A 72,089-nucleotide genomic window follows, 5' to 3' on the forward strand; every position below is an offset into this window, starting at 1 on the left:
AATCCATGTTTTTGTATGAACCCTCCTATTTTTGAAATATTGGCAACTATCTTTTTAAATGTGAACACATGTTAGCTTAATACAGCACATCTATGGGTCAAAGGTGTCCCATATGCCACCACTTCGTGACCTCAGAATAGTAAATAATTTAACTATAATGCAAATCAGAATGAAAACAGTGATATTATGGGAGTAAAAGCAGCATGTCATAGGAACACCATGACGTGGAACGACCACAAAATGGACATTGTCATATTAATGGATCCAGTTTTTAAAAAATAGGCCAGGTGACCCATTTGTGTGAGAGCATAGCCAAGGCAGGGTTTCTGTACTCCAACCTTTGTTTGGAGTCACACAGCTTGTCCTATGATCCATGACATGCTCTCTTGCCTATCTTTGCCTCCTGGATCTTGGCAATGACGGCAGGAAGTAAGGGAGGAACGATGATCAAAACAAAGAAAAAATAAGCTTAGAAAAGAGCATGGTGTTCTTTCAGAAAAGCACTACAGGAAATAAGTTCAAGAAAAACGATTCTTAGGCATTTGTATTCATTAATAGTTCATTCCTAGGTACACCTGTTCAGTTTAGCCATTTTGGTTGTAATTTCCAATACTGCACTTTAAGATCCTCACTTTAGTCCCTTGCCTCATCTCTTCAGTCTCCTAATTAACCAGAACATTCAACCATGTGTTTGCCACTTAATATTACCTAACCTCAATATTCTAATTTTCCTTTAGTAAGAGTACTCCTAAATGTTACTTAAATCTAACCACTTCCTCAAAGCTTATCTGGACTATTCTCACTAACTCAACTTATTTCTCCAGCCATCCTTCTTCCTTTTCATTTCCTTAATCTGTGATGCTTTGCGAATACCTTTGTGTAGCTCCATAATTCATGGACTCTTTTATGATTTACCTTAGGTAATTAGTTTCCTGGAATATAGCCATAGTCCACAAAACTAATGTTCATAGCTCTCTTGGGACTACCTGAAATCCTAGATGAGCATTTCTGAAGACAAGTTACATAAAGAGGTTTGAGAATATGTGGGACATATAGAGTCAAACGCAAGAATGTTCAGTGAAGAATTGTTTGTAATAGAAAAAGACTAGATAAATCTATCACTTGGAAAATGGTTAAATGTATCAGGGCACAACCCTCCTGTGGATTACTATGAATCTTTCCTGTATGAATGGACACAGTTTGTCTTAAGTTGGGTTTGCTAGAAGCAGGGCCTGAGACAAGGATTCTTGTGCACGTGATTCATTGGAGAGGTGCTCTCAGAAGGGAGTAAGGCAGTCAAGAGAGAACCAGGGGGGAAAGCTAGGCAAGAATTTGGTCTTAGCTGGAGACTAGCTTCAACATGACAGAGATCCTCTGGAGTATACATTGCACTACAGAGCACCCCTCCCCTAACTCGAGGAAAGGGCCTTTTGTACCCCCATGCCCATCAGTCCAACAGTTCTCAAAATGTTTGAGTTCCCTTTTTCCAGTGTACCAAATAAATGGCCATGGGTCCCTTTGGGAAAGGACGGAAGGAATCATTACTACATATACTTGCAGTTTATGTATACCTTGCACTGGTATTGCAGGGTCCTTTCTACCTGGAAACTTGGACCCCCATTTAGTACATGGGTTCCAGGTCTGAAAACTGTCTCATATCCAGAAACTCAGCACGAGGGCATGACTTTGTATTGGAGCAACTGCTCTCAGCATCCTGATTATTCAAGCTTGATTGCTTTTGATTTTGCAGATTGAGCAGTGTCCTTGTTGCCTGCCCATCTATTTTGCCCCTAGGGATATCATATGATATGCACCACCTCCTCAACTCCCACTGGGTCAGGCCCCCTTGGCTGCCACTCTGACCTAGTTCCTTATTATGATTGTTGCATCCACCTAGCTTCTGGCAGTTGAGCATAACCACCTGGCCTCTATTACTTCAGTTTCCCCACCACCCCCTTTGCTAGTTATGAGCCTAACTCTGTGATTGCCTCTCCTGCTATCCACCCTGGCCTGCATGTGGCCTGCACATGAACTTCTTAGTGATGTTGGTGCCCTCTCACCAGCACATTCCTCATGGCCTTGGTGAACAGTGTGTTTGTTCCCTGAGCCCTCATGTGCAACATAATCCTCCAGTGGATCTTCTGGCCTCACATAACATATCCACTCCCAGGGTCCACTGAGCCTTCTAAGCCACTGTCTGTCATGGCAGTTCAGGCATTTCTACCCAAAGTTAATATCAACCAACATGTTTTCCATGCTTCTAGGATCCAACCTTCTAAGTGTGTTAGTATCGTTATACAGGGTCCTTGCCAGGGTGTTAAATCCTGTATCACAGGAGAATATTCCTATATTTATAAACTATCTTTTATCCAAACTTGTGTTCTACCCCTCCATGGTTTAGCAAAATCTTTGCACATACCTACTGTCCCAGCTCCCACTGATACATTTTGACAGATGCTGCAGTTTTATCAGGGTATTGTCCCTTTCCTATCTTAGCAGCATAGCACATCCCCAGTTGGATTACATGGTGATTTAACCCTTGTTATTGGAGGAGCAAGGTGGAGAGGTGGGGAGGCAAACCCTGAGGGGGGAAGGCACATATTTTCTTGTAATGGAGAGGCCTCTGTACTGTGTTCAAGCAAATGAGGAATGCTAGCTCTTAATAAGGAGGAATGGGCCACTTCTACAGGCTCAGAGGGTCAAGGCAATCTGGAAATTCAAGGTTTTCAAGGCCCAGAAGTCCCTTTCTCATATGTCAGTCTCATTCTTTCCCCACCAGAGCCCTGACCTTGGCATTGCAGACCTGCCTTAGTTGGGATTTTAACTACCTTTGGAGATTGACTACCCTTATGACTAAGTCTTGGGCCTGATCCTTCCCTTTCTCTCTCATCCTGCTGCAGGAGTGACAGCCTCTTTATATGCTACCAAAGAGGTTCTATGGCTTTCACACTTAACTTTAAATTGCCAACTAATCGCTTTCAGCTTTTTGTAATCTTTTTCCAGAGTGTCAGTCAAACTTAGAATAACCACCAAATTCTATCATTTTACAGATTACTAGTCTCCCCATATTTCTAAAATATATATAAGCCAATAGCTAATATATTCCCTTGCACCAACGAAAGTTTTAACTGCACTGTGACCTTGTGTCAGGGAATATCCATGCTCCATCACTCACCAGTATGGCATCTTCAGTGCCAGCCAGGCAGTGGGTAATCCAGGTCCAAAATCCTGTAACATGTGCTTCCACAGACCACTCTGGGCACCAACTATCACAGAGTCTGGGTTCCCCAGGCAACAGACTCTGAGATAGGGACTAGTGCGTGAGATGTTAATTTGGGAGTGCCCTTCGGATCAACACCTGTGGAAAGGCAGTGGAGGAAACAGCATTGGTCAGTGAAGCTATAATGCAGTCCTAACAAAGGCCTCAGCCAACCCCATGGTAAGCTCTGGAAATAGAATAACTGGTTGTCCCAAACTGGGTTAAGAGGCCTGGGCCTCTGTACCCCTGCATTGATTAGTCATCAGATGTAGGCTTCCCTTGGGTGAGGCACTTTTCTTTAGCTGAGGTGATCCCTAAGGAAAGCTGACACCTGAGGGCCATCTTCTAGATGCGCTCCCAGCAGCTGAGGGAATAACATCTTCATTGCTGAAAGGAGATCTAGGCAGCACATTAGAGCATTCAGCACATGTGCTGATAGCCATACCATGTGAATGCAAACTTTCTGATCTGCTTTCTAATGGGTATAGAAAATAACACATTCATTAGATCAATAGCCACATATGTTAATCTGCTCTAGTGATGATACCACATTTGACACAGCAGTTGGTACTACTACTTAGTAAAATTTTTGGTACTTCATTTTGTCACCTGCCGTGATTCATCTGGTTTTTTTTCAGGGGCCACACAGTGAGTTAAATAGGAACCTGATGGGAACTGCACTGTATAAGTTGTTGAGAGCACTAAATTCTGCAATTCTCCCTGGGATGCAGTATGGTTTTTAAATTTTATTTACTTACTTAACTTACTATCTTGATATGCGGGAGTGAGGAATTTCTGAGGCTTCTATTTGGCTTTTCCTACCACAATAGTTCTTACTCTACTGGTCAGGGAACCAATGTGAGAGTTCTGCCAACTGTTGAACTTCTCCAGTCTAGTTATACAGTCTGGAACTAGGGAAATGACCATCAGGTAGGTCCATACACCCAGCAGACCCATGATGAACCATTCCTGGGCCAGGACTCCATTAGTTATCTGACCCCCAAATGTTCCCTCTCGAACGAACTAAGGGCGCTGGGTTTCTCCACTGTAAAGTTACTATTTTTCCCCTTGCAATCAGTAAGTATCTTGGGGGAGGTACTTTGAGACTACACAAATATCCTATTTCTTCTCAAACTTTTGCCCACTGATGTTAGCATCTATCTTATCCACAACAATTATTATTATGATATTTGTCTAATGGTGATTTTGTATTTTTCTCATTTTTTCTACATTTCTTACTTGGAATTCATCTGTAAGGTTTGTCCCTTCTCCCCAATATTTAGGTGATTTCTAAGCTCACTTAGGAGTCATTGTATTCATCACAACTTGTAACTTTGTTTTTCTGTGTAATTGGTATGGGTCTGTCCCTACAATCAAGTAGTCAAGCAGTCCCTAAGCAGCAATGCATTGGCAGCTGCTAGGTTGACTTACTACACTTTCATGGATTCAGCCAATTGGAAGACAACGAGCCTAAATGGATACAGTTTATTACTTACACAGGCAGCAAAAACAAGATCATCATGGTGTCGGCACCCCATGTCCCTAGTCCCACAGGATGACATTGAATTGGAGGGGCCACATGACAGATGACATGAGCAGTGGGTCACTGTTGCAGAGGAGCCAAATCTAAACTACAGCCAAGCAGCTTATACTGCAGCTATACTGAAAGGGATTGTGTCCGTGATGGTGGAAAGCTCTATGCCTTACCAGAACCAGAGAGACAGATGAGAAACTGTTTCATGGTAGCCTCCCACAGGATAGGGAGGTGGATAAGAAATGGTCTTGTAACAGTTCCTCACAATGTTGCTTATCTTGCCATGTTCCAGAGAGGATTACAGGGCATTCCTCTAAGACTTGAGTCAGACCATTGTTGAGCCTTGGCTATGTGGCCTGTGTGGAGACATTCATGGTCACCAAGGCACCGTGGAGGAACTATTCTCCTGCACCCACAACTAGGGTGAAAGTTCCATGATTCTAAATTCTATATCTGGCTTGTTCACTGCTATAACCCCACTACCCAGAATAGTGCCTGACATATAGGAGGTGCTCAGTAAACACTTGATTTATGAATTAATTAATTACTAGGGACATAATGTCTGCTCTTCTGAAGTGAGGAGATGTCTGCCATCCCTCTCTCTACCTCAAAGTGGGATCCATGTCCTTCTCTTTCCTGGTTCTTCTTTAGCTCTAATGATTTACCTCTGTCACTGCTATTCAGTTTGCTTGCACTACTAAAATCAGACTCAACAAATGACATTTCTAAGATGTTTTTTTACTCCCCTTCCCTCTTCCCCATTGAATGCCCTGAGACCAGTCTCTGAGAAAGTTGGACTGACTCTTAGAATGTTGAGTCACTGACTTTCTGTTAGAGCAGTGTGGTTCTCAACCCAGGCTGCACCTTAGAATTAGCTTTAAAAGAGAAGAAAAAGGAAACTTTTTCCCAGGTTTCACCCTTAGACTCTGATGTATAATAATTACTCTGCTGTGGGGCCAGGACATGGGTAATTGCTTTAACTCTCCAGGTAGTGTTAATGTACAACCAGGGTGGAGCACCACTGCCTGAAGTAGAGGACAGTAACCCACACCAAGTGCTTTTGGGTGCACCTGCTTTTGAGACCTTAAATATTTTTAACAGGAAACAAAATGTTTCATTCCACAAAAGAGAGAGAACAATGAAATGCAAATGGCACCAGAGATGAATTAGACTGGACCGAAAGACAGTAGTGCTTGAGCGCTGGGTTCTGAAGTCAGATGACCTGGGTTGGAGCACAGACTCAGCCACTAACCAGCCAGGTGATCTTGGGCAATTCACTTAAGTTCTCTAACTGAAGTTGGAAAGCACCGATCACCATGCCTGGCATGTAACAGGTCCTCAATATGTGTTTATTTACTCTGAACATGAATCTCTGAACTTCATCTTAAATTGAGGGCAATAATGCCCACCTGCCTGCCTACCTCCTAGACTGAAAATAAATAATGGCTGTAAAGGCAGTTTACAGATGTTTAGGTGTTATACAAATGTAAAGTATAAACATTATTTTTCTTTTATGGAAATGTTAAACATATATATCACTTTTTGGAAACTTTTCTAAGAATTTTTCTGCCTGTAGTCTCACAGAGCCTCACAACAGCCCTAGGATTAAACTGGGCAGTAAATTAACTAATAAGAAAACTGAGACAAGAGAAGTTGTTGCTCAGCAGAACTAAGAACTGGATCCTAGAACGGTTAACTCCAAGGCAGAGACTCTCTTCACCAGATGACTGTTATGAAAGGTCTATTCATAGATCCCCTAAATAAGTAGGTTGGTCATCTGATCAGTGCTCTGGACTGTTGAACATGTTGGGACAGTTTCTATTACTTGTCCCTTTCAAAGCAGGGAGGAAATCCAATCACTATTCCCTGGGTCTGTGTTCAGTCCTTAGGTACACAGTTTATTTAGTTTTTGGTTTCCCTCCATCTCTGTTTTCTCATATAAAACATTTCAGTGACCATGCTGCTGATACATCGAGAAAAAAAAAAAGACACCTTCCCCACTTCGCCACCATCACCTTAGTTTCTTGCTATGTGCCACTTTTCTAATTTCAACACTGAAAAACACTGTGACAATGGCAACACTAAAGACCAATAGCCACAAGATGGCAGAGTTTACCATTTCATTTTTTTCTTGCTTACATCATTCATTCATTCATTCATTCAAAAATTATTCTTCGAATGTCCACTATGTGTCTAGTGCTTTTCTAGGAATCAAAAGGATTACAAAAGAGGCACACTATGTGATATGGTTCCTGTCCTTGATGAGCTTGGGGGAGGGCAGTCTGTGGGGAAGAAAAAACACACCTGAGAACATTTAAATGAAAATACACATTAATGTGTGATTACAGGCCAAATGAATGATACAGGCTGCTGTATGACTTTACAATGAGCCAGAATGGGCAGGAAAGTCTGCATGGAGGGGGTGAAAAATGAGCTGGGGCTTGAAGGATTAATAAAATAGATAGGTTGGAAAGAAAGAATAAATCCTAGGCAAAGGGACCAGTGTGGGTCATGCTACTGAGGTAGAAATGAGCAAAACATGTGCCCAGGTCAGTGATGAGACTAACCTGGTTATAACAAATGGATATTGGGTAAACAAGATTGAAATAAATTAGATCTCCATTGATTTTGCTAGAATGATGCTCACCATAAAAGCTAAAATTGTCTATTAAGTCTGCCAATAACCGTAGCCTTTGGGCAGGCAATTTGGTCTAGCTTCAGTTCTGTCGTTTGTGAAATGTGCAGGTTGGACAAGATGACCTCTAACAGCCCTTCCAAATATCCTACCACCTTTTTTCAGAGCCCCTATGTATTTAGATCTATTATTATTATGTAACTATAGTTACCACAGGCAGAGTTATGAGACTCTGAAGTCAGACTAGAACTAAGTCCTCATTCTGCTACTATCTTTGTGACTTTGAACAAGTTGGCCTTTTCTGGGACAGTGTTTGTTCTCAGACTCATGAGACTTTAATGAGATCACACATGGAAAGTGCTTAGTACAGTGTCTGGAATATAACATGCATTCAACAATATTACTGTTACATCTTACAGATGATTGATTAGTCTGAGCAAGTACCTATTAAAATGTACAGCAAAACCAGAATATCAAAGGGCCTGTGACAGTATGCTGTCTCAGCCTGCTGGGGAAAAAACTCCCTCATGATATACAAACATGATTGAATCTTCCTGTAACCTTGAGAAATAAAGGGAACTTTGAAGGAGGCAAGAAAAACTACAGAAGGTTGAATTGGGGCCTCCGAGAATTAAAATGTATTGTTTACTTTATATGCTAATAACATCATCTGGAATGCAGAAACAATGGAGTAGGCCCCAAAGGATTGACTTTCGAAATGGTAGCAAACCTCTGAGGGTACCAATATAAAATTTATACTTGATCTAATCTATCCTACTTTGGATCTTTGTGTCCCTGATTCTCCAAAACTCCCTGATTACCTTGAGAAAACTGAATTAATTTCCCATGTCCTTTGTTTGGGGGAATTAGCTAACAGCCCATTTTCCTCCACTCCAGTGTTATCTGATGTGCTTAAGCCACTGCTGCTCCTTTGAATAGATATCATTCTAAAAGGGATCTTTGGGTAGGAAAAGCCTTCATGAGGCAAGGGATTGAATCTCCAAAGGTGGAATCTAAGAAAATAAGACATGCAATGGAGGAAATAGATTCAGGAAGAGCACATCACTCTGTGTGCTTCAAATCAGGCAGTGGCCAGGAGCAGGTGTTTAGAATCAGACAGATGGGATTTCAAATCCAATTTCAAGTCCTAGATCTACAACATACTAGCTGGGTGATCCAGGTAAATAAATTAAGTCCATTTCCGGAACTGTAAAATGAGGATAATAAGGATCTATCTTACCAGGTTAGAAAGATTAAATAAGATGACATAAAGTTATCCAAGAAGAATCTGGGTTTTTTTTGTATTTTTGTGTGTTTTTTTTGTTTCTTTTGCGGTACGCGGGCCCCTCACTTTTGCGGCCTCTCCCGCTGCGGAGCACAGGCTCCGGACGCACAGGCTCAGCGGCCATGGCCAACGGGCCCAGCCGCTCCGCGGCATGTGGGATCTTCCCGGACCGGGGCACGAACCCGTGTCCCCTGCATCGGCAGGCGGACTCTCAACCACTGCGCCACCAGGGAAGTCCCAGGTATAATTTTTTGAATGCTTACATATTGTTATTATTTAATCACATCTGGTGATTAAATAGAACTGACCGTGTCCTAGTCTTTTCTGAAACCATGGTGGGCTCCTCCCAGAGAGCCCTGGGGCCTGTGAGGTGGTCTACCCTCTTTGTATTTCAGGCAGAGGGTGGAAGGAGCAGCAATGATGGGAAGCCCAGACCTCTCTCTGGCCACCGGTCCCACTGCATGGGTAATAGCCACATGCAAGACACAAAGAGGGAAACTTAGACAGATGAAACCCATACCTTCCTCACTACAAGTGAAAAATAAAAGCACAATTCAGAATAAATTATGCCCAGACTTCTGCTGGGAGAAGTTTGCCCACTGTTTTACATAAAGGCCACCAGGTCTATTAACACCCTGAGTGCTTAAAGGAGTGGAGTTGGGGGAAGCAGGTAACAGGCAAGAGCTTTCCTCTCTTCTACCCTCCCAACAACTACCCTTCCCAGCAAACCTCAAACCTCAGTTTTTCAGACCCCTTCAGTCTGCTCCCAGAAACCTCAGATGGTTTCTGCTTCCCACTTTGGAGACTCCAGGCTTTTCCCAAGTCGTTCCCCTCTATCAAAATGTACCTATTTGTTCCCTCAAGTCCTTACTCTTTACCAGATGTCAGGGATATAATTCGGGGTTAAAGCACACTAATATTTTGATGATTTTGTTTCCACTAACTGCAGATAAGAGTTTCAAAGAATGCATTATGAAGGATATTAAATCAACAAATATTTCTGAGGGCTTAGTGTGCACCCAGCATTGTGCTAGATCCTTTAACACTGTACCAAGGAACAGAAGATTTGCCACAGTGGGTCTACCCAGGCTACTACCCAGCTGCTAACAATAGCAACAAAGAATATGCTCAGGAAAAAACAGAGATGGAACGTTCATAAAACCTTTCTGGCTGGCAATTTAGCCAAACAAAGCAAAAGCTTTAAATTTTTATATAATCCTTGACCCAGTAATTTTGCTCCTAAGAATTTTTACTAAGGAAGTAACCAGAGATATATACAAAGATGCAAGCACAATGATGTGTATTGCAGGATTATTATTTATAATACCAAAAACTTGAAAACAATCTATCCAGAATAGAGGACTGGGTAAATAATTCATTCTGCATCCACACGATAGAATACTGTATATACATTAAGGTCATATTAATACAAAACTCTTTAAAAAGAGAAAAAAATTATTTATTGCTGAGTGTGAAATTTTTTCTTTTAATTTTATGCATAGAAAAAAGATTGAAAAGATATATACCCTAAATGTTGAAAAAAATGATTATCCCAAAATGATAGGATTACTAAAGACCTTTTTTTCAACTACATGTTTTAAATTTTCCTGAAGAAACATTCTTTTTTAATTGGAAAAAACAATAAAACTTATCTATTTTTTAAATTTAATATTCCCTGAGGACTGTTTGTCTTCCTTATAACATCAAAGAGTAGCTAAAATCCCAGCTTCTCCTAATGTAGCCATTTATGGTTTTGCATTTATAAGTGTGTCTAACACTTTTAATCCTTTTGATTTCTGGTTAGTAACTTCTTATTATTTTTTAATCACTATACATTCAAAGAAAGTTGCAAGAAATGTATAGGGAAGTCCCATGCAATGTTTCCTTGGTATCCCCAATATTAGCATCTTATACAACTATAATGCAACATCAAAACCAAAAATTGACATTGGTACAATTCACAGTGCTTATTCAGATTTCACTAGTTATACATGTATTCATTTGTGTCTGAGTATGTGTATGGGTGGGTGTTTAGCTCTATATAATTTTATCACATGTATAGCCTTGTGTAACCACCACAACAATGAAGATATAGAATATTTTCATTACCACAAGGATCTTTCATGTTGCCACACTTACCCACCTCCCTCTCCAATTCCCTAACTCCTAGGAACCACTAAACATTCTTCCATCTCTATAATTTTGTTGCTTCAAAAATGTTGTATAAATGGAATCACACAAGATGCAACCTTTTGGGAGTAGCCTTTCTCACTAAGCATAATTTGGTGATTCATCCAGGTTGTCGTATGTATTCATAGTTTGTTACTTTTTCTTGCTAAGTAGTATTCCAAGGTATGGATGTGCCAGTTTGTGCAACCATTCATCCACTGAAGGACAGTGGGCTGTTTCCAGTTTTTGGCTATTACAAATAAAATTTCTATGGGCATTCATGTACATTTTAGTATTTTTTAATTCTCAATTTATGTCACCCAAGAACCCAAGAAAGCCTCCTTCTCCTGTATACTAGGACTTGTTGAAAAAATCCATGTTTACCTTACCCATACTGGCACAATTTTATGAGAAACAAGTTAGACTAAGAAAAGAACATGGAGTTACACTGTATTTTCTCACTGAATTTTTTAATTTATCTGTCTCTGTCCCTCGACTATGAACTATATGGAGGCAGGGATCATGACTGAATTGCTTCTACTCCTAAGGCAGGGCACAGGACCTAGCACAGAGTAGGTGTTTAGAAAATGTTAGGATCTCTAGGGTGGGTGGGGCCCAGGGATAGATGTTCTATGAGAAACTCCACAGATTATAATAGGCAGTCAAGGTTGAGAACTACTATTCAGCTGAATAAATTAATATATAAAGGAGAAGAAGGAAAGCTCATGATAGGAGAGGGCAGACTCAGGACAGAGGTGTGGATAATGATGTTCTATTATCCTTCTCCACCTTAAAGAGAGAGTTCTGTGTCCAGATTAACCTCTAGACTGCATGGTAGAGATCAGTAATTTCCAGTGCTGTGTTTGAGAAGTGCTATTGTTGAATTCCTACCTCTGACTAGGGCAAAGAAAAGCCAGCTTTTGTCTTCCCTGTGGTGTTTTCCCTATTTGAAAGGCTGCCCCACTCATCTCTGGAGGCCCAGACACCTTGAGGAGTTTGATGGAAAAAGCAACTGGTGATATGAATTACCTGGAGGCGCTTATTTGTTTAGATGGCATAATTACATTTGGCAGAGCTTTGGAGGAGAGGAACAATGGCTCCTTATATTACTGGATCGCCTGGAAAACACAGCCTAAAATTGTCCCTTGACAAATGCCAGTCCTGCCAGACCTCAATAAAATACATTGGACATATAAAATCACAACAGGGGCTGGGCACAGACTGGGGAAAGATGACTGAATGTCCAGGGCCCAACATTTAAAAACACTGGGGGGATTCTGTAGACACTACAGGACCTGATTGAAGGACTGTTCAAAGATTGCAAAACACCTCAGTGAGTTGGTTCCTGAGATCAGAAACAGAAGACAGAGCTGAAGAAGGAGGGGAAGGCTTGTAAAAATACCAGGGCCTGTCAGTCAGGAAGACTTGTTCTTGGGGCTCAACTGTGTTGCATATCAGAGTAAAGCTGCTGGGGGAGGCCTTCAAGATGGTGGAGGAGTAACACGTGGAGATCACCTTCCTCCCCACAAATACATGAAAAATACATCTTCATGTGGAACAACTCCTACAGAACACCTACTGAACGCTGGCAGAAGACCTCAGACTTCCCAAAAGGCAAATAAATCTACACGTACCTGGGTAGGGCAAAAGAAAAAACAGACAAAAGAATAGGGACGGGTCCTGCACCTCTGGGAGGGAGCTGTGAAGGAGGAAAAGTTTCCACACACTAGGAAGCCCCTTCACTGGCAGAGGCAGGGGGTGGGCACGGGGGAAGCTTCAGAGCCATGGAGGAGAGCGCAGCAACAGGGCTGCAGAGGGCAAAGCAGAGAGATTCCCGCACAGAGGATCAGGGCGACCACCACTCACCAGTCCAAGAGGCTTGTCTGCTCACCTGCGGGGGCGGGTCGGGGTGGGAGCTGAGGCTCGGACATCGGAGGTCAGATCCCAGGGAGAGGACTGGGGTTGCCTGCGTGAACACAGCCTGAAGGGGGCTAGTGCGCCACAGCTAGCCGGGAGGGAGTCCGGGAATAAGCCTGGACCTGCCTAAGAAGCAAGAGACCATTGTTTCAGGGTGTGCGAGGAGAGGGGATTCCTTCCCTGTCTGCCCAAAGAAGGCAGAGCACCACCTAAAAGAGCTACAGAGATGGGCGCAAGCCGTGGCTATCAGCTTGGAACCCAGAGACAGGCATGAAAGGCTAACGCTCCTGCTGCAGCCACCAAGAAGCCTGTGTGCAAGCACAGGTCACTATCCACACCTCCCCTCCCGGGAGCCTGTGCAGCCTGCCACTGCACTGTACCATTTTTCTAGGTTCCCATAAATGCATTAATACACAATATTTGTTTTTCTCTTTCTGACTTACTTCACTCTATATGACAGTCTCTAGATCCATCCACGTCTCTATAAATGACCCAATTTCGTTCCTTTTTATGGTTGAGTAATATCCCATTGTGTATATACACCACATCTTCTTTATCCATTCCTCTGTCAATGGCATTTAGGTTGCTTCCATGACCTGGCTATTGTAAATAGTGCTGCAAGGAACATTGGGGTGCATGTGTCTGGCTTTCTCTGGGTATATGCCCAGTAGTGGGATTGCTGGGTCACATGGTAATTCTATTTCTAGTTTAGTAAGGAACCTCCATACTGTTCTCCATACCGGCTGTATCAATTTACATTCCCACCAACAGTGCAAGAGGGGTCCCTTTTCTCCACACCCTCTCCAGCATTTGTTTGTAGATGTTCTGATGATGCCCATTCTAAATGGTGTGAGGTGATACCTCATTGTAGTTTTGATTTGCGTTTCTCTAATAATTAGTGATATTGAGCAGCTTTTCATGTGCTTCTTGGCCATCTGTATGTCTTCTTTGGAGAAATGTCTATTTAGGTCTTCTTCCCATTTTTGGATTGGGTTGTTTGTTTTTTTAATATTGAGCTGCATGAGCTGTTTATATATTTTGGAGATTAATCCTTTGTTTGTTGATACATTTGCAAATATTTTCTCCCATTCTGAGGGTTGTCTTTTCTTCTTGTTTGTAGTTTCCTTTGCTTTGCAAAAGCTTTTAAGCTTCATTAGGTCCCATTTGTTTACTTTTGTTTTTATTTCCATTACTCTAGGAGGTGGATCAAAAAAGATCTTGCTGTGATTTATGTCAAAGAGTGTTCTTCCTATGTTTTTCTCTAAGAGTTTTATAGTGTCTGGCCTTACATTTAGGTCTCTAATCCATTTTGAGTTTATTTTTGTGTATGGTGTTAGGGAGTGTTCTGATTTCATTCTTTTACATGTAGCTGTCCAGTTTTCCCAGCACCACTTATTGAAGAGACTGTCTTTTCTCCATGGTATACCCTTGCCTCTTTTGTCGTACATTAGTCGACCATAGGTGCATGGGTTTATCTCTGGGCTTTCTATCCTGTTCCATTGATCTATATTTCTGTTTTTGTGCCAGTACCATATTGTCTTGATTACTGTAGCTTTGTAGTATAGTCTGAAGTCAGGCAGTCTGCTTCCTCCAGCTGTTTTTTTCCCTCAAGACTGCTTTGGCTATTCGGGGTCTTTTGTGTCTCCATACAAATTTTAAGAGTTTTTGTTCTAGCTCTGTAAAAAATGCCATTGGTAATTTGATAGGGATTGCATTGAATCTGTAGATTGCTTTGGGTAGTATAGTCATTTTCACAATATTGATTCTTTCAATCCAAGAACATGGTATATCTCTCCATCTGTTGGTATCATCTTTAATTTCTTTCATCAGTGTGTTACAGTTTTCTGCATACAGGTCTTCTGTCTCCCTAGGTAGGTTTATACCTAGGTATTTTATTCTTTTTGTTGCAATGGTAAATGGGAGTGTTTCCTTAATTTCTCTTTCAGATTTTTCAACATTAGTGTATAGGAACGCAAGAGATTTCTGTGCATTAATTTTGTATCCTGCAACTTTACCAAATTCATTTATTTGTTCTAGTAGTTTTCTGGTGGCATCTTTAGGATTCTCTATGTATAGTATCATGTCATCTGCAAACAGTGACAGTTTTACTTCTTCTTTTCCAATTTGTATTCCTTTTATTTCTTTTTCTTCTCTGATTGACGTGGCTAGGACTTCCAAAACTATGCTGAATAATAGTGGTGAGAGTGGACATCCTTGTCTCGTTCCTGATCTTAGAGGAAATGCTTTCAGTTTTTCACTGTTGAGAATGATGTTTGCTGTGGGTTTGTTGTATATGGCCTTTATTATGTTGAGGTAAGTTCCCTCAATGCCCACTTTCTGGAGAGTTTTTATCATAAACGGGTGTTGAATTTTGTCAAAGGCTTTTTCTGCATCTATTGAGATGATCATATGGTTTTTCTTCTTCAATTTGTTAATATGGTGTATCACATTGATTGATTTGCATATATTGAAGAATCCTTGCATCCCTGGGATAAATCCCACTTGATCATGGTGTCTGATCCTTTTAATGTGTTGTTGGATTCTGTTTGCTAGTATTTTGTTGAGGATTTTTGCATCTGTATTCATCAGTGATATTGGTCTGTAATTTTCTTTTTTTGTAGTATCTTTGTCTGGTTTTGGTATCAGGGTGATGGTGGCCTCATAGAATGAGTTTGGGAGTGTTCTTTCCTCTGCAATTTTTTGGAAGAGTTTGAGAAGGATGGGTGTTAGCTCCTCTCTAAATTCTGATAGAATTCACCTGTGAAGCCATCTGGTCCTGGACTTTTGTTTGTTGAAAGATTTTTAATCACAGTTTCAATTTCATTACTTGTGATTGGTCTGTTCATATTTTCTATTTCTTCCTGGTTCAGTATTGGAAGGTTATACCTTTCTAAGAATTTGTCCATTTCTTCCAGGTTGTCCATTTTATTGGCATAGAGTTGCTTGTAGTAGTCTCTTAGGATGCTTTGTATTTCTACGGTGTCTTTTGTAACTTCTCCTTTTTCGTCTCTAATTTTATCGATTTAAGTCCTCTCCCTCTTTTTCTTGATGAGTCTGGCTAATGGTTTATCAATTTTGTTTATCTTCTCAAAGAAGCAGCTTTTAGTTTTATTGATCTTTGCTATTGTCTTCTTTGTTTCTATTTCATTTATTTCTGCTCTGATCTTTATGATTTCTTTCCTTCTGCTAACTTTGGGTTTTGTTTGTTCTTCTTTCCCTAGTTCCTTTAGGTGTAAGGTTAGATAGTTCATTTGAGATTTTTCTTGTTTCTTGAGGTAGGCTTGTATAGCTATAAACTTCCCTCTTAGAACTACTTTTGCTGCATCCCATAGGTTTTGGATTGTCGTCTTTTCATTGTCATTTGCCTCTAGGTATTTTTGATTTCCTCTTTGATTTCTTCAGTGATCTCTTGGTTATTTAGTAACGTATTGTTTAGCCTGCATGTGTTCGTGTTTTTTACGTTTTTTTCCCTGTAATTGATTTCTAATCTCATAGTGTTGTGGTCAGAAAAGATGCTTGATATCATTTCAATTTTCTTAAATTTACTGAGGTTTGATTTGTGGCCATAGATGTGATCTGTCCTGGAGAGTGTTCCATGCTCAGTTGAGAAGAAAGTGTAATCTGCTGTTTTTGGATGGAATGTCCTATAAATATCAATTAAATCTATCTGGTCTATTGTGTCATTTAAAGCTTGTGTTTCCATATTAATTTTCTGTTTGGATGATCTGTCCATTGGTGTAAGTGAGGTATTAAAGTCCCCCACTATTTTTGTGTTGCTGTCGATTTCCTCTTTTAGAGCTGTTAGCAGTTGCCTTATGTATTGAGGTGCTCCTATGTTGGGTGCATATATATTTATAATTGTTATATCTTCTTCTTGGATTGATCCCTTGAACATTATGTAGTGTCGTTCCTTGCCTCTTGTAACATTCTTTATTTTAAAGTCTATTTTATCTGATATGAGTGTTGCTACTCCAGCTTTGATTTCCATTTGCATCGAATATCTTTTTCCATCCCCTCACTTTCAGTCTGTATGTGTCCCTAGGTCTGAAGTGGGTCTCTTGTAGACAGCATATATATAGGTCTTGTTTTTGTATCCATTCAGCAAGCCTGTGTCTTTTGGTTGGGGCATTTACTCCATTCACGTTTAAGGTAATTATTGATAGGTATGTTCCTATGACCATTTTCTTAATTGTTTTGGGTTTGTTTTTGTAGGTCCTTTTCTTCTCTTGTGTTTCCCACTTAGAGAAGTTCCTTTAGCATTTGTTGTAGAACTGGTTTGGTGGTGCTGAGTTCTCTTATCTTTTGCTTGTCTGTAAAGCTTTTGATTTCTCCATCAAATCTGAATGAGATCCTTGCCAGGTAGTGTAATCTTGGTTGTAGGTTCTTCCCTTTCATCACTTTAAATATATACTTTTTTCCTATATTTTTTGGTTGCATGTCTTTTGATCACCTCTTCATCCAATACACCTTTTGTAGTACAATTTCTATAGAGAGAACAGAAAAACAACTCGGTTTTTTTCTGAGAGTTTGAAAAGTATTTTGCAGCTTCACAAGTCACCACCACTGGTCAATGTCATGTAAATTTTTTGGATTGTTATAAAATTTGGGAAATCCTCCGTCATTTCTTTTATACGTAAGCTGTAAGATTTTACGATGTGTCACGGTTTTTAAGTAATAACTAATCTTAAATAAGCTTTAGATTTACCACTTCAGAAATGTTTCCACAAGTCATTCCTACACTCGTACAGCCAGCAATAACTTAACTATATGCAGAAGTGATAGCAAACCACATAAGTATATCCCACCAACTCCAAATAAATGTATATGCAATTCAATTTCTCTTTGGTTTGATCCCCAAAAGAATAGCTCTGATGAAGACAGAACTCTCCCTAGAAAACAAAGCAAGGTAGGGAATTCCCTGGTGGTCCAATGGTTAGGACTCCATGCTTTCACTGCCAAGGGCCCAAGTTCAATCCCTGGTCAGGGAACTAAGATCCCACAAGCCACTCAGTGCAGCCAAAAAAAAAAGAGAAGCAAAGCAAGGCAGAAAATATGAAAAGGCAGAAGTGTTTTCTGGGTAGGAAGAAGGTAGAAGACACTCATTCTTAATATACCTTGTATCATTCAAAGTTAATAAAAGTATTCCCTTCCCATGTACGTTTGAAAGTATTCTAGCGTTGTGAATTCTGTTGTAGAATTTGGAACACCACACCCCAGAAGAATGAAGCCTCAGAGGAAAGCTGGTGGACCTAACTTAAGGTAGGAGAGGTTTCACCCCCATTGAACTTCAAACCTATGCTGTGGCAAAAGATTTTCTAAAGGAAGACAACAAGGGAATTCCCTGGAGCTCCAATGGTTTGGACTCTGTGCTTCCACTGCAGGGGGCGCAGGTTCAATCCCTGGGCGGGGAACTAAGATCCCACAAGCTTCACAGCGTGCCCCCCTCCCAAAAAAAAGAAGAAGAAGAAGACAGCAAAGACCAAAATCCTAAAGGAAAAGATGGACAGATTTAACTGTATTAAACTTTAAAACATCTGTGTGGTTAAAGTAAACAAAATCAAACATCAAACAAAAAAACTAGAAGAAAAAGTACCTGTCATTCATATTACAAAGGCTTAATAGCCCCAGTACAGAAACCCATTAAAAATTTTAAAGCATGAGGAATCTAACAGGAGAACCATCAAAGAACATGAACAGGCCATTTACAGAGGAAGAAAGGCAAAAGTTGAAAGAACTGGCCAAGATTTAGGGAAACTAAGCCCTCTCACCCTGTTATCAGGAATGTAAATTAGTTCGCCTTTATATGGGGCAATTTGACAATATAAAAATAACACTAACATTTATAAAGAGCTTACTATTTACCAAGTACTCTGTGAAGTGCTTTATACTGATTGAGCTATTCAATCCCCACTCAATTTGTATGGACATTCAATGTGCATCATGTGTAATAACGAAAAACTCGAGATTCCTCAGACACTGAACAATAGGGTTTGGTTAAATAGAACATGGAATCTCTATACAATGGATTGAAATAATTTATATTTACCAACATGGAAAACCCTGTAAAATGTAGTAAGTTTTTAAAAAGGCGACAAAAGAGAATGTACAATATACCTGTTAAGTAACAAAATTCAACTAAGTTGTTTTTTAAAGATTTATTTATTATTTATTTATTTATTTATTTTTGGTTGTGTCAGGTCTTAGTTGTGGCACACAGGATCTTTGTTGAGGCATGCAGGATCCTTCGTTGCAGTGTGCAGGCTCTTCGTTGTGGTGCGTGGGCTTCTCTCTAGTTGTGGCATGTGGGTTTTCTCTTCTCTAGTTGTGGTGCACAGGCTCCAGGGCACGTGGGCTCTGTAGTTTGCAGCACATGGGCTCTAGTTGAGGCACGCAAGCTCAGTAGTTGTGACATGCGGGCTTAGTTGCCCCTCGGCACGTGGGATCTTAGTTCCCTCACCAGGGATCAAACCCACGTCCTCTACATTGCAAGGTGGGTTCTTTACCACTGGACCACCAGGGAAGTCCCTCAACTGAGTAAGCTTTAAAGATTTTATTGGCTTTATTCAACAATTCATGAATTGGGCAGCATCTCATCTAGCAAATAGAAAGGAACTCTGAAGAGCAGTACAAAATAGAAGACTTTTACAAGCAGAAGGTGGAGGGACAAGGAAATTACTAGCAACGAGTGGATTGTTTCAAGCAAGGTCACCTTCCTTTGGGGGACAGCAGGGGTCTATCAGGTGGATTACCTCACTACAGCTGACCAGACAATTCCAGACTGACTGGAATTACATTCCTGGGAGAGGCTGAAACTGCAATTAGGTTAGGTATTAAGTCTCAGTTTGGTGATGTGGGCTTAGCACAAGTGACTCCATTTGGGGCCTATTGTCTCTTTTTTAACAATTCCCCCCTTCTGATGAGACTCTCAGCTTAACTGGGAGATGTGATCAAAATTTAAGCATTAGTGGCACTTTCAGCTACCACTCTGAAGTTCCCACAGTTTTTGCTGATCCTCTGTGTAGTATTCACAGGTCATGACTTTTTAGCTGAACCTCTGTGTCATTCACGGGTCATAACTTCAGGTTCACAATTTTTTAGCTGGTCGTTCTCTTCGTTCTTTCCTGACATTCCAGTCTTAGAACATTTGCTTGGTGGTGAGCAGCTGCAACCATGCATTTAAAGCTTTTGAGAGAACACAGCACACCAGGGAGACTACTATGACTGTGGTAAGCAGGATAATTCCCAAAGTCTGGACTGCACTTTGGAGTCATGGTCCCCAAGACCCAAACCAATCAACTACATCAAAGAAAGAACCCGTTGAAGGAGTTACTTTCTTAAGCCAGTGACTTATTCAGTGATCTTATACAGCTGAGTTTCAACTTCAGCAGTACTAATCCAGGTGCAGCAAATGGTGCTGGCCACAGCACAAACAACTCCTTGCTCAGCTAAAAGATAATCAAGGGTTATCTTTTTATCAAGAGCAATCTTGATCAGAGAGTGTAAGGATTTTTGTTGGGCAGCTATGGCTTTTGCAGTAGATTCTGTAGTATTTTCGAGAGTTAAGGAGAGGTTCCTGATCATAGCCTTACTTGTATTCACTCCTAACCAGGGAAGTAGGGACCTGCCAAAGGAAGTGAATCCTGAATCATGAACACCTCCTGGGAGGTCTTTTCTAACTGGACGATGTAAATTCAGGGGAGTTGACCAATGAGGTGTCTCAGTTTGATTGTGGACAGCTAGGGGCACAGTTAGATAACCTAAGAGGCATTGATTGCTCAGTTATGCACCAGCCATCTAGGCATTCATGGGCTCAAGGAGAATGACAAACACCACAGACAAAGATAAATCCTGTCAGGGCACAAACCATTCCCACCAAGGTGGTATTGTTAATGGATTGTTGCATTTGTCCATTCAAGCCAGGGGTCAGTTAGGTTTTCAGCACAATTGGAAAGTAAACCTCTAAGCCTGAAATGAAAAGTTGTTCTAATTCCTTGCAAAGATGAGTGCTGCTGGTGAGAGCTTTTCATGATTGGGGGAAGATCTGATTTAGATAATCATAAGAACATGGGGGTGCATATGTACTATGATTTATACAGGTATTTGTATCTAACTGGGCAAGTACAGTTATAATTGAAGAAAAGTCAAAGAAGGCACAGGATGTTCTGGCCATGAAAGTCAGACTCTAAGTGACTCCTGGTGGGGGCGGGGGGGGGCGTCAATTGGGAATAGAAGAGAAATTGGTCACAGGGAGGACCAGGGGGTCTTCTGGCAACACAGATAGGCATTTTTGATGACAAATCCAGCAGTCTGAAAGGTTAACTCTATTAGAAATGGCCTGGAAGAGTAAAGGAAAGAAAGAGAAGGAGAGAGAGTTTCATGTTTAGCTAAAGTATGAAGTCTTGATCTGGCATCTTGGCAGTCTACATCAATGTTAGCTACTTCTCTTCCTCTGATTTGGAGTCTCCAGTGTCTACACAGGACCAGTTGTCGGGTGCAGCCTTCTTTAGCTGTGAGATGTGTACCCAAGGTTCAAGTCCCTGAAGTTTGGCTGCCATCTGGATAAATGAGGAAGACCTGGTATAGTCCCTTCCAAGAAAATTTAACAGCAGCCTTTATTCTTAGTGATTCCAAATCAGAAGGGTGGGAGAAAATTGGAAACGTTAGTTTGGAGAGTTATAGCCAGATATTTGAGGAAACTAAAAGAATTGAGGATCCAGTCCAGTTTACAGGTATATAACAAAATTTCAAAGACAGTTAACAGGACTAAAATCTAGTATCTACAAAGGTGCAAACATAATTTTTCTCTCTACAATCACCCCCATTTTTTTACCAAGATAATCACAGTAAAACTAATTTGTTTGCATTAAAACTGGCCTTGTTATTTACATAAGTGCAGCAAGAATAGTGATTGACCATATAAGTTCTTTTTAAGACAGCTTTGCTGGAACTTTTCATAAGAAATCTCAGCTTGAACTCTTAAAAGCCTCTGAGGACAGGAAGCCTAGCCAAGATTTTGCCTATAGTTGTGTGAATTCCTCTCTTCTTCAGATCCCCAAAATATCCTGAGCTTTCTAAGCCTGCCAGGAAGTGACCTTCCTTACTTACCTGGTAAGGCTGCCGGGAATCCAGTAAGCAAAGTACCAGGTCGATGTTTCTGAGAGGCTTTATTGGCTCCATGAAGTCAACCTTAGTACCTTAAAGCTGTCTGGTCATATCTGAGTCTATGCATGTCTCTCTCAAATATGACTTTCCTGTCAAAGCCTTGGTATTGTAATATAGCCAGTGTTTCTAATTTGTTCTGTTACAAGGAGAACAAACAAATCCTTATTGAACTTATTCAAATAACTAATTAGGGCTTCCCTGGTGGTGCAGTGGTTGAGGGTCCGCCTGCTGATGCAGGGGGCGCAGGTTCGTGCCCCGGTCCGGGAAGATCCCGCATGCCGCGGAGTGGCTGGGCCCGTGGCCCATGGTTGCTGAGCCTGCACGTCCGGAGCCTGTGCTCCGCAACGGGAGAGGCCACAACAGTGGGAGGCCCACGTACCGCAAAAAAAAAAAAACTAACTATATTGCCATGAAAAGAATACTCAAGAGTTTCTAAATTATGGAGGGATTGGGTAGGGAGAAAAAGTACATGTTTCATCTTTGCTTACAAAGGTATACTTTACCAAATTGCTGCATGTCATAGCTAGCTTAAGAGAAAAAGTTTCCTTAAATCTGGAAAAACAAAACATTAAGGAACCAGCAATGTTTCAACCAAAGAGTCATTAAAAATTATAATCATCCTCCTCAGTTCATTCAGACCCATGTAATTAATACTTGTTCTGCTTGAATCCAATTTTTCCATTAGCTCTGGAAATTCTCACTGAGTTCAGCTTTATGATATTAAAGTTATCAGAAACCTGTACTTGTCAAAGTTCATTCCGTGAATCTCCTTGAAGATGGAAGTACTTTGCAGGAACATTTTTACAAAAGTATCAGAGTAAAAGAGTAACTGTCTGTAAAAAGACTTTAAAAATGCTCATTGTTAAAGATCTGATGAGAATTAATTACAATGGAATTGATGAAGAAATTTGGTTATTTCTGTGACATACAACATTTTAAGATAATAACTGGAATTATTACTGATAACATACCAGGACACTTCAAATTCCCAGGAATTTCATACAATTTCTGGATCACATATATCTATACAAATACAACATAAAGAAGGCTTAGTACTACTTATTTGACAATGCTTCCCATGTAATTTAGCATATCAAATATGCCTAATAAGTTTAACATCTCTCTTTTTCTAAGGAGAGTAATTCTGTTGTGATTTTCCAGGGGCTTCTGGAAAAATCTCAAAGTTACTTCCAGGTCAAAAAGACTTCATTTAGAATTTGATTTTTTTTTGGTGGGGGGGGTAGTTTTCAAAAATATCAAAAGGCTTTAAAAATATTTGGTCAAATAGGATCATAGGTCACTGAAACAATACTTAATTATCTATTTAGCCATAGTGACAATTAGACTTCACAGGCAAATACAGAAAATTAAATACTTGTAAACAAACAAACAAACAAAATACCTTAGCTCTTTTAATAGAGAAGACTTAATTTTCTTAAGTAATCAAAGACTTGATAAAGACAATGTGAAACAGGAAATTATTATTATTATTTTTTGCGGTACGCGGGCCTCTGACTGTTGTGGCCTCTCCAGTTGCGGAGCACAGGCTCTGGATGCGCAGGCTCAGCGGCCATGGCCCACGGGCCCAGCCGCTCCACAGCATGTGGGATCCTCCCGGACTGGGGTACGAACCCACGTCCCCTGCATCGGCAGGCGGACCCTCAACCACTGTGCCACCAGGGAAGCCCGAAACAGGAAATTATTTTGATAAGACACAAAATCTTTATCTTCTAGGCAAATTACTTAAAAGAAAGAAAAACCATTTACAATCTCTTACAAGAGCAGATCAATAGTGCACAAAATCTTTGTCCTTTTAACAGAGAGAAAACCAAATTCTAATATTGCACCAGCTACTTTTGATATTAAAACTCATTTTTCACTCAAATAAGTTCATTTTAATATTAGCCAGCTTAACCATGCATAAAATTATTTCCCAAGATTCCTTTCCCATAAACCTTTTAAAACTTTCTTTTTTTACATTTAGATTTTGTCCTATGTTTTCCTTCTTTTCCATTCTGAAATAACCAGCCTTAGGACAAAATTACTTCCCTTTCCCTCAACAAAAATGCATTTCCATTCCTCATACCTTCTTTTACTGAAAACATACATCCTACTTTCCTTGCATACGGAAACTTTCCCTTATTATTTCTAGTAGTTTTAATTACATATAACTTTTAACCCTTAAAAACTTTAATTTCTACTGAAAATAAATAAGTAAACAATTGTGAACTATTTTATACATTAGCATTTTGTGGCAAATTTATAAACATTTTATATTTTCTAGAAACATATGCTTTTTCATAGTGATTTTTTTTTCAGTGTGGCACAAAACATGTTTACTAATAAACCCAAATATCTTTAGCTGCTCTGTAAAACAAAACCAAAAGTGGATAAACCTACATTCAGTAATTAGTGTTTCAGTATTTCATCTTATTTGGAAATTATCTAGATATTTAATGACTATCATTTAATTTAACTTAGCAAAACTTTAAGGTTTCAGGTTACCAAAAAGATTTGGGGAAACTGCTTAAGCAGATATACTGTAAAATATAATTATTGCTAAAAAGTTCACCTAAAAACTCTTATCTCACTTACATCTATTTAATTCACTTGTTTTCAACAATTATGCTTAGATTACTTCATCATACCAAGTTATGTTTCTTACTGACAAGTTTTATAACAGAGATATCATGAACTTATTTGACTAATAAACCTAGGTAGAATAAAAGTTGTATGTCTGCATTATATTCAATGTTGATAACTCTAAAGACATGTCTATTTTAATTAAACCAACAGATTTAAATTAGCTTTAATACCAAATATTTTCCTAGATCACACGAACCTGAAAAGCATTTGGGTTAGTTTCTATTATATTTTTTGAGAATTTTATAAATACTTAATTCATATAGGCATTCATTTTCTTTAAGCCAATTAAACAGAACTCTTTTACAAATTAATTTTGGCAATACCATCTGGAGGTAAAAAAAAAATACCACACATCTACAACATATATAGAGACACACATAAACATACAGATGCAAACTTTATAGTTGAGACTTTATAGTTCTTGTCCTAAAATTTTAACCATGAGACAGATATGATAATATAAAACTCACTAGCTTATAAAAGAACAGTTGAAATAAGTATACCTGCTCCAATGGCTATGGCTAAAGCTTCTTCTAATATTTGTGGAGAAGACACTGAAGATTTGTATTTGTCCTTAACAAGTAACCTTATAGAAGCTGTAGACCAGATTTGGGGCAAGAGAGCTTTTATAGCAGTTTGTATTTTTTAAAAGCCTTCCCCCCACTTTTTTCTTTCATTCTCAGGAATTGGCAATGGTCTAGATAAGAGTTCCCAGAGAAAGACTAGGTAAAACATTTACTTCTCAAAGGCTCAGGGAAAGAATGCAAGTTCCTCCAAGAAGGACTTTTGTTCTTTAAAGACCAGAATTTTTACAATACTTACAAGCTTTCTGAGATAAGTAGGGGAGGTTTTGGGATAGGTAAAAAAGATAGGTGGACTTTGCATTTTTTCTGGAGCCACATTTCTGGTTTTGCAAAGATCTGTAAGATAAGGACAGTTGCTTTTAATTTCTCAAGAAATTGGGTTGCAACTTAAATGGCATCATAGGTTGTTCCACTCATCCAACCACATTATCTTCAATCTGCTTTTCTGTATCAGGGAGAAGATTCCCAACTAAGATGAAAACCAAAATATTTCTATGTTCTGGATTTAGAAATATTTGTCTTTGGAATGTTTTAGTAAATCCTTCCACAAAGGCTTCAGAAGGTTTTTCTTTCCCTCTGGGTGTATAGTTTTCATTTTAGCTTGGGGGAGAAGGCCTTTAAAAAAGTTCCCAGGGCTTCCCTGGTGGCGCAGTGGTTGAGAGTCCGCCTGCCAATGCAGGGGACACGTGTTCGTGCCCCGGTCCGGAAAGATCCCACGTGCCGTGGAGCGGCTGGGCCCGTGAGCCATGGCTGCTGAGCCTGCGCGTCCGGAGCCTGTGCTCCGCAGCGGGAGAGGCCACAACAGTGAGAGGCCCGCGTACCACAAAAAAAAAAAAAAAAGTTCCCAATAGGCTTTGAATATCAGCTTCAATTTGGCCAACTTCTGACCACAGAGCTACTTTAAAAAAAAAAAAAATCCTTTCAAATATCTTGTCAGGTTTCATCCGGGAAAAACAGTAAATATTTCTGGCAGTATTGAACAATTCCTTGGACTAAAGAGGCGCCCCCAAAGAGGGTGCAAACGTATTTTATTTTCCTTTCTCTACAGGATACAACAGACAGAGATCTGGGAGAGCCAACTGTAGCAAGAATTATTACCCTTAGCCAGCTTCTGCCAGTTTTCCCAGGATCCCATCTGCAAGCTCTGAGTGGGGTTTAAAGTAGAGAGTGTAAGCTCTGGTATCTACCAGAATTTGGTAAAGTTTTTGATTGATTTTAACTTTAGTTTCCCCTTGGCTGCTTAAGGAAATAAAGTAGCAGTTTACTAGAAAAATCCCTCAGAGTCTCATCAACTCTGGCCCCTCCTTAGAAGGTAGATTTGGGGGCATTCAAGCTGATGTGAAGAATTTGCATAGGACCTTTGAGGATCTCTTTTCCAGTATCCTAGTTGATTACAATAGATATCAATCTCTAGGACAGCATTTTGATGATGGACCCCTAGGAGGGTGTAATTCAGGAGGCCTTGGTGTTGTTTTAGATACCTTTTGTGTCTTTGATTTTCCATTAGCCTTTTACAACAAAATTTTCACTGAAGCTATTTTGGAATCTAGAAGCCTTTTGGAAGCTTCTACATATCAATTAAAATAGGTATCCCATTCTGTTTGTTTGATTTGGGAACCTTTGCTTTTTAGTGAACCTCTTAACTGAACGATCTTGTCTAGTTGGAACATTCCCCATAATGGCCATTGTAATTCTAGGATTTTTTTTAGCAAGATTCTGCCATTTTTGTAGATATTTATAGCTTCCGGGACCATAGTTCTTACACATAAAATAAGCAGGTGTGCCAAAAGGTGGTGCATTCAACTCTTTGGAATTTAAGGATCCCATTTCTTTTAGCTAAGCCTTTTTGGTCTCTTGGAGCCAAACTACAGTAGTCTGTCCTTAATCACAGGGGAAACATTCCAAGAAAGACCCCTAGTGGATGCCTGAAACTAAGGATAGTACCAAACCCTATATATATTTTTTCCTATACGAACATACATACATATTGTAAAGTTTAATTTATAAATTAGGCACAGTAAGAGAGTTACAATAATAACTAATAACAAAATAGAACAATTATAACAATATACTGTAATAAAAATTATGTGAATGTGGTCTCTGTCACAAAATATTTTATTGTACTATACTCACCCTTCTTGTGATGATGTGAAATGATAAATGCCTATGTGATGACATGAAATGAGGTGAATGACGTAGGCATTGTGATGTAGCGTTAGGCTACTATTGACTTTCTTATGATATGTCAGAAGGATCATCTGCTTTGGGTGATCCTAGATCATCGAGCCATGATGATGTTGATGGCTGGATGTCAGGAGTGGACAATGTCACTGGTTGGGGATCCTGGGCAGGATGGAGCTGGAGGGCTCAAGGTTTCATCAAGCTACTCAGAATTGTGTGCAATTTAAAATTTATGAATTGTTTAATTCTAGAATTTTCCATTTAATACTTTCAGACGGGCTTCCCTGGTGGCGCAGTGGTTGGGAGTCCGCCTGCCGATGCGGGGGACACGGGTTCGTGCCCCGGTCCGGGAGGATCCCACATGCCGCGGAGCGGCTGGGCCCGTGAGCCACGGCCGCTGAGCCTGCGCGTCCGGAGCCTGTGCTCCGCAACAGGGGAGGCCGCGGCAGTGAGAGGCCCGCGTACCACAAAAAAAAAAAAAAAAATACTTTCAGACCATGGTTGACTAGGGGTAACAGAAACTATGGAAGGTGAAACTGCAGATATGGTGGGACTACTGTAATACCTAAGAGGGTTGTGCTGCTGCATTGGGGATTGTGTGGTGTTTTACAGCATACCTCATTGCATGGAAATTTTCTTGAGGTTGGTGATCAACTTATCCTAACACAGGAATCTTAGAGTTAGGTGGTGAGTGCTCCATCAGTTTTTAAGTACTTGACCCATGCCCACCAATTTTGCGACTTTTGGCTTCCAAGAATCCCATTAGCAATAGCCCTTATCTACACAAAACAAGACAAACATGTGCACCTTAACACACCAGCAGTAACCAAGAGATGTTACTGTGGCCTGGACAAGAGAAGGCCCTGTACACACCACCAGCAATTCCCAATGTGGAACCTGGGACTCGGGAAAGGACTGAACCAGCAGACCCAGCAAGTGGGGACTACAGACTGGGATTCTAAACAAATGGGGAACTATTGACAGAATCGCCAGCAGTTCCCAACGTGGAATCTGGGGACTAAACTAAGGGCTGGGGTTTTCCAGTCAAATAGGGGATTGTGGTCTAACTACCAGAAGGTCCCAATGTGGAACTGCAGAAAGCCAATTAGATTGGAAGCTCAAGGCAAAGAGAGTGGAGCTCAGAACCAAGAGGAACTTACCCACGGCCCTCGGAAATGGCAAGAAAGAGAACTCAAGGGGTTCACAAGGTATCACTCCTGTGTTTCTCATTGTCCCTGAAGCCATCAGAAGTCTCCTTCAGTCCCACTGCTGCCACCGAATCTGTTAAAGAACAAAGTTCAACTGAGTAAATTTTAAATATCTTATTGGCTTTATTAAACAATTCATGAATTGGGCAGCATACCGTCTACCAAATAGGAAAAAGCTCTGAGGAGCTGTACAAAATGGAAGACTTTTACAGGTAGAAGGAGGCAGAACAAGGAAGTTATTCTAACAAAGAGCTGGTTGTTTCAAGCAAGGTTACCTTCCTCTGGGGGACAGCAGGGGTCCATCAAGGAGATTACCTCTTTAGTGCTAACCAGGAAATTCCAGAGTGACTGGTTAAGATTACATTCCTAGGAGAGGCTGAAACTGTAATTCGATTTCCTATGTATTAAGTCTCCATTTGGTGACATGGGCTTAGCACAAGTGACTCCATTTTGGGCCTTATCTCCTTTTTTTAAAAATAAATTTATTAATTTATTTGTTTATTTTTGGCTGTGTTGGGTCTTCGTTGCTGCACATGGGCTTTCTCTGGTTGCAGCGAGTGGGGGCTACTCTTCGTTGAGGTGCGTGGGTTTCTCATTCCGGTGGCTTCTCTTGTTACGGAGCACAGGCTCTAGGAGTGTGGGCTTCAGTAGTTGTGGCACGTGGGCTCAGTAGTTGTGGCTCGCGGGCTCTAGAGCACAGGCTCAGTAGTTGTGGCGCATGGGCTTAGTTGCTCCACGGCATATGGGATCTTCCTGGACCGGAGCTCGAACCCATGTCTCCTGCATTGGCAGGCGGATTCTTAACCACTGTGCCACCAGGGAAGCCCCCTTATCTCCTTTTTAACATACAATTTCTATAGCATAAAAAACTGTATGAATATGTGTCTATATATGTATATGTATACAGAAACATCTCTTGGATATGTACACCAAAATAACAAGGGTTGTTTCTACGTGGTGGGAGTTTTAGATGATCTTGATTTTCTGCTTTATACCTTTCTATTATGTCTTTGTTATCACTATTCTTGCTGCCCAGGAGTAAGGTCAGCTTGATGAGCATACAACCTGTGCTATCACACAGGGTCCCATGCTTAGAAGAGCCCATGTTTGGTTTAATATTCTGCTGTCACTATTTTGAAATTCTGAGTAATTCATGAACAAGGGGCCCCACATTTTCATTTTGCACTGAGCCCTACAAATTACATTGCTGGTCCTGTCAGGAGTATAGCTTGCCTCTTCAACTCTCATCCGGAAATGTGCTGTTCTACAACCACCACGTGAGAACTTGCTACTCTCATTTTTGTTCCTTCAAGTAGAAGGGTGATACCTCTCAACAAGGAGGCTTTTCACCTATTTTTTCCACTGTCAGCAAGACCATCAATCCTCTCCCTGAAGGGAATGGAAAGCCTCTGAGGGCAGATTATTTTTTCTTCCCTACTAGATTTTAGTTTTACGCTCTCTCCCAGCCCCTGACAGGATGGATTGCAGGTGTCCATAATAGAGTACCTACGTTCCAACATGCCAATTCTAGGAGGAGAAAAATCTGTTCTCCTGTGATCCACAATCAATCCCAGCCACTACTCTAGCATCAAATGCATATGTGTACATTTACATATGTGAATTATTGTTAAGTCATTCTATAATGAGCCTTCGTGCCTAGAGCCTTGCCAAGCAAGGTTTTCATAATATCCCTAAGTAGTTTAGCAACAACTCAGAGCAACAACTAAAGCCAATCTTCATAGCTATCAGTGAATATACCCACGCCCATATTCATGAGATTTCCTTATAGTTTATTCCCATCAACTAAGCTTTTTATTGTCAGGAAGTTTTATGTAATTCTCCACCTGGAGATTTCACTGTGCATTCCTTCCTTTGGATCTTTTATAAAGATTTTTTTTTAAACTAGTCTCCCCACCAATCCCTAAGAAATCGTATTTTCAAAATGTCAAAATAATGTCCTTAACCTCCTTTAACTCTACGTCTGTTTCTTATTTCTAAGGTGATATCTACTGAGAGGAAAGAGGGTCAAGGTCCTATAGTGACTCAATTCCCTTACAAACAGTGGTCATGGGAATTCCCTGGTGGTCCAGTGGTTAGGACTCTGCGCTTTCACTACTGTGGGCCCGGGTTCAATCCCTGGTTGGGGAACTAAGATCCTGCAAGTGTGGCATGGCCCCAAAACAAACAAACAAAAACCTAAAAAACAGTGGTCGTAAGATCTTGTCAAAAACTTTTGGAGGTCAATTTATATTATATCCATCAAATGTCATATCTGCATGCTGTTTAATCCTTCAAATAAACCCACTTAGCGAGATAAGAATTATAGAAATCACCACATTTCCTCTAAGGAGTTCTTTTGGTTCAAATATCCTCTACTAGCTTTACTGACATGACATCAAACTCCCCAGTTTTTGAGTGACCTCCATTGTTCCATAACTGTCACATAAACAAAAAACTTTTAATTATGGATATTTTCAAACACACACAAAAGTATAGAAAATAGTGCAATGAAGTTCCAGGTAGCTACTACTCAGCTTCAGCAATTACATTTGCCTATCTCAATCATCACTTTTAAATTTTGTTTCTCGATTTAGAGGAAATTTTGAGCATTAGATTCTAACTAGGAATACAGCCAAATTCATATTCTCACTTGAAATAAAGCTGTCACCTAAGTAGCAGTTATCTAGTTAAAATCAAAGAGCATCCCCATTTCCATCTCTAACCAACCTGCTTTCTAACTCCCTCTCCTCCTGCCCCTGAGCTGCAACTGGCACTTGTCCCAGCTAACTGGTCTAATCCTTTCAACTACTTAAATGTAGGACAGGAGGACTTTGAGAATAGATTTGCTTAGCATACTGCAGAAGAGGCAAAATTGCCCTCTGACCACTGCATCCCAGGGCAATTCCATTTCAATTCTTTAACTTCTGTAGAAGTGAACAAATAACAGCATTGGAATAAAGCTTATTTTTCAGAACTTTTGTTCAAAGCTCAGTGTAAAAGTATGCCCACGTCTATCCATGTGAAAGTGGATATTACACAAAGTAGGCAAGAAGAGCAAGGCTCAGAGGGAATAAGATGGAAGATTAAGTTATGGATCAAGGGAAAGGAAGTAATGTTTCTAGGCTCCCTCTGGGAGACTTTATCTCCTTTATCTTCCCAGCAACTTCAGGTATAATCTAATTCCCATTTTACATATGAGGAAACTGAGGAAATTCAAACCTCAGAAGTCCTATGGCTCAAGACACCAGTTTGTTAATGTTGCAGGAGGAACTGAATCTGATCTATTTGACTCCAGAGCCATGCCTTTCTAAGTCAGGAGCACTGGAAATTGGTTGGGATCCCCAGGACAATCCTTTCTGAGGCTTGAGCCTGCAAACAAATACCACTTTGTAATAAGACTTTCTCTCTTTCTCACCAGATGGTCCCCTAAATTAGTTGAAGCCTGTGGGCCTTAAATATAAAATAGGCAGATGCATCTTGATTATAATACAGCAGTTTGGTTTTAGTTGCAAGTGTTATGCTTAAAATGCAAGAATGTGATTGATTTACAGAATTTTTTTTAAAGGATAGGGGTTTTTTTGTGCTTGGCCAGCCCAGCTCCTGAATGCCTGGCTGCTCTCCAAAACAGACAGAACTACACCTAGGCAGGCCACCAAAAGTAAGGGTTCTATTTCTCTGGGACAGCCCTGAGCAACAGGACCTTCGCCCAATCCATACTGCTGATGCTGCCTCTATGAGACCCACCGGAGGCAGTTCTTGCTCTTCCTCCCTTAACCAGACTAGGCAAGAGGTATTTCGTCAAGAAGTCCCCAGCTTGCTGGAATAATATCCATCCAGCTCCTTCTTTGCCATTGGCATTTACCCTAGCCTGCCTGGATCTAGAAGCTGATCCCTCTGGACTAAAGATCGTGCCTCTTCTTCTCCAATGAGTTGAGGGGACAAGAGGCAGCTTTAAAACTTGCTTCTCTTTTACTCACACTTAGTATGCCTGTTTCGTCTGTATATAAAGACTCCACTCACCTACAGCTATGAAAAACCCCGCTCTAACTTTGGAACTGAGAAATCATTCTTATTCAGACACGTGCTTCCTCCACAAAGCATAGCAGCTGGGTGCATTGGAGGCAGCAGTGAGGGTGCAGGATCCAGGAGGGATGGGGAAGAAAGCAATTCTGAAAGGGAGTGAGGAGCAGTCTCAGGGAAGGGAGATGTCATCAGAGGGTTAAGCAGGCAGCAGGAAGGAAGAGGAATTCACTATTGAGGAGAAATGGAGAAGGGACTAAGTACCAAGCACTATGCTAGATGCTTCACATATACCAAGTGAGGAGGGACTGGAAATGGAGAGAAATTTATGAATGCTATTAAACTAGTGCAGGCAAGAAGTAATTAGGGACTTAAGAGAGTGGTGGCAGTTTGAATGGGAAAGAGAGGACAGAAGCAGGATTCACTGTGAAGTGAGGCTCGGCCCGACTTAGCAATTGATTGGGTGTAGAGGTCAGGGAGAAGGAAGAAACCAAGAGCTTTGGTTTTCATAATAAGTGACTGGGAAGATAAGAGGAAATGATTGTCAGGAGGTGGATTTAGACAAGGTTAATCAATTCAGTTTGGGGCCTATTTAAGCTTTTAAAATTTTTTGTTATGCAAATTTCAAAACATAGACGAAAAGAGAGAATAGGATATTGAAGTCCCATATACCCACTACCTAACTCAACAATTATCAACTCACAGCCAATCAATACCCTTACCTATTCCTTCTCTCCCCAACGGGATTATTTTGAAGTAAATCCCGGACATCATATGATATTATCCATAAACACTTCAGTATGTATTTCTGAAAGATATTCCTAACATAGCCACATATAATTATCTCACCTAAAAAGGTAACATTAAGCCTTTAATGTCATCAAATACTTAATGTCATCAGTAATTATTCAAACTTCCTCAATCGGCCCCTTGTTTGTTTGATTTATATAGTTGATTGGTTAAAACCAGGATCCAGATAAACAGTCCCATTGAATGTAAGATTCTGTCTGAAACAGCCATATGGAGATATCAAGCAGGCAACTGAAATTTTGGGTCCAAAATTCAAGAGGTAGAGGCCAGAAATATAGATGTGGAAATCATCTTCCCAAAGAGAATCGTTGAAGCTATTTGAATAGATGAAGCTATTGAGTATGTATTAAAGGGGAAGAATATAACAATAAAAATGGCCCAAGGATAGAACCCTGGGGAAAAACTACATTTTGAAGAGAAGAAAGAGACTGAGGATGGGGACGAGGAGGGATTAGTCTGGGAAAGAAACAAGAAGCTGAAAAGTTGAAAAAGAAAACAAGATAGTGTTGTCCCCGGAACCAAGAAATGAAAGTGTTGCACAGAGGGAGGACCACACAATTTTCCTCACTCAATGTTTTCCCTCAAAAGAGCCTTGTACTAGGACTCAGTCCCTACTCTACTGTGTGACTTTCTAGCTGTGTTACAAGTTGAGCAAGTCACCTCCCTAAGTCCAAGATTCTTCAGATTTAAAAACAGATAAGACCAGTCCTGATTAACAGGCTGCTATGAGGATCAAATGAGAATGGAATCATGTGAAGAAGGCCTTTGTTAACTGCAAAGCACTGGACAAATAGGAGAGGCTGTTCGTTCAATACATCCTTATTGTTATTTTTATTAATTATGTGAAAATATAACTGCTGAGTGGAGGATTTAAAGTTTTTAATATTAGGAAATCCTGAATTTGAAAGGCCATGATTCTTCAAGAGTCTCATTAGATATAATAGCCGGCTCTTAGGAGCATCTATTGTGTGCTAGACACCGTTCTAAATCCTCCACATACCTTAACTCATTTGATCCTCAAAAACAAATCTTATGAGATAGGTACTACTATTAACCTTGTTTTACAGATGAGGAAGCTAAGGCTGAGAGAAGTGACCTAACTTGCCCTAGGTCACACAACTAGGAAAGTAGCTGAGCCAGAGCTTAAGCCAAGTCTTTCCTATGCCAGAGCCTGACTTCTTAATCACTACACCAAACTTCCTCTTAAAAATATGCCTTGGAAAATTAGAAGACCACCATATTGCAACCCTAATGAATTATGGATCTAGGCATCAATGGCAGCTACCATCACAAAGACAACCAGACAGGGCTTCCCTGGTGGCACAGTGGTTAAGACTCCACCTGCCAATGCAGGGGACACGGGTTCGAGCCCTGGTCCAGAAGATCCCACATGCCGCGGAGCAACTAAGCCCATGTGCCACAACTACTGAGCCTGTGCTCTAGAGCCCATGAGCCACAACTACTGAGCCTGCGTGCCACAACTACTGAAGCCTGCGCACCTACAGCCCATGCACTAAAACGAAGAGCAGCCCCTACTCGCCGCAACTAGAAGCCCGTGCACAGCAACAAAGACCCAATGCAGCCAAAAATAAACAAAACAAAATAAATAAAACATAAAAAAAAAGACAACCAGACATAATGTTCCTGAAGGAAGCACATGCCACCACCTATGAGGTAATTTTGCACCCCCTCCCTCCCCCGCAAAAAATTGAACCTGAATCAAACAAAGCTTTTAGATTAGGGTTATGGTTGCCAGATGAATTTCAGGATGCCCAGTTAAAACTGAATTTCAGATAAACAACAAATAATATTTTTAGTGTAAGCATGTCCCATGCAATATTTAGTATGTCCCATACACTAAATTTGGGACACAGTTATACTAAAAAAGTATTCATTGTTTATCTGAAATTCAATTTTAACTGGGAACTCTGTATTTCTATTTGCTAAATCTGGCAACCCTACTTTAGATCCAACTACCCATTTATAAGGAACACAAACGGCAGAGAAACACATTAAAGGAACCAGAATAAGGCTATCTGCACCAGACTGGGTAAATGTACAAGACAAACCACCAGACTTCTTTAACAAAGAAATGTCAAGAGCGAGAGAGAAAGAGAAACCTATAGACTAAAGAGACTTAAAAGACACAAAACTCCATCACTATGTGTAGACTATTTAGATTCTGCTTCAGATTATTAAAATACCACGACACTTGTGATATTATTGGTAATTTGATCACTGTCAAGTAATTCCATAAGTATATTAAGGAATTATTCATTTTTTAGTTTTCTAGTGGTATTGTGGGTTTTTTTAAGAAGCCCTTATCTCTTATACATTTTGAAATGTTTATGGATGAAATGACATGTCCCAGAAGTGCTTCACAATAATATGGAAAGGAGGGAAGTGGAAAGAGTATAGATGTAATAAGATTGGCTTTGAATTGAGGATGTTGAAGCTTCCTTAAAAAGTACACGTGATTTCATTATACTTTTCTATTTCGGTATATGTTTGAAGTTCCCCATAATAAAAAAAGGCTTTTGAAAAAAACAATACCTAAAACAGAGCCTGACCTACTGTAAACACTTAATACATATTTGTTGGCAGGCAAATGGGTTTAATTTTAAAAAAGGAAAGCTTCCAGATGGTCATCAAATGGAAAAACATTTTAAAATGAGATTGCAAGCATGAATATGCCTGAAAACACAAATGAGATTCATTTAGGGACCAAACTATACTCAAATGGAACCAATAATGAATTTGCTCAGACAAGGGAATTTGTTTATTAAAGATGAACAGTTGTGAAATTCTGGGCAGAAGAGGTTCATATATTATAGCTATTAATTTTGGTAAACACAGAAGACATTTTTAACCCTTCAAAAAGATGTTATGCAGAAAACAATCCACCTTAGATTTTCTTCAATATTTATTATTCCACTGAACTGTTGTAGAAAGTCATGTTAATTTCCCAAAGGCCTTTGGACAGATTTCGAAAATTTGAATGTTCAAATGCAAGTGATCGCCAATTACTAAAAATTAATGACTTCTCATGCTGAATAATGCATGCACTTGGCAGGAGGACTTTACCAAAAATGCAGTGTTGTCAGTTTTTAATGCAATCTTGCCTTAGCTGCTGGGTACATGAAGGCAACCAAATTCAAAAGCAACCCTCAGCCCCCCACACACAAGGAGCAGGTTAGTGTGTTTACTGAAGTGTTTAGTGCAGGTGAGATAAGCTGTTTATTTTATGCTTAATGTTACACTATATGGATGCACCGTAATTAATTCAACCATTCTCTTATTGATGGATATTTCCCACTATTATCAACAACAATGCATTTGACCTTATACATTTAGCCTTACATTCTGGTGCTTTAATTTCTGGGGGAGAGATTACAAGAAATGGGTTAGCTGGGCCAAAGAATATTTATAAATATTTTTAATTTTAGCAGAAACTAATTGCATGTATTTTTAAAATTAGGGCTACGATGTGGAATGGCATTTTAAAAATGAATCACCTAACTACAAATCAACCATCTCACTAACCTCACTTCAAATGCAAAGTATGTTTAAGCTCTGATTTAAGTAGAGAACTGGGTTCTTAGACAATCTCTCATTGACAGCACTTTTGGTGTTGAAAATTCCATGGTTTATTCTGTTTCAGAGCATCTTGTATCAGTACTTCCAGTTTGGTATTCCTTCCTGTACTAGAAGGAAGCAGCATCTTAAACTGACTCCTTGCCACTGTCTCTGAATTCTGAGTGCCGTTTCTGTCTTTCCTTGGTCCCTTTTTGCAAGGAGAGACTGGCTGTCCGCACTCTTTAAAAGGTATTTTTATTGGTATCTTTTCCTCTTATTCTTTTTGTCCCTCTAATTTTAAAGATCTTTTTATTTGCTGTTCTTCAAATTCAAAAATAACAAATGCTTGTTATAACCAGTGAAACAAGGCAATAGGAGGATGTATAAACACAAAGCTAATCATCACACGTCGACCTCCTGATGTGATCAATATTAATAGCCTGCTGAGCAGCCTTCCACAACTCCCCTTGCTCATACAAACAGATCAAACATATGTGCACATATGTAAAATTCTGTTTGTTTTCACCAAAGTATAATCATACTATACACATTATTCTGCAACTTGTTTCACTTAACTCTCTCTCTCTCTCTCTATATATATATACACACACATATATTTATATATATGTGACAATAGACAATATATGTTATTTAAGAAAATATAGTGGAGATACTCTGCAGTCATAAGTTCTTTTCCAGTTCTAGAATTCATTTTTGTATTCCTTTGGAGAACATACAACCATGTATTTGTAATGAATTGTTTAATGTCTTTCTTCCCTGCTAGACTGAGAGCTCCTTGAAGGCAGGGGGCTAATTTTGTTCACCACTATATCTCCAGAATTTAGGGTAGTGCTGCCAGGACAGTAATTGCCTTTATAAAATCTATTTGTTCATTGTTTCAGTGCTTCTTGAAACCTTCAGTCTACTTAAACTGGGTCATTGCCAATACTCAAATGTACGTGTCTTTAGGAACTCAGGCCTGAGTAAATCACTACTCAAAGTTATTTAGATGGAAACTGGTGACAGTACATTTTAAAAATTTGTAAGACTTCGTGCCTTTTAGCAAAAAACCCTTTCTGCCACAAAAAAAATGAATTTTAAAGGACAGAGCACATGTTTAGCAGAAAGAGAGCTCTACACTTATAATTAGAGCTGAATTCTAGTCCCACCTCTGCCATTAATTACTGTGTGGCCTTTAGAAAGTTCCTTATCCTTTCTGGTCCTGGTTCATCTGTTGCTCTAACATTCATTAATTCCAAAACTATGTACTGTCCCCTGCGTGCGGCACTAGGTTAAGTGCTAGTGATACAGGGGTGAGTGATATAACAGCTAACAGTTAACGAATGCTTACTGCATGCTTGGCCTTTTGCTAATGGAGTCAAAGGCACTATCTCATTTAATCTTCCATGATAGCACTACCGTGTACTTTCTGTACTTTACAAAGGAGGAAACTGAGGCATAGCGAGGTAAAGTAACTTTCCCAGCATACCAAAGGACGCGGTGAAGACAGGATTGGAAGCCGGACAGTGAGGCTTCAGATGCCGTTCCAACAACCTTAGTGATCCTTACCCTCATAATTCAACGACTATTGGCCTGCATTTAATCCCAGCCCAGTACTGGGTGGAGCGCCCTCTTGTCAATGGGAGGGTGCAGTGCCTCAGGTGCTTGTCAGAGAAACCATTGAGAGACCTGACACGATCTCAGTCAGGTGAAACACTACCTCGCTCTCGCAGTTTCCACAACCGGAAAATGAAGCGGTGGGACGTGTCAGCAGGTCGTACGCACGCACGCCTCTCTGGGCGTCCCATTGGGTACGGGTGAGCGTGCGGGTCACGCCAGCAGGACGCGCTTCTCTGAACTCGGCACGGGGCGGGGAGAAAGGGCGCGCTGCGTGCGCGCGGGCCCTTCCGACGTCGGCGCGGGCGGGCGGCTCCGCCTGGCCTAGGGCTCCTTTGCCCCGCCCCGCTGCCCGCGCCGTTGTGGCGTCTACTTCCGGGTCCTCACCACCTTTAGCGAAACCAACGAGAAGAAACCGCCTGCATGTAGAGCAGCCCGACCAGGAACGTATCCGAGTGGCGCGGGAACGTGAGAGGAAAGCCGTGCGCGGCTGCGCTTTACCGCCCCTGAGCCGCTCTAGATGCGGGTGAGTGCTGGGGCATCGGCTCGCACCTGGAGCTGCCCGCGGAGCAGCCCCCGGAGCGGCCTGACCCCGCCCCTCTCCGGGGAAGGCTTGGGCCCTGGCCCACTCCCAGCGTACTCCACGCGGTGTGTCCGGGCAGGTGCAGTGTGAGGAACAGTGAGGGGGCTAGTTAGAGCGCCTGCTTCCTAGAGGCGCTCTCTCGGCCCCTCCTTGGGGTGATGAGATGACCATGTCTCTCCCTCACTTTTGTTCTCCATTTCATTCTCTTCCTTTTTCCATACTCCGCCCCAACCGCCTTCATCTAAAAGGATTCATCTCAAAAACCACTCCGGTCGTTTCTGCCTCGCTTGTGCTTGTGTGCGGTTTTAAGTTTCCCTTGCCTCTGCACCAAATATCCTATCATGTGCATCTCTAGATGCTACTCCTTAGAAAAATTTGTGCAAATGATTCATAAGTAGTATCCCCATCAGGAAGAATTCTGACATACATATACCATTATCAATCTAAGAGACACTAGTGAATTATTATATAATGGCCAGACATATTGAAAATTGTGTAATATGAAATGCCAAAATCCTATATAAAATAATTCATTTTGGAGTGCATCTGACAATTCTAAAACAAGCAGAGCTTGTTTCCTGTGAATTTTCTTTTCCTTATTAGAGCTGTGTTTGTTGACCAAGTTCTGTGAGTGACACAGGAAACCTGTCCTGCCTCTTTCCCACCCGACTTCCCACCCCTCCTTAGGAATTACATCTGTCAAGTTGTTCCACACGTTGTCCTTCTAAGGTAATGGAGGTCAAAGTCCATTTCCTCTAGAAGAAAACCAAGGGATGGTTTCCTTGTAGCAGTACGGTGATGCTGGATGCAAAATATCAATTATGGTTAACAGATCCTACATGTTTTTACATTTGTAGGAAAACAAGGTTATTCAGTAACTTTTTATTAAATTCTCAATAATATGGGTGGAAGCACTGTTGAAATCTTTATTCTGTAATAGAAAAACCATTAAACTGATGCCAGGATATCTGATTTCTAGTTCAGTTCTATTGCTGACTGTGACTTTGGGTCAGTTACCTAACCTCTGTGGACCCTCTGTTTCCCTATCTGTAAAATGAGAAAAGTGACATTAGATAGCTTCTAAGGCCACTTTCAACTTTAAGAAACAAAGGGAAAATCTAAGTAGCTCAGTAGAACATTCCTTGTGGAGATAGAAGGGAGATTGGGAAAATCTCAACAGTTGTATTTAATGTTGGGTTTTCTTTTAATTTCTAATTGAAATAAAAGTGTAGACTTTTCCCTTTTTACTTCCCCAAAGAATAAGAAAATGCCTTTGGAGGAAATAAAAATGTTCATTAATAGTCCCCAGATATGCCTATATTGACTCAGTTCTCATCCAAATAATTTAGCTATTTTCATTATGGGCTTTTATTATTATACATCAGTTAGTTGAGATACTGTATTGGAAACCATTTAGTCTTAGGAACAAAAGGGTAAATATTAACATATATGGTATCAATTCCAAGATGTACTCAAAACACCTAAGGACAGCAGCCATCAGTTAAGTAAAGCACTAGGTTGAGAACAGAGGCCAGCACAGATACCATTGGTGATTTACCAATTGTATGTGGTTTTATCTGTTCAATTTAAGGTTTTGTTGTAAAAGTCCATTTATATCCACAGAGGTATTTAAATAATATAATGCAAGCTTGTGAAATGAAATTCCTTTAAAGAGAATGATGGACAGACAACCTCTGTAATATCAGTTTCTGGGGTTAGTGCTTTGGTTTAGTACTTGCTTAATTAAATCCCTATAGATGAAGTGCAAAAATAGCCTCCCAGAAAATTCTATGGCAGCAAGGTGTTGCTGCAAAGTTCCACTTTGTACTGAACAGTAATCAGGTATCATTGGAAGCAAAAAATTCTTAAGACTCTCTTGTGCTACTTGCACTGACTCGATTTCAAGCTTGGGAGCCTTTTTTTTTTTAACATTAAGAGCAAAATGTAAGTATAGGGGGAATATCAAATCAAATCACTAGACTCCTTTTCTATTAAGTATCCTAAGGATCTTTTTCTTCTTTATAGGAAAAATGCTTTCTGAAAGCAGTTCATTTTTGAAGGGTGTAATGCTTGGAAGCATTTTCTGTGCCTTGATCACTATGCTAGGACACATTAGGATTGGTCATGGAAATAGAATGCACCACCATGAGCATCATCACCTACAAGCTCCTAATAAAGAAGATATCTTGAAAATTTCAGAGGATGAACGCATGGAGCTCAGTAAGAGCTTTCGAGTATACTGTATCATCCTTGTCAAACCCAAAGATGTGAGTCTCTGGGCTGCAGTGAAGGAGACTTGGACCAAACACTGTGACAAAGCAGAGTTCTTCAGTTCTGAAAATGTTAAAGTGTTTGAGTCAATTAACATGGAAACAAATGACATGTGGTTAATGATGAGAAAAGCTTACAAATACGCCTTTGATAAATATAGAGACCAATACAACTGGTTCTTCCTTGCACGCCCCACTACGTTTGCTATTATTGAAAACTTAAAGTACTTTTTGTTAAAAAAGGATCCATCACAACCTTTCTATCTAGGCCACACTATAAAATCTGGAGACCTCGAGTATGTGAGTATGGAAGGAGGAATTGTCTTAAGTGTAGAATCAATGAAAAGACTTAACAGCCTTCTCAGTATTCCTGAAAAGTGTCCTGAACAGGGAGGGATGATTTGGAAGATATCTGAAGATAAGCAGCTAGCAGTCTGCCTGAAATACGCTGGAGTATTTGCAGAAAATGCAGAAGATGCTGAAGGAAAAGATGTATTTAACACCAAGTCTGTTGGGCTTTTTATTAAAGAGGCAATGACTAATCACCCCAACCAGGTAGTAGAAGGATGTTGTTCAGATATGGCTGTTACTTTTAATGGACTGACGCCTAATCAGATGCATGTAATGATGTACGGGGTATACCGTCTTAGGGCATTTGGGCATATTTTCAATGATGCATTGGTTTTCCTACCTCCAAATGGTTCTGATAATGACTGAGAAGAAATAAGAGCATGTATATGATCACCGTGTAGGACATGTGGTGTTATTTGTAGTAACAACTGCATATCCAACACAGCAGTATGTTTCTTTTCTTTTTTTTTTCGTTTTCAGTTTGGTGGCACTGGTTTATTCACACATTGAAGTTTAGTAATACATTTTAAAATAGGGTAGGGTTTTTTTCCTTAAAACACACATGAGAATTTCAACTGTGTTGGAAAGAAATGTTTTAATAATAATAATTTTACAAATAAAGAATATATTTATAAATAATATATTTATGTGATAAATTCTAAATTATGAACATTAAAAATCTGTGTGGCACATGTTTTTGCTGATTGGTTAAAAAATTTAACATGTCTTTTTAGCTTTCTAAGATACGCAAATGAAATCTCTAGTTGTGAATTTGTGATTAAAGTAAAACTTTTAGCTGTGTGTTTCTGTTACTTCTAACGTTGGTTTATGTTCTAAGCCTTCGCAAGTGCCATGGATTTGCTTTCTCAAAATGCACAACCAAGCAATAAAGGGAATGTTCCCAACCACTGTTAAAGTGAAAGTTGAAATCTATCCCTGAGAGAAAAAGTGAAAATTAATTATAAAGGTTAATAATTTTCCTGGGAGCTAATTTAGTGGCCTCCCTCAGCATACACAATTTCAGTGTAACCCTCTATACTTCTCTATGCAGATATTGAAGTTGGAGTGGTGACTGTAAAGAATGTAATGTCATTTAACTGTATTGTTTCCCAGTTAATCAAGCTCTCAGCTGTGGCTTGGATAAAAATATATCAGTTGAGATTTATTTACTCCTGCAGAGCAAACGAGTTCTGTGGAAGTCTTCTTTGAAGAACTCCTTTCAGAAGTCTGGCAGTTTCACTTACTTGAATTGAGTCTGTCCTGGCTTTTGTTTACCTGTTCAAATTTTTAGATTTTTCCCATGTTCATGATTGCACCATATCCAACAGTTTTTGGTGTGGAGGTCTTAACCTCACCATTCACCTTGGATTACTCTGCCATTTGCCTGATTTCGGTGGCTACCCAAAAGCTTTATGGATGGTGGATACAACAGCTTCTGTGTTTATAAATGTGTGAAACACTTGGAGCTGACTTGTCCTAAAATCAGGCCTGCACATGCCATATTAAGTCAGATCCATAAGCCCCCACAGGGTGTGAAACCATGACATTTTAGAGGTTAATTTTTCTTATAACTGGCTTCATGATGTTAATGGTCTCCTACAGCTTTTGCAAGCCAGAAAGAATTTCCTCAAGAGGGCCTCGGGCTTCAAATTATTGATCATCAGAGTAGTGTGTAAAACCCTTTGTTTTAATTTATAGATTTTCCTCACTGGGGCTCTTGATTAAAATGAAAGGTTATTAATTTTGAAAAATAATAAAACCCTTTTATCAAGCACCAAAATATGTGGTCTCAGATGTAATTACTACAAACCAAATCATATTCAGTGTGAATGCAATGATAAACAGTATCTCACTGAGTGTGACACCCAGTTTACAAGTGTCACATTGCCCCCAACACCAGTATCTTAAAACTTTTTCTACTATATTTATCGCCTTCAATTACATTAGTGTATCAAGGTATAGTTGTAATAAATATATCAGAAAATGCATTCCATTGTTTGATTTCCTAGTGGGTACTAAAGTAACAATTGCTTTTTAAACCAAATTGATGCTCTTGATTGTATTTTTTTTTTTTTTTTTTTGCGGTACACGGGCCTCTCACTGTTGTGGCCTCTCCCGCTGCAGAGCACAGGCTCCGGACGCGCAGGCTCAGTGGCCATGGCTCACGGGCCCAGCCGTTCCGCGGCATGTGGGATCTTCCCGGACCGGGGCACGAACCCGTGTCCCCTGCATCGGCAGGCGGACTCTCAACCACTGCGCCACCAGGGAAGCCCTTGATTGTATTTTTATACATGAGTATTCCTTTATAAAATGTTAGTTGTCTTAAATAATATGCTGTCTCCTTGAACTTATTTGTACCTAGTCTTGTAGATAAATTTGGAATCAGTAACACAGAAAATTGTGCTACAGAAGTCATGGTTACAGATTTGATCATCATGCATTCAACAGCCAAAAACTATAACCCTAACTCCACTCTGTTATTGGGAAGAGAGTCGGGAAGAGTGGAGGTCTAATGGGAATTGATCATGATTGTGAATATATTTTACATATGGCTGGGTAATGCCTACTATATTGGACAACACAGGTCTAACCAGTTCTGGAAGTGTGAGGCCCACTGGCTGAGATGTGAATGAGAGAAAACTTCAAGTTTCTTCTAAAAGTTATATTTATCTTTCTGGTTTTCTTGAATGCAGGGAAACTGCAACCTGACTTTCAGCAGGCCCCAGGCCATCTCCTTGCACAAGTTCAATCGCTAGACCTTCTTTCTCAAAACATTGGATTTGGAGCAAAATATAGATTAGACCCCTTGGCTTTTTTTTTAATGTAGCTAAAATACTGCTTGTGTATCAAATCTGATTTATAATGCCCAGATTCAGGGAACACCTGTATTAGAAAAGTTACTGAAAGCACAGAGTTTAGTAATGGTGTACCACTAATTTTCCACTCAGTTAAAGTATTGTGTTCCTTTTAGTGCTAGCTGACTTGGATTGATGCATTCAATGCATGTCTGAGTGTTTATGTGAAGAGCCTGTTTGTAAAAGTTTGACTTTCTTTTGGCATTCAAAGAAATTCAGGGAAGGTTTTGCCAACCTTCCCACCAAGGAGTCCCCCAAAGTCTAATGAAAAAATAATCACTCAATTCCGGTATCATCAAAGATAAAATACTATAAAGTATTCAGAGGGTAATGGGGGAAATGACTTATTTAGAAAGTATGAAATAATGGTGTATGTCTGGGGTCTCTAGCATAATAGAAAGGAAAGTCCACTTTTATTAGTGTGGAATCTATATACTATACTACTCCTTGTATATATTGGGTATCTATGAGCTTAACACTAGACCTGGTATTTTGTGGAAAGCAAAAAGAGCCCAAACACATGATTCATACAGGGAGTCAAATAATCATTTCATGTAAGCTTTGCACGAGCAATAAAACAAGCCATTGTTTACTATTAGAATATGGTGGTCCTCTTTGCCTTAAAAGTCCTCAATTTGATAAGTGTTATTTCTCTTAACCCACATAATTCCCATTTCTTTGATAGTTTTCACTGATTCCATGCAAGAATGGCCACATTGGTTTTGCCATTGCTTTGGCAATTTAGTGAAAGCCCTGGCAGGAAGAGCAGGGCCTAAAAATAAGACTCAGATTTTCAATGAATGGATGGATGGATGGGAGTGAGGACGGATGCCATTAATTATGGGACAGGCTTGTGTTTGGAAAAAAGTAAGAAATGCTTCTAATGAGTGACTGATAAGAGACATCCACAAAGGTACTCAAAGTGCTGAATAAATGGGGATGTTCTAACAGTCAAAACACCAACCCCATACCATCTGAGCGGAAAATGGGAAAAGTGGTCCTAACTTGATGAAGACTTTATTTTTTAATTAATTTTTACTGGAGTGTAGTTGATTACAATGTTGTGTTTCAGGTGTACGGCGAAGCGAATCACTTATACATATACATATATCCACTCTTTTTAAGATTCTTTTCCCATATAGGCCATTACAGAGTATTGAGTAGAATTTCCTGTGCTATACAGTAGATCTTTATTAGTTATCTATTTTATATATAGTAGTGTGTATATGTCCATCCCAATCTCCCAACTTATCCCTCCCCCCAATGGAAGACTTTAAATATTGGCACTGAGAATCTTCTTTTCCATATTTGCCACTCTAAGGTATTCACCTCCGGAAGGAAGCTTCAGGGAATACTGCCTGTTCTCCATCCCAATGCCATCCAACAGAAATATAATGGGAGCCGCATGTGTAGTTTAAAATTTTCTAGTAGCCACATTAAAAAAGACAGAGGTGAAATTACTTTTAGTATTATATTTTACTTAACCCAATATATCTATATCCAAAATATTGTCATTTCAACATGTAATCAACAGAAAAAATGAGATAGTTTACATTCTTTTTTTTATTAAGTCTTCAAAATCCAGTGTGTATTTTACAGTAACAGCACATATCTAACCAATTCCAGAAGTGTGAGACAACACCCCACCCCGGGGCTGTCATGTGAATGGGAGAAAACTTGAAGTTTCTTCTAAAAGGCCTGTTTATTTTTCTGGTTGTCTTGAAGGCTACGGAAATTGCAACCTGACTTTTAGCAGGCCCCAGGCCATCTCTTTGCATGAGTTCCATCACTGGATCTTCCTTCTCAAAATTAAGTCATTGGATCCTCCTTCTCAAAATTAACTCATTAGATCTGGAGTAAAATATTGATTAGACCCCTCAGCCTTTTTCCTTAGATTATAATTGAACCAAATTGCTCCTGTCAATTTTAATATTCACTAATCCTTTTCCCAACCTATCTTTTGGATGTATTGATAGTCACAAAGCAGCTGCTAGTTCTGCCTTTGCACTTACACTCTACCCTCATCTCCCCCACTTAACCAACCCTCCCCCTTGTATCCTTTTCTTTAAAAATCCAGGAAAGGCTTCTAAATGGTATAACCTTTAAATGGTCACAAATCACCTAGCCTGAAGGTGACAGAAAAAGTTCCGACCTCAGGACTAAGTTCAATTTCAAAAGATTCTCCCAGAATACCCTGCTAATGAAGAGGGAAACAGAACATTCCTCAGAAGCACACTGCAAGCAACCCAGTCTTACTGCATTCTAATCCTACCCATATTTTCCCACTGTGGAATAGAGGCTTGGCTAACTTACACTTCTCTCCAATAGCCCATAAACAAAGATGGTGATGCAACTGTGGGCCAGGATTAACATTTTATGAAACGTGAGGGGAGATTTTCTGCAAAATAGGCATTGCGGGAGGGAGGTAGGGAGGTTTAAGCAAATTCTGAGTGTAAATTCTTTATACGTGAAGTATGAATGGAAGGTAGAAAATGTCTCTTCTAGCATGTAATCTCTTTGTCAAAGAATATTTCTCTTGACTGTTTTAACACTTTACCACTCAAGTATTTTTACAAGTTCTGAATTAATTCCAAGTGTTTTATGTATTTTTTCATATTTACATACCATCTTGCCTGAAGTTCTTGCTATTTTTTTTTACATCTTTATTGGAGCATAATTGCTTTACAATGGTGTGTTAGTTTCTGCTTTATAACAAAGTGAATCAGTTATACATATACATATGTTCCCATATCTCTTCCATCTTGCGTCTCCCTCCCTCCCACCCTCCCTATCCCACCCTTTAGGTGGTCACAAAGCACCGAGCTGATCTCCCTGAGCTGATCTCCCTGTGCTACGCGGCTGCTTCCCACAGCTATCTATTTTACATTTGGTAGTGTATATATGTCCATGCCACTCTCTCACTTTGTCACAGCTTACCCTTCCCCCTCCCCATATCCTCAAGTCCATGCTCTAGTAGGTCTGTGTCTTTATTCGTGTCTTACCCCTAGGTTCTTCATGACACTTTTTTTTTTAGTTCTTGCTATTTTATTCAACCATGGTTAAATTTTAGAAAAAATCCAGCTTGTTCTAAAAACTGTTTACTTGCATATCAGTGATACTTAGCTTTATTATCAATAAATTAAAAGCTTAATTTTGAAATTTTGGTGCATTTTCAGGTGGCCTCTCATCTTCCTGAAGGTTGATACTTATTTGCTAAAGGCCTTACAGATGTTGAGATACTTAGCTTTTAATGCATTTGTATAAGCACATTTATAGATTTCAGAAAAATTGTCTAGAATTATCCTACTTTTAATGGTGAGAAAAGGATGCTGTGTTTAAATTTTATTTTAATATTAAAATATTAGATTTTTTAAAATAAAAAATATATGATAATGTAAAAATTAAAAAAACCAGGCTTTGCAATCAGGGACACTTAGGTTCAAACCCCAACTCTGCCATTTATTAGCAGTGTATCTTCAGGAAAGTTATATAACCCTTCTGGAGCCTTAGCTTCCTCACTTATCAAATGAGAATTAAAATCTACCTCATGGAATAGTCATAAAGATTAAGCAAGATATATAAGTAGAGCTTGTGCGTATAGGAATGTTATTTATTTCCCTTTCCCTCTGACCCATTTGAACAAGTTTAACTAGCACTTTACACAGTTAAATATGTATCAATCCTTTTATTAAGTATCTTTCTGGTAAAATATTAAAATATTGATGTGAATAACAGCTGGTATTGAATATTCAAAGTCACAAGGGAACTCCTTAATTAATAGTTCTAAGATAACATCTGTACATTGAATCTGTGCCATGCAATAAAACAGCTCTTCCTCAAGCAGCTTTTTAATAAAGTAAATATTTTTTAAGGAGAAATTTGGAAGTTGCTTTTAAGAACATTAACTTAGAACATATTCCCCCTTCACAGTAAATTAGACATTATTGGAGCCGAAATTGCCCAAATCAGTATGGTTTCTATCTCCTCACACTTTAATCAAGATGCTTCTATTTATATTGACAAAAACCACTGCTTAAGTGACACTCTTGCATCCCCAGTAAATGCATCTGGGCATTCGGTACTTGAGAGAGAATTGGATTTGACAACACCCAGAAGCTCACGAGGCCATGTGCCTTCTTTCAGACCTCTGCATTTGGGAGCAAGAAAGCAGAATTACTTTGTGGACTCCTTTCAAAACATTTTACAAAATATAAAATTTTTATCTTGTAAAGCACAAAATAAGTGCAGTGTAAGTTTCCAAGTTTTTACTGTATTTTAACCCCTACTTTTTTTAAAACAATAAAGCATTGCCAGTGAAAAATATCTTCCAGTCATGTGCATTTTTGAAAGCGATTTAGGAGATAGAGATTAATTTGATGGGTTAGAGACTGCTGTTATCCCACCAAATGAAGCTGTTTCTACTCTATATTCAGATACAATTCAGGTCGAACTTTTTGCAGGATCTTAGTTCTCCGACCAGGGATCGAACCCGTGCCCCCTGCAATGGAAGCACGGAGTCCTAACCACTGGACCACCAAGGAATTCCCAGGTTGAACTTTCTTAAATCCAAAATGTTTACACAAGCAAACTTTAGAAAGATCTCAGTCTCACAAAAGCATTCTTTTTCCTAATCCTGGATAAGTTAGCTCTCTAAGAAAGCTGTCCAGAGCCTACAGGGCAAAAAGGACTCTCCTCCCATCCTCCTCACCCTGCCCAATTTAATCCAGATGTTTAAGTGAACAGTGAATTTTGGCTTTAAAAAATGAATTCTGAATGGGGCAGCATTAGAACTGATGAGAACAGTGTCCAGACTAACAAGTACAAACCAAATCTTTCAGATCATGAAAAACTAAAAATTTGTTAAAACATTGGTATGAAGGGACTTCCCTGGTGGCGCAGTGGTTAAGAATCCGCCTGCCAATGCTGGGGACACAGGTTCAATTCCTTGTCCGGGAAGATCTCACATGCCACAGAGCAGCTAAGCCCGTGCGCCACAACTACTGAGCCTGCACTCTAGAGCCCGTGCTCCGCAACAAGAGAAGCCACCGCAATGAGAAGCCCACGCACTGCAATGAAGAGTAGCCCCTGCTCGCCGCAACTAGAGAAAACCCACGCACAGCAACGAAGACCCAACGTAGCCAAAATAAATAAATAAATTTAAAAATAAATTAGGGAACCTAGATAAACAAAGTTAAATATTTACTACATTTTGTTTGGGCATACATTCATTTCATATTCCCATTAATATATAATTGCTACATTATTAATATTCTCATGAACAAAAGAGTGAAATATTTACTATAATGAAATACATCTATAAATTTAGTCATTTGCCATTCTTGTATCTTCTGAAGTACTATGCTTAGAAATATTGTATCCTCGGTAGTGGATTTCTACATGCAGGGGGAACTTGGCTGGATATAATCATTATTTGACAAATGCCATATGACTTTATGTTTGGGGATTATCAAATCCCTCAAATTAGAAATGTTCATAGCTGTCCTTTGGATAAATCCAGCTGCTTGTTTTGGGTCCAGAACATTAAAAAAAGGAAAAATGCAGCTGCCAACAGAACACCACCAAACCACTATAATAGTCTGCTAGAAGAGGGTTTATCAGGCCTTTATATTACCACACAATGGGACAACAATCTGAGTTGGAATGCTGAATTGTTGCAACTCCAAGACATCTGGATTTTTTTTAACCTCACATTGGATATAATCTAGGAATATTTTTATATCTGGTTCATGTATAATTTGCAAATTTTAATGACTGAAATTGGAAATGTATTAGTAAATTCCTACTGGCTTTATAAGTTGCTATTGGGCTGTCACCATTACCCAGATTTTTTTAAACGTAAATTTACTCACTAGACTGGAAGCTCCTTAAGGATAAGGGCCACTTGTCTATTATTCATCTTTGTGCCACATGCCTAGAACCTAGTGGATATTCAATAAATGTCCATTGAGTTGAACTGACCTCGGCTGAGGAAAAGTGTGTCAGATGCACAAAAATGACTAGGTTGTAGGTTGGCTTGACACAAAATGTGTCAAGCTTGACACCCTAACTAAAAATGAACTGAAGACACATTGCCTGTGAGAAAAACAGGCTCTCCCTGTATTCCTACTCTCAGGAATATGGGAAAACTAAGTTGCCTTTAAGCATAGTGCATAAAGAGGCTGATAGTTAAACCTCTTTGAATTGGCTTCCTTGCATGACCTAATGTTTAGAAACAGACTGGGCTCCAACCTATGGAGTGACACCCCGGATTAACTCTATAACCTGAGGCCTCAGACACAGGGGGAGCAGGAAATATACATATTTAGTCCATATTACCAAGGCAACAAAGTCAATGTACCTGAACATAGTAGGAAAACAAGCACAGATGATGTTGAATATTTTAAAAGTGTTCCCCACACCCACCATAACAGTGGTTAGAAACATGGATAAATTATTTCTGAAACCACACAATTAAAACTTCTCTAATATATGTGTGTGCTTTGTTTTTCATTGCTAACACTCCATAGGCAATCTTGGTCAATTAACATTATCTTAGTACCAAAAATAAGGTTCAAAGTTTGGTTTTGACATAAATGACTTATTTTCTTTTTAAGCATATAAGGAGCTATAGACCTCGAATAGGCTGCCTCTCCCCCAAATGGGGAAACATCTGAATTTGAAACTAGTAAATCAGCATAAAATGAGACTATCTGTTGAAGAAACCTACCCTGAAAGATCATTTATAATTGTGCTACTGATGAGATTATTTACACTTTTATCCACCAGGAATAAATAATAAAATATAAAAATATAGTAAGCTGTAGAATATAACTGTCATAACAAAGAAAAATATTCTACATAGAACTAAAAAAGGATATAGGAAGAAAAGTTATCAGGGCACCTCTACAGGCTAGGAAAGAAAGATTTTGGCAGACATAAGCATTCTAATTAATGATGAAGCAGGAAAAATTCTCCAAGCCTTACCCTGGCCCAGATGAAATACTCCCCCAAATTATCAACCTTCCTTTACTCTTATCCATCTTCACCAAGAAACTTCCTGTTTACTAATTGTTTACCCTAAGCAGACTTACCACTATAAATTAATACATTTACATTCTAACGTGGGAATCTCCAAGTCTTATAGGTTTTGTTACTGGAAAATAGTTTCTCAATCTGAGTCAGACCCTGGATCTATACCCTTCACCCATGTTATATCTTGGGAGGCCCAGCTGCAACAGCCAGCCAAATGGTGTCTCTCTTTTTACTATCCACCCTCACCTTTCTCACCAACTTATAACCGTAACACAGGTCACCACAATCTTGTAAATGTCTGTATCCATCTGAAAAATAAAATCACATGTCATATATTTGTAAACAACCAAATGAAGATGGCTGAAACACAGTATTGGGTTGGCCAAAAAGTTCGTTCGGGTTTTTCTGAACAACAAACTTTTTTCCAAACAAACTTTTTGGCCAACCCAATATAACAGCAATGTTATTAGGAAGAAAGACCTGTTATCACTGTATAAATTCATAACTGCTGTTTAATTCTCAAAACAGCTTACTGTTCTCACTGAAGTAGGTCCATGGTCTTCATATGCCACTTATGATAGGAGATACGCATTCTTTGGGGAATACAGTGGGGACTCAAATCTGGAAGTTCTGGGCATCTGTGTAGTATGATTCAAGAGAGGGCATTAAATAAATTGAACTGGAATCTGATCAAGCCGATCTGTTTACAGGCTATACAGGGAGTACAAAAACAAGTTAAATTACTTTACAGTGATACAATCAACAAAATCCAGAATGTGGGAAGAAACGCTATATGACAAAACAACTAGATTTCTTACATAATTAATTTAAAGGGAAAACGGACGGGGAACTTAGAGATTAAAACAGACAAATAACAACCAAATGCAATATATGGACCTTGTCAGATACCAATTTCAAGCAAACCAATGGTTAAAAAAATAAAAAGAGAAACAATTGGGTCCATCTGTCACATAATTGAACACAGTTCAGATATTTGACCTTATTAAGAAATAGCTGAGACTTCCCTGGTGGTCCAGTGGTTAAGAATCTGCCTTCCAATGCAGAACATGGGTTCAATCCCTGGTCGGGAACTAAGATACCACATGCTGCGGAGCAACTAAGCCCGCATGCCGCAACTACTGAGCACGCAAGCCACAACTAGAGAGAAGCCCACGTGCCACAACGAAGATCCCGTGTGCCACAACTAAGACCCGATGCAGCCAAAAATAAAAAATGAATATATATATTTTTAAAAAGAAATAGCTAAAATTTTTAGGTGTGATAATGATATTATGGGTTTTTTTAAAAATTACATATTTCAAAGACATATTAAAGAAACTGGATGAAATGATATATCTGAGATTTGCTTCAAAATAATCAGAGAGTGGGGTGGGAAGGAGTGAGATAGAGATGAAATAATATTGGCCACGAATTGAAGCTGGGTGATGGATACAGAAAAGGTCCATTATACTATGCTACCCATACTTTTCTATACGCTCAAAATTTTCCATAATGAAAAGTTTAAAAACAGCAACAGCAAACAAAAAACACATACAAAAGAGAAGGGGAACTTCTAGGTGCCCTGGGGTAATGGGATAAAAATCCCAGTCTAGCTTCCAGCCCCATTAAGTAGTCAGATTCTCTGGGGGGGGTCAGCCATATACTAGCAAGTTCATTTACCAAATCTTGCCCTTCATCTTACATCATTAGCCTGAGAAAGGACATTAAGTTGTCTGAGTTTGGTTACTTACCAGACACCTTTTAATGTCCAAGTTTGTAACCCAAATTTAACTTGAGTTTAAGAAAAAATAAAATAATTTTTGAAGCTAACAGAATTTTAGCATCTGTTGAATTTATTCAGCATAACCACAGAGGTATTGTCTTCATGTTGTCACACATAGACACAAACACAGATACAACACAATATCCATTTTTAGCCCAAGTGCATTCCTTCTGAGGCTCATTTATATGTCTTCATATGCCACAGCCCATCATTTAAATAATGGATATTTTCAATGCCAATTCCTTTGTTGACTTTCTCACTGCAGAAGGAATAAAGCACATAAACATATTGTTAAGTATTTTTATAGGCTTACTCATGGTAAATATAATTCGGGGTGCATTGCTATCTTGAAATTATTGAGCCACATGTAGGGAATTTATTTATATTACACTAACATTATCATCTACATTAAACTACATTACTCTGCTGCAGTTCATGTCTTAAAGCGATTCTAGTGATCTAACTAGTGGGTCCACAGAAACAGAGTAATGATGTCACCAAACCAGGAGAACATCAAAGTGTTATAATTAACCCTGAAACAAAATTAATAGGAATATTTTGGTCATGAGTTCCAACGTTTTTAAGTATATTGACTATATTTTGGTAATATATCTTTAATATTTCCTTAATATTTTATACCACCATGTTAAAATATAAGATAAATACTGTGTGGTACTAAATTATGTCACCGTTTTTAAAAACTAGCAGTAAAATATCTTTCCCCACACCTAATCTAAATCATACTAAATAAAAAAAATTCCTAAAATACCACACACATACATATAATACAGCTGTGTTGGCACACAGGTTCTTTTCAGAATGCTAAAGGAAGAATGCAATCCCAGAGACAAAATAGGTTTCAATGGCTTCCTAAGTGTTAGGAAAAATCAGAAATGAGGCTTCTGTGCTTAAATATTTATAAGATATGGTATGAATGAGAGCAAATTTCACCTGTAATTCTGATTCTTCCTGCATAGGTTACCTATATCTTAAAAGCTAAGGAGGCCTAACAGGAGACTTACATATCTTCTGCAGACATCTTCATGACTCCAACACACAGAGCATGCTGTTTTCCTTCTGCCATGATTGCCTGAAAACACACAGCTAAGAAAACTATTTATCTATCAAAATGCCTTGGAGAGGGGGTGTCACATTACTACTTAAGCCACTGTGAACCCAACTTGCACCTTCGCCTAGTCCATTAACTCCTTGAGGGCAGGGACCTAGCAAAATTTATGGGCAGATTGCGAATACTCAATACATGCTAAATGAATGAATCTAATAATCATTCTCTGTTTTTAAGTCAAATGTTAATAATACCATAACCCAATGCCAACAAAAGAAGAAGAAAAAGAAGTCATGCAAAAAAGGAGACAAAATTTCTTGCATATAAATATTAAAAATGGAAATAAATATCAATTGTTCTAGTGCTTTAATCACTAAATGGTGGTTTTATATAAAGGATACATTAAAACAATAATTATATCCCCAATCAATCTTTAAGAGTCCAATGTAAGTTGCAATCTATCCAGAACAACCAGAATGTTCTTGGTTATCATTTGAAGTGTCTAGAATGTTAAACACTGCAGTACATATTTTAAAAAGTAAAGGTTCAAGGGTACACAGCCCCTCTCTGTACTAGTTTTGCAACTTTCCCAAAGTCTATAATTATTTCAAAATAAAAATTATTTTAAAAGTAAAGGCTAAGTACTAGGAAAATTTTCCATTTAGGGGAAACCCCAGAACTATAAACTTTAAAAACAGAAAAATCATAAACATAAAAGGGTAACCTGTCCTCACAGAATACTTTTCTCCCTTGGTTTTCAAGTCATTCATTCATTCAATGTTCCACAAATATTTGATCACCTATTATGTGACCAGTATCTATATCAACACAAGCTGTTCCTAAGATATAAATATATTGATACAACTTATACTACCCCTTAGATATAACTGCCACAAGAGAGAACACCCTCCTTTTGAGCACAGGACACACTCTTAAACCCACTCTAATGGCCTTTCCGCTCCAGTGATTTCCCCATTCCCACCAAGTATGGTTCCTTTTCTCAACCTGAGGCAAATGGCCACTTTATCTATGACAGAGGAGAAGATGTCCTCCTGTCCAGACTAGGTGATAAAAAACTAATCTGGAATATAGCTGAAACAGCACTGTAGAAATGGAAATAATGCAGAATTATTCAGCTCCATCATGAGTTGAATAGATTCTTAAGGACTATCTGGGACTTTATAATTTCTCTTTGAGAAAACATGTTCTGAGGCCCAAACAACCAACTTAAAAATGAACTTTAGGGGGCTTCCCTGGTGGCGCAGTGGTTGACAGTCCACCTGCCGATGCAGGGGACACGGGTTCGTGCCCCGGTCCGAGAAGATCCCACATGCCACTGAGTGGCTGGGCCCGTGAGCCATGGCCGCTGAGCCTGTGCATCCAGAGCCTGTGCTCCTCAACGGGAGAGGCCACAACAGTGAGAGGCCCATGTACCACAAAAAAAAAAAAAGAAAAAAAATGAACTTTAGAATAAAAGTTCATTGGAACTTCAAAATAAAACCACTGGGATTGCCAATGGTTCCCACTACTCACTTCTAACATTCCACCTGGTGCTTAAGTTCTTTTCCCTTTTGAGTGCTTTTACTCCAGGGTATCTGGGGTAATTCAAACATAAAAGTAGCAAGATGATGTCCAAATAAGTGATCCAATCATATCATATACAACCTCTCTATTAATAATTAAGAGTTTTATACTGTGTCCTGAGTCTGATAACACTGGTCTCTAACTGAGCTGAAATGCAGCTGGGACTCTTTTGTTACTTGTTCTCATTTAATCTCTAAGATGGGACAGAATTTAGTCTCAAGAAATAATGTTGCTTCCCACATCTTCAAATGTAGCCAGAAAGGCATGAGATAACAGTAAGAGTAACCTCCAAAAAAGTACATCTAATGTTCTCTGGGATGACAGATCTTTCAGCAATAACAAGAATACAATGAACACATTTTTCAACAGTTACAGCCTGGGAAGGATACAACAATCGTATCTACTGCAGCAGGGTAAAGTTTAGCTCCAGGAGAAGTTAAGCCTGGACACATGATATTTGCTCCACTGAGTACAAATTTGATGGCTCCTTTATCAACCTGCTGGTGTGGCAGGATAAAAGGATCTAGAAGAAAAGAAATGCATTACATAAATTAGTAAGACTAATGACTCAACAGAAAAAGGCAAAGGACATGAACAAATATTTCCCCAAATTACAGTATTCTGTGACACATGCAAAATAAAACTGAAACACCCTCCTTCACTTATCAAATTGGCATATATTTTTAAGAAAAGTATTTCCCAGTGCTAGCAAGAGTGTAGGAAAACTGACATTCCCATATACTGCTAGAAGACTTATAAATGGGTACAAGCTTTCTTTAGGACTACCTGGCAACATGTATCAACAGCCTCGAAAAGGTTCAAACTCTGACTCAGTAATTCTACTTCTAGGACTTTATCCTAAGAAAAAAATGAGAGATGTACAATATATTTAGATAGAAAGATATTCATTATAGCACTAATATTTATATTAGAAATAAACTGGAATCAACCTAAATGTCCAGCAATAAAGTAAGAGATAAATGACTTAAAGTATGTCTATAATACCTATATAATAGGACCATGTTTTTGGAGAATACCCTGGGAAACATTCAAAATATATGATAAGTGAAAAAAGCAGAATAAAAACTGCCAGAAATGGGGCTTCCCTGGTGGCGCAGTGGTTGAAGAGTCCACCTGCCGATGCAGGGGACACGGGTTCGTGCCCCGGTCCGGGAGGATCCCACGTGCCGCAGAGTGGCTGGGCCCGTGAGCCATGGCCGCTGAGCCTGCGCGTCCGGAGCCTGTTGCTCCGCAACCGGAGAGGCCACAACAGTGAGAGGCCCGCTTACCGCCAAAAAAAAAAAAAACTGCCAGAAAGACCAGTGGTTGCTAGGGGTTGGAAGAGACGGGGAGGTGGGAAGGATGAATAGGTAGAGCACAGGGAATTTTTAGGGCAGTGAAACTATTCTGTAAGATACTGTAACAGTGCATACATGATATATGCAATCGACAAAAACCACAGACCGTACAACACAAAGAATGAACCCTAATGTAAACTACGGACTTTCGTTAATTATAATAATGTATCAATATTGGTTCATCGATTGAAGCACGGCAATGCAGGATATTAATAAGAAAAGAAGGATGGGAAGGAAGTATATGGGAACTCTCTGTACTTTGTTCATTTTTTCTGTAAATCTAAAACTGCTCTAAAAAAGAAAGTCTATTAATTAAAAAACAAAAACTATTTAACAGAGAGCCCAATTTAAAAAGGAAAAAAATATGCATTTACACATAACACACAGACACACACACAATACAGGAAATAATGGGATGGAAGTACACTGATATACTAACCATGGTTACCTCTAGGTCATGGGAATACAAGTGATTTTACTTCCGTATTTTACAAATCTCTAGAATGAACACATACTCCTTCTGTAATCTTAAAAAAATTTGTCTGTGTGTATGTGTGTCTATTAATAATTCATAACCTAAAAACTAAAGGATCCCCAAAGGATTTAAAACAATATCTATGGGAAAAACTTTTTAGGCCTCTCAGGGCTCTCCAGGAATAATAACAATAATTAGTAAAATGTATTCATTTTAATGTCTTACCACTACCTCTCCCACTAGTCAGAGAACAAATAAGTCTTTTTCCTACCAAGACTAGAAATTAATTTAAACACAGCTCCAAATTAAACATCTTACTGAAAAAAAGGAAGCTGAATGAATGAATGTGTTTACTACTCAGAAGCCATAATTTGTTTTCTAGATCTCCATCCTCATTAATATCTGTCCTTTAATAATAATGATAATGATGATCCTGATCATGGGGATGATGACAAGTAGTAGTAGTGGATGGACATTTACTGAACAATTACTACATCATAATAATGGCTATTATATATTGAGCACTTACTATGTTCCAGGCATTGTGTTAGGTGCATTACATGTGTGTTACTATCTTATTTAATCCTCACAACCCTGGGAGATGTAACATAAAATTGCTTCCACTTTTAAAGATAAGGAAACAAAGCTTAAGTGACTTGACAAAAGTGACATGCACTGGGAATTGAGCCCAGACCTGCCTAACTCCAAGTTCACACTTTTAACCACCATATCATCCTGCTTCTTGCACAAGAATAACTTTAAGATGTTCTAAAAGGTTGGTTCCCAGCAAAATATTATTAAACAGGAACATCTTTTTCTTCCAACTTATTGTGAAAATGCTTAACATATAGAAAAACTGGAAGAATAGTTCAATGAGCACCTGGATACCATCCACTTAGTTTCAACAATCGTTCATTAGCACTTTGCTATATTTGCTTTATCTCTTTCTATTTATACACACATATTTTTTTCCTCTACCATTTGACACTTCAGACACAATGCTTCACCATAAATAAGCACACATGCCAGACACATACTGGCTTGAAAAGCAGAAATTTTACTTTGCAGTTGAAAAACTCTTGTACACTGGGATAGCATCTTCCTTTGGGTTTTCTTTTGTAATGTAATCAATCTAACAACATGCAAATGTGGGTACATAATAAACATTATTTTGTTTCTTAACACCTGACCTTGGCACTCAACTAACAATAACTGGGATTCCATGCTTTCCCTTATACAGACTTACCTCTATGAGGCAAATCTGGATACAAATGTAAAAGAAAATGCTCACAGCACTTATTACAGTTTGTGAATATATATTCGTGTAATTATCTAATTGTTGTCTATTCTCCCAACTAGACTGTTAGCTTCCTAGGGACAGGGACCATATCTATCTTTGCTTCCTATCACATTCTCATTACCTAGCTCAGTGCCTGGCACAGAGTAAGTTTAAAAAATAGTTTTTGAATTAAGTAATGAATGAATGAATGCTCTTTCTTGGGCTTTCTGGAATGCATAATGAGAGAATTTGCATTTTTCAGATTTACCACAAGATGGGGAGGGGGGAAATCTTTTTAGTTTTATATTCCATATAGCCTAGTACTAATAAGTTAACTACCAGAAGTCACTTTCAACTCCTTTTGTGTCTTTCCATATGCCCAAATACATATTTTCTAACAAGACTTACATTTGTGAAGTAATCTTAGGGTTGGATAAAAAGGCCCTTCTCTTTGTCTAAAAAACAGTAACTCTCCATTTACTGTAAGGATCTCTATATGTTCATGGCTGTAAGACAAATGTCACAAAGTACCAAGTTAGATATTTTCTTTCAAAAATGAATGTGCCAAACATCCTTTAAATAATGTATAATATGAAGCATGCATATACAGAGATACAGTAAGCTTTAAAAAAAAATTTCAATAAAGATCCAGGGCAAAAAAAACATTTTTTTTAACTCATACCAGTCCAGTAGAGAAAAAGGAAAAATATGACCTGCTACAATTTTATTTCACATTTTATTATTTTGAATTCCTTTTCAGATAATTAATAAAACAAATCTCTAAAGCACAAACTGAAATAAATCCAACTCTGAATAAAAACATTTAATTAACTCTTTAATAAAACAATCAGTACACAAAGCCACATTTTCACAAACATAGAAAAACACTTGAAAATACAAATATTGATAAGTTTTAGAGTTACTCATTTAGAGTAGATAAATAGTTAATGTGACGATAATTACATTTATTATGAGTGCAATCTAATCATTCAATATTCAGCTTCTCTGAACTTTACATAGAAAAAAATAAAAACTTACCATCGCACTATTTTGACAGGATCTTTCTTAGGCATGATTTGATTAAGCCATGGTTCAATACCTGGAAATTGTTCTAACAATTGGTTCTTAATACCCTTTATAACTGAGGTTTTCAACTGGATGCAGTTGGACACATTTTCTTTTTCATCAAATCTGCCAAATGATTTTTGCAAGGAAAAAAAAAGGCATTTCCAAGAAGACATATCAGAATAGCTAAAGGTATTGTTTTAATTAGTCATCTATTTCCAAGCAAATATTTAGACGTCTAAAATAATTATGAAATAAATTGTTTTTTTAAATACCATTTCCCTTTTATTGTGTCCAGCACAAAACCAAAGTCTTAATACAATATTAAACTGTCATAAAGTCACAATTAGCTGGGCGGGGGGGGGCGAGGGGAGAAGGATATGAGGCATATTTCACATTATAATCTGTAATTAGCTACACAAATGCCTCTCCTGGAAAATCTTACTCAACTCTACCCAGGAAAAAACAGATTCCCACCTATAACAGAACCTGTGTAAAAAAACAAAAGCAAAACAAAACAAAATGAAAATACCCTCAAGCGTTGATATACAAAAGACCAACCCAAATATAACAGTGAAAATCGGCCCCTCCTAGGCTATGTAATCTGCTGAGATTCTTTTTTAAGTGATGATGACGACGGTATTTAACATCCCTATTTATTTTTGCTCAAAATGTCCTGCACAAAACCCACCTCCCTTTGCCCATGATCCCCCTTTGCTTTTTGCGTCTACCAAATCTGGAAGGCAAACCCACTAGGTAGGTTCCAAAGAATTATTGTCTTCCTCACACTGAATAGCCTATGGGGCAGTCACGCTATTTTCAAGACAAGGTTCATCTGGCAGCTAGGCAATAGGTATCACAGTCCGCTAGCTTCCTGTCACCCAGACTCCTTCACTCCCATGACCCAGGAAGTCAAGCCTTCCCTTATTCAGTTCATAACTAGTAACCACAAGGCAGTGAGTGCAGGGCTCTCCTCTCTGCTAAAGAGGATATGTCCCCAAATCACAGTGCAAGGATGTGATTGGTAGAATCCTAGGAACGGAGATAGGACTAGGAAAGGGGGCAAAAGAGAAAGAGAGGTAAGGAGAAAGAAAATGAGGGTGGGAGGACCCAAACCCAACTGAGGATTAGGGACGAAAAGCTTAAAGAAGTGTTGCTAGTTGCCAGTTGAGAGAATAGTACTATAGAAAACCTTAGGGAGTAAGGATGGCAGGGGCGGGGGAGAGAGAAAGAGAATCTTTGCTCTCGCCCTCTTCCCCACCCCCACCCCCACCCCCTTTGTGAGCAGCCAACGGAGGCCACAGCATGTCCTTACTTCTTGAACATGATCCAAGGTGAAGGGGGCGACGATAGGGAAGGGCCCGGAATGGGGAAAAAATTGAATTAGCAAGGGTCCGGCAGATCCCCTTACACGAGGAAGGCCGGAACTGACAGTCGGAGCTGTTGTCGTTATCCGGAAAGGGAGACAGCCAGCCGCACTTTACGGTTCTCAGAGAAATTTGACTACTTCCGCTCCTTAAAATCGTCGGCTCTTTTGCCGGCCCTTTTTGGTTTACCGATCCCTATCCAGAGCGGGTAGCTGAAAAGGCGGGACTTGTGAAGGAAGAAGAGATGGAGCAATCATTGTAAGAGCAGGAAGAGAAGATGGAGGGGGCGGGGCAATCAGTCAAGGCAGTATTTAAGGCCGTTGCGTCACTACGGGTTCCTCAAAGGGTCAAAATTCTTCCGTGTTTCATTGCTACCTACAGTTATTTTTTAGTGGGAATGGTTTTTGTTCCCTGAGACAACCGAATGGATTGGTGCTTACCGACCAGCTTGAAGCCAAGCAAGCCTCTTGACATCATGTTTATGTACTCGTGGGCTTGCCAAATTTAGCAAATAAAAATATAGGACGCCCTGTACAGGACATTTGGATTTCAGAAAAACAATGAATACTTTTTTTAGTATAACTATACCTCATCCAATATTTGGGACATACTTATACTAAAAAAAGAAAAAAGTACGTGCTATCTGAATTGAATTGGGCGTCCTGTATTTTAATCTGGCAACCATATTCACTGGCCACAGTGAGGTGCCCCCAAAGAATTATTGATTAGGCTGCTGTCCCCTGCCTCACCCCCATGGCTATAAGTTGAGCTATTATAAATATAAAGAGGTACCTTCCCTGAATGATAGAATGTCCTGTAGCCGATCGATACTAGACTAATCCGATTGAAGAGATAACAGCTAAAGAAACACGTTTTACTTACGTGATTTTAAAAAAGAGCAAATCAAGGGTTTTGATCAGCAAAGAAAGCATAGAAAAATGCAAAACCTAAACAGGCACTACCCAGGCTGTGGGATGGGTGTGCACTGATCTGTAAAACAAATACACCAGTCTCTCCAGGGAGCAAATACTCTATACTGGGGAGATGAGCCTTGGCAATGACAGCAAATGGTATTATGTGTTTGAATTGTACTGCTAACTCACCTTGCCTTGATTCTATGGTAGCAACAATCTTCTGATTATAATTTAGCTTCCCACGAAGATCTGCCCGGAAAGGACTTGCTATTTTCAAATCATATCTGCGTGAACAATTGTCTTTATAAATTAATAAATTGGCATTATGGTTTATACATCAATCTCTTGAGAACGTCCTTAGCGTGAATCCGCATTCCCAGCATCAGTCAACTCTGTGACATTTAAATATCGTTTATGAACATACAAAACTGAAGCCCAGACCCCAAGCTGTGGTTAGTGCTACACTGTTAGGCTTCTTACAAAACAGGAGAACTTTCCTCTACTGGCAACTCACATCGCCCTGGAAGCCTGCCATGTAACAGTAAATATATTATAACAACTATAAACAGTTATAATTAAGCGGTTGGAGGTAGGAGAAAATAAATATTTTGTGTTCAATCTAAACATAACACCTTAGTAATAACAATGTATTCCACTAGTAAATAAAATTTAACTTGATGAACTCCAAAATTAATAATACCTAGATGGACTTCCTAATTTCTTGAACTTCCTAATTTCTTGAACCTACTAATTTTAGACTTATTAAAAAGTATTATGCTGAGTATTTGCAGTGCTAGAAATAAGAGCTAACTTTTAATTCTATAAAAATTATACATAAGGACTTCCCTGTTGGGCCAGTGGTTAAGACTCCACGCTTCCACTGCAGAGGGTGCCAGCTTGATCTCCGGTGGGGGAACTACGACCCCACATGCCACGTGGGGCGGCCAAAAATAATAATAATAAGGTTTTAAAAAATAAAAATAGGGCTTCCCTGGTGGCGCAGTGGTTGAGAGTCAACCTGCCGATGCAGGGCATATGGGTTCGTGCCCCGGTCCGGGAAGATCCCACATGCCGCGGAGCGGCTGGGCCCGTGAGCCATGGCCGCTGAGCCTGCGCGTCCAGAACCTGTGCTCCACAGCGGGAGAGGCCACAACAGTGAGAGGCCCGCGTACCGCAAAAAAAAATAAATAAATAAAATTTATACATACTCTAAATTATGACAAATCCCACATGCATGGACTAGATATATAGCTACATGTGCATACATATTTTAATCCACTTTCATATACTCTGATAATCACAGAAACTGAATCTGAATTATGACAAATGCCAAGTTAGGTCATTAGTATTAACGAGGGAGATATTTAGTTCTGTATGTGTACATGAATACCTTTATTCATAACTCATCTACACAGATACATAAGCAGGGCCCACTTTTCACTTTTAATGTGTTTCTGGTTTTGTGTTGTAAACAGGATTATTTTTCCAAGGTTATAATTGGGTGTTTACTCCTGACAGAACTCATCTTCAAATAAATCACTGCTACAACAAACAATATGTCATAAAAGAAGAAATACCTCAAAATAAACCTCTTCCAAAATTGAAATAATGAACTTCATTTATTCATGCAATAGTTATAAAGGACCTTTATGTTTTAGACATATATGCTGTCTATACTAGAATTCATGCATAGATGTTCTGTGCAATTTATTTTACAAGGGACATCAATGTACATGCAGCACAGGACACAAAAAACCCAAGTCTAGCATACAGTTTACTAAAATAAGTAACCTAGCTATAATAAGCATTAAACATTTAATGATTGTATTTGCTGTCTTAGAATTTTGAAACAATTTTATAGGATCATCTTGACATAAGACTCTAAAATGCTGCCCAAGGAAGTTTACAGTAAGGCCTCCTTTTCTTCTTCATAAGCTTCCTTGAGCAATAAGCATGGTACCAAAACCCTTCAGAGTGTCCAGTAAAAAATGGTTTCTTTAGGAGGTGGGCCATAGCTTTGAACAACTGGAGGAGGTGCTTTCACTGCAAGAAAGAATTGGGCCACTGCCAGACCCCTACTGGGTCTCTCATCTCTCAGAATCTACAGCCTGTGAAGTCTTCCATTAAGGTCACTTTTCCCACAAACCGCCCCGCAGCCTTATACTTCAGAGCCACCTGCAGCCTGACTTTATATCCCCCACAAGGTCAAGACATACCTAAGAATCACACCACTACCCCCACCACCAATCACTGTGCAGAGCACAGGTGAGAAAATGCATTGGCCACGGCCTGGATCTTTCCATACAGAGCAATATAAGGAACACCAACCAAACAGCATCATCAACCTCTAGTCCCAAATACAGCTAAATTTGGAGAAAGCTGAGAGACCCCTATTTATCAAAAGACTGTCAGAAGTAACCATCTTGACAAATTTATGATAAGCCAAACTCACTGTGCCTCACTTACATCCCTATTTTCTTTTGTCATCGCCCAATATGTAAGCACCAAGTTCAATCTATTATTATGTGACCTTGGGCAAGTCACTTAAACTCGTGTGCCTGTCTTCTCATCTGCAAAATAAAGGCTCTACTTTATGAGGTTGTTATGAGGATTAAATGAGAGAATACAGGCAACGCATTGTTAAATTATTAGTATTGTTATTATTAAATTACTATTGCTGTCATTGTTATTCCTCTCTTCTAACCTCATTCCCATATTCCTCTGTGCTTCTTCTCCTGCCACCTGACCTCTCATTACTACCTTAATTTCCAGGTGCTTCTGCTATGCCTCCCTGGAACACAATTCCAGGATTAACAAACTCTCCTACCCATCCTCCAACTTATCCCTGAATGTCCAGTGATATTCCTGGCTTTCCCATGAGATTGGAGCTTCCCTTACAGCCCTTTCAAGTGAAAGTGATTTACACCAAGACGCTGCATGTACTAGGGAGTCAGGAGGTGATGTGATGCCCTCTTCCAGCCACACTACAACTTCTAGACAATTCCTCCTTCACCCTCAGGTAAAAAAAAAAGAAAAAAAAAAACACCCTGATTCTTCTTCCTCCAAGTTTCATACTATCTGGTTACACCTCGACTTCCTCTTTGCTGTCCTCTACTCATTCATTGAAGATCCTGGTTCACAGCCTTTCCTCTCCACCCTAGAGTCGTTAAGCACTGCAAGAGAAAAATCACAGTTAAATAAACAGGTACCACCCTGAATTCATAGTCACCAGCCTCAAATGGACCTTCAATATTCCTGGGGAAATCCTTTCATGTTTTCAGGTCACTCTCTCATTCTCCCCAGTGATTCTTTCAAAGTTTGCCCATTTTCCTCAAAACTCCAACACCTCAACAGCCCCTTCAATCTACCAAATAACTCACCTCTTAAAGATAAGATAGAAGTCTCCATATGGGAAACCAACTTCCTACTACCTACTACTACTAAACTAGGAATATATTCAGAGCCATCCTCTACTGTTAAAATGAGAGGGAGCCCTCCTCCAAGCTAGGTCTAATGCCTCCATCTTCCAGATCCCTTTCATGTACAGGTCCTCAGTAACCTTACTCAAGCTGTCATTACCTCTGTCCTATACCTTCAACCTCTCCCTCTCTACTGGCTCCTTCCTCTCAGCTCTTTCAACGGAAATACATGAATACACCCACATCGTATAACATTCAAACAACATGGAAGTATAATGACCATAATCATAGCTAGCATCTACTGACTACTTACGCTATGTCAGACACTGTTGTGAGTGCTTTCATGTATTAACTTATTTAATTCTCAGAGTGACTTTATGAAGTAGATACTATTATTATTTCCATTTTATAGATGAGAAAACTGAGGAAAAAAGAGGTAAAGTAGCTTGCCCAAGATTACCAAGCTATGAAGTACCAGAATCTGGAATATATATATATATATATATATATATATATATATATATATATAGTCACTTTGCTATACACCAGAAACTAACACAACATTCTGAATCAACTATACTTCAATTAAAATTTTTTTTAAAAAACACACACAGGGCTTCCCTGGTGGCACAGTGGTTAAGAATCCACCTGCCAATGCAGGGGACATGGGTTCAAGCCCTGGTCTGGGAAGATCCCACATGCCCCAGAGCAACTAAGCCTGTGTGCCACAACTACTGAGCCCACATGCCACAACTAGAAGCTACCACAGTGAGAAGCCCACACACCGTGCAGCAACAAAGACCCAATGCAACCAAAATAAATAAATTAAAAAAAAACAAAAAAACAAAACACACACACACACACAGCCATGCTAACCAGCTTCATTTTAAATTCATGATCACTAATCTCAAGTGGGCCCTTAATGCTGCCTGGCAATTATAGTATATATCCTTAGACTAGTGCTGTCCAATAGAACTCTCTGCAATGATGGAAATATTCTGTAATCTGTGCTCACCAAAACAGTAGCCATTAGCACATGTGGCTACTTATGTTTACATTTAAATAATTAAATTAGATAGACTTTGAAAAACCAGTTCCTTAGCCATATTAACCACATTTCAAGTACTCAGTAGTCACATGTGGCTAGTGGCTAAGTATTGGACAGCTCAGAATAAGCCATTCAGTCTCCCCTAGATGACTATTTCTCTCCTTCAACCCCCAACACCTTTCACAGACTCCCACCACCCCATCTACCCACTTCTACCAGCATCTCAAACACATGTCTAAAACTGTACTTCTAGACTCTCTCCATTCTGTCCCCTCATACACTCATCTGTCCCCAAACCTATTTTATCCACAGTCGTCAGTTATTGACAACTCCATCCTTTCATGTGCTCAGACCTGAAATCTTAGGAATTTCCTTCACTCCTCTTCCTCTCACACTCCACCCCCAAGTCATTGGTAAGTCCTATTGATTCTTCAAAATATATCAAAAATTCAACCACTTCTCATGACCTTCACAGCTACCATCCTAGTTCAAACCATCATTATCTACTGCCTGGATTGTTTCAATAACCCCCAAACTGGTCCTTTACCTCTGTCTCGCACCACAATCTGTTTTCAACACAAGCCAGATTTTCCTATTAAAAGTGAAATTCAAAGTAAAGTCTTTTCTCTGCTCAAACCTCTCCAACAGCTCTCCATCTCAACTAGAGTAAAACCGATATCTGTACAATAGCTTACAAGGTCTTTAATTGTCTAGATTCCTGTTACCTCTTCAATTTCATTTTCTGCTACTCTTCCTTCCCTTTTCTTACTCTTCTCCAGTCACACTGACTGCCTTGCTATTTTCCAACACACCACATCTTAGGGTCTCTGCACTGGTTGGTCCTTCTACCTGGAAAGCTCTACCCCAGATCTCCACATGACCAATTCCCTCACCTCCTTCAGACCTTTGCTCAAATGTTACCTTCTCAGTAAGGTATTGCCATAGTCTCTCCTTTTAAAAACGCCATCTAGGGACTTCCCTGGTGGTCCAGTGGGTAAGACTCCACGCTCCCAATGCAGGGGGCCCAGGTTTGATCCCTGGTCTGGGAACTAGATCCCCGCATGCATGTAAAGATCCCGCCTGACGGGCTTCCCTGGTGGCGCAGTGGTTGAGAATCTGCCTGCCAATGCAGGGGATACATGTTCGAGCCCTGGTCTGGGAAGATCCCACATGCCACGGAGCAACTGGGCCTGTGAGCCACAACTACTGAGCCTGCGCGTCTGGAGCCTGTGCTCCGCAACAAGAGAGGCCGCGACAGTGAGAGGCCCACGCACCGCGATGAAGAGTGGCCCCCGCTTGCCACAAATAGAGAAAGCCCTCGCACAGAAACGAAGACCCCACACAACCAAAAATAAATAAATAAATAAATTTATAAGATCTCGCATGCCACGACGAAAAGCCAGCGTGCTGCAACTAAGTCCCGGCGCAGCCAAAATAAATAAATAAATAAGTATTTTAAAATGCCATCTACCACCCGCCCCCACCCCTTTACTCAGTTCGGTTAATAATGACCTCCGCCTTGCCAAAACCAAAAATCATACTCAGTTCTCATTTTACTCAAACTCTCAGTAGTATTTGAGTTGACCATGATCTCCTTCTTGAAACACTTTGGTACCTTGACTTCCTTAACACCAACCTCTCCTGATTCTCCTTAGCCAGGTTCATAGCTTTCCATACCATCTATATACCATGGACTTCCAATTTGAAATCTCCAGCCTGGATATCTCCTCTACACTTCAAACTATCCAAAGTTGACATCTCCACTTGAATAATAGACACTGCAAATGAAACATGTCTAAAATAGAATCCTTGATTTCAGCCCCTTCCCCAACATGCAATCTTCTTCATCTCAATAAATGGGAGTCCCACCCACCTATTTTCTTGGATCAAAAATCCCTGAAGCCCTCTCTTTCTCTTACATCCTTCATTTAGTCCATCATCAAATACTATCACCTTTACTTTCAAAATATATCCAAAATCTGATCGCTTCTCACATACCTCCAACACTATGACTCTAGTCAAATTCACTATCATCTGTCACCTTGACTACCAAACTCGTCTCTTATTTATTTTGCTTCTTGCTTTCACTCTTATGCCTGCTGCCTTACAGTCTATTTTTTACACAGCAGGTAGGATGAACCTTTTAAAACATAAGTCAGATCATGTAACTCCCTTGCGCAAAACCCCCAGTGGCTTCCCATCTCAGTTATAATAAGATCCAAGGTCCTCATCCTGCCCTGAAGGCTCTACACAATCTGGCCCCCATCCACCCCTCCACCTCATCTACTACTACTCTCCCTTTCTCTGCTCCAGCCACATTGGCTTTCCTGCTATTCCACAAGCATGCCAAGCATGGTCCCTTGCTTCTCAGAGTCTTATTTTTTTTCATTGGTTCTTGGATGAATAGAATTAAATTAATCATAATCTTTGATTCATGGCACATTCTCTTTATTAATACAAGTATGGTTCATTTTTAATTAGTTTTTTAAATAACATAATAAGTATCCATGAACTTAATAACTAAATCTAACCATATGGCCCTAATCTCATTCCTCTGCCTCCCCCCACCCCCTGGCAAAGAATCATTATCCTGAATTCTGTGTTCATCGTTTTGTGGTGCTCCATTTAATACAATTTTATGTCATACATATATATGCACACACACATATATATATATACACATACATATATAGATATGTACATATCTACATACATATATGGATATATATATATCTTTCTTAAAAGTATAATTTTTATTATAATGTATTTTAACTTTATACAGCTGTATGCTATATGTACTCTTTGGGAACCTAATTTTTCCCCCTCCATATTTACTTTTCTAAGATTCACCCATGTATATTTGCATGTTGCTGTGGTTCATTCATCTTGATTGTTGTATAATATTTCATTGTATGAATAACACTTCAAGGTCTTGGCACCTTTGCCCTCTGCCTAGAATGTGCTTCTCTTAGATATCCACATGACTACCTCCTTCACTTCACTCACTCCATTATTCAAATGCCACCTCATCTTAACACTATCTAAAATAGTGCACCATTTTACACTCTCTCTTTTACTCTTCTTTACTTTTCCCCATAGCACTTATCACTACTGCTCTGAATATTCTCACTTTGCCTCTCCGGATCCACTCTCCCCCTTTCCACCCTGCTCTGTGCCCTGCAGCAGATCTTTATGATCTGCAATAATAGGCTTCCTTGCCTTCTGGTTTCCCCTTTGGTTTTGCCTGTGAGAGATACCCTCAAGAGACAGGAGGGTGGGAGAGACTGGAGTTGTAGCATTTATTCCCCAGCTCCCTCCCTGCTGTGATTTTCCAGCAGCTGTGACGCTCCTGTCCGGTGACTCTCCTATTGCCATACTTCTCTCCAGGTTGACTCAGGGCCAAGCTATGGTAATGTCTTCTCATTCCCCTCCCACCTGTGGCTGCTGAATCATTTCTTGTCCTTTCACTTACTATTGTTTACAACTTTGTAAATACTCCTTCATTAAATGCTTATCAATCCTTCTGTTTGAATGCACCTCTCTTTTCTGCCAGTACCCTGAGTGACAGGACTGCCTGACGTTAAAATTATTTATTTTTGTTGTTGTTGACTGTCTGTTTCCCCCAGTAGATAGTAAGCTTCAAGAAGGTAGGGGCTTCCCTGGTGGTGCAGTGGTTAAGTATCCGCCTGCCAATGCAGGGGACACGGGTTCGATCCCTGGCCCGGGGAAGATCTCACATGCCACGGAGCAACTAAGCCTGTAGGACACAACTACTGAGCCTGCGCTCTAGAGCCCGTGAGCCACAACTATTGAGCCTGCATGCCACAACTACTGGAGCCCACGTGCCACAACTACTGACACCTGCACGCCTAGAGCCCGCGCTCCACAACATGAGAAGCCACCGCAATGAGAAGCCTGCACACCACAATGAAGAGTAGCTCCCACTAGCCGCAACTAGAGAAAAGCCCACGCATGGCAACAAAGACCCAATGCAGCCAAAAATAAAATAAATTAAAATAAAATAAATTTTTTAAAAAAGAAGGTAGGGACTTTGGGACTTCCCTGGTGGCGCAGTGGTTAAGAATCTGCTTGCCAATGCAGGGGACACGGGTTCGAGCCCTGGTCTGGGAAGATCCCACATGCCACGGAGCAATTAAACCTGTGCGCCATAACTACTGAGCCTGTGCTCTAGAGCCTGCGAGCCACAATTACCGAAGCCCGTGTGCCTAGAGCCCATGCTCCGCAACAAGAGAAGCCACCGCAATGAGAAGCTCACACACCACAACAAAGAGTAGCCCCCACTCGCCACACCTAGAGAAAGCCCACGTACAGCAATGAAGACCCAACACAGCCAAAAATAAATAATAAATAAATAAATAATTTTATTTTAAAAAAATAAAATAAAAGAAGAAGGTAGGGACTTTATCTGACTCCCTGCTATATCCCCAAGGCCTAGAATAGGCTGAACTCATAATAAGCATGCAATAAATATTTAAGTGAACTATCAATACATATAATACTGCATTTTAAATGCTTACACACAAAAAATTGCTTGCACATACCTCTTTCAAAACAAATGCCATTATTTCTTTAAGCTACATACGTAACAGAATTGCAGAGTTGAGGGTTAAGTGGATATTTCATTTAGTAGATAGCACCAAATTTTCCTCCATTCTCCTATAGAAGGAATCAGGGCTCCATGGAGAAATGGCTGACTCTAGGACTGGAGCATGGAAAATATAAAATGAGTCGGGAGCACCATAAAATTTTTTTTAATTATAAAAAACAGAACAAACATAAAAACAAAAACCGCCTGCAATTATAGAGGTATGTCAAAGGGATATAGGAGCCAACTGAAAGAGCTTCCAATGGCCAAATTTGAAACAATATGAGCAACAAAATTATCATTGGATTATAATTCAAAGTATAAAATAAATATCAACAAATCCATACTGATATTAATAAATGATTGAATAAATAAATTAAAGGAGAGTACACAAATCTCTTGTACAGAAGAATTCCAAATAATTTATGTAG

The 72,089-nt window shown here is 39.5% G+C and overlaps 2 protein-coding genes and 1 long non-coding RNA gene across 4 annotated transcripts; 1 reads left to right on the forward strand and 2 right to left on the reverse strand.

Moving 5' to 3' along the window:
• Nucleotides 1-17,159: 17,159 nt before the first annotated feature.
• On the reverse strand, nucleotides 17,160-38,813 carry LOC113612463 (uncharacterized). Its single transcript, XR_003429860.1, has 3 exons — nucleotides 38,707-38,813; nucleotides 28,533-28,653; nucleotides 17,160-17,283 (listed from the first exon to the last, which is right to left on the reverse strand). It is a non-coding gene; the product is annotated as an uncharacterized LOC113612463 (long non-coding RNA).
• An 85-nt stretch (nucleotides 38,814-38,898) lies between these two features.
• C1GALT1C1 (C1GALT1 specific chaperone 1) lies at nucleotides 38,899-43,572 on the forward strand. Its single transcript, XM_027092354.1, has 2 exons — nucleotides 38,899-39,129; nucleotides 41,212-43,572. The coding sequence occupies exon 2, from the start codon at nucleotides 41,217-41,219 to the stop codon at nucleotides 42,171-42,173; it is 957 nt and encodes a 318-aa protein (XP_026948155.1). The 5' UTR covers nucleotides 38,899-39,129; nucleotides 41,212-41,216; the 3' UTR covers nucleotides 42,174-43,572.
• A 9,954-nt stretch (nucleotides 43,573-53,526) lies between these two features.
• Nucleotides 53,527-61,963, reverse strand: MCTS1 (MCTS1 re-initiation and release factor). Of its 2 annotated transcripts, none has more exons than XM_027092356.1 (6): nucleotides 61,620-61,963; nucleotides 60,278-60,430; nucleotides 59,648-59,745; nucleotides 56,517-56,650; nucleotides 54,500-54,567; nucleotides 53,527-53,736 (listed from the first exon to the last, which is right to left on the reverse strand). In XM_027092356.1, the coding sequence occupies exons 1-6, from the start codon at nucleotides 61,628-61,630 to the stop codon at nucleotides 53,655-53,657; spliced, it is 546 nt and encodes a 181-aa protein (XP_026948157.1). In that variant the 5' UTR covers nucleotides 61,631-61,963; the 3' UTR covers nucleotides 53,527-53,654. The 2 variants fall into 2 exon arrangements, with proteins under 2 accessions (XP_026948157.1, XP_026948156.1); XM_027092355.1 differs by lacking the exon at nucleotides 61,620-61,963 and adding an exon at nucleotides 60,996-61,511.
• Between the last annotated feature and the right edge of the window lie 10,126 nt (nucleotides 61,964-72,089).

This window comes from Aethalodelphis obliquidens, unplaced genomic scaffold (assembly GCF_003676395.1).
Source record: "Aethalodelphis obliquidens isolate GAN/ISIS:26980383/991018 unplaced genomic scaffold, ASM367639v1 scaffold77, whole genome shotgun sequence".
NCBI lineage: Eukaryota > Metazoa > Chordata > Mammalia > Artiodactyla > Delphinidae > Aethalodelphis > Aethalodelphis obliquidens.

Coding starts and splice junctions, on each gene's coding strand:
- MCTS1 (XM_027092355.1), bottom strand. Junction 59,746..60,277: donor CCTGTCAAAATAGTGCGATG/GTAAGTTTTTAT, acceptor TTTGTCTTACAG/CCATGAACATATAGAGATCC. Junction 54,568..56,516: donor CTGCAGTAGATACGATTGTT/GTATCCTTCCCA, acceptor GTGTGTTTTCAG/GCAATCATGGCAGAAGGAAA.
- C1GALT1C1 (XM_027092354.1), top strand. CDS start 41,217: ATGCTTTCTGAAAGCAGTTCATTTTTGAAGGGTGTAATGCTTGGAAGC.